At 36.1% G+C, this 72,089-nt stretch overlaps 1 protein-coding gene and 1 long non-coding RNA gene across 3 annotated transcripts; both read right to left on the reverse strand.

The window, feature by feature from the left end:
• Positions 1-37,930: 37,930 nt before the first annotated feature.
• On the reverse strand, positions 37,931-40,420 carry LOC114289597 (uncharacterized). Its single transcript, XM_082912053.1, has 5 exons — positions 40,199-40,420; positions 39,251-39,343; positions 39,071-39,175; positions 38,591-38,967; positions 37,931-38,130 (listed from the first exon to the last, which is right to left on the reverse strand). Coding segments are annotated over exons 1-5 (753 nt in total). The 5' UTR covers positions 40,376-40,420; the 3' UTR covers positions 37,931-38,129.
• A 130-nt stretch (positions 40,421-40,550) lies between these two features.
• Positions 40,551-45,375, reverse strand: LOC114276501 (uncharacterized). 2 transcript variants are annotated; one of them, XR_014358373.1, is made up of 3 exons: positions 45,258-45,375; positions 40,869-41,031; positions 40,551-40,780 (listed from the first exon to the last, which is right to left on the reverse strand). It is a non-coding gene; the product is annotated as an uncharacterized LOC114276501 (long non-coding RNA). The 2 variants fall into 2 exon arrangements; XR_014358372.1 differs by lacking the exon at positions 45,258-45,375 and adding an exon at positions 41,144-41,301.
• Positions 45,376-72,089: the final 26,714 nt, after the last annotated feature.

Here is a 72,089-nt window from a genome sequence, read left to right on the forward strand (position 1 = left end):
GTATCGCCTTTGGGTGGTGAGTTGATCCTGAAACAGGGTGTTAGAGGATGTGATATAGAGGTCGCCGACTATAGGCTTCCTTTTCCGTTTGTTGTCATGCCCATGAAGGGTTTTGATGTTATTTTGGGTATGGACTGGCTATCGTCATACCGGGCTGTTATTGATTGCTACCGCCAGAGGGTTACATTATGTACCTTGAGCGGGGAGTGGTTCCATTTCTTGGGAGACCGGGTTGGTAGTGTTTTGCCACCGGGGTATGATTCGCGAGGGCGAAGTGAGCTTAGTGGTCTACTTGCTAGCTTTGAGAGTAGTAAGTGTGATGAGACACTGATTGTGTTGCCGAGGGTGGTTTGTGAGTATTCGGATGTTTTTTCCGAAGATCTTGTTAGTTTGCCACCTCACCGAGAGATAGAGTTCTCTATTGATTTAGTGCCTGGTACGGCGCCGATTTCTATGGCACCTTACCGTTTTGCTCCAGCAGAATTGGTTGAGTTGAAAGTTCAGCTCCAGGAATTGCTAGATAAGGGCTTTGTTCGCCCTAGTGTTTCACCGTGGGGAGCACCGGCACTCTTTGTTAAAAAGAAAGATGGTGCCTTGAGATTGTGTATAGACTACCGGAAGTTGAATCGGGCTACGGTTAAGAATAAGTATCCTATGCCCCGTATAGATGATTTGTTTGACCAGTTGAAGGGTTCCCGTTGTTTCTCTAAGATAGACTTGAGATCGGGTTACCATCAGTTGAGGGTCAGGGAGGAAGATATTCCGAAGACGGCATTCCGTACGCGGTATGGCCATTATGAGTTTCTGGTGATGCCATTTGGGCTTACCAATGCACCGGCAGTCTTTATGGACTTGATGAACCGGATTTTCCGGGAGTTCTTAGACCGCTTTGTGGTTGTTTTTGTGGACGATATCCTTATCTATTCGTCATCTAAGGAGGAGCACGAGGAACACTTGAGAGTGGTGCTTGAGTTACTTAGAGCCCATAGGCTGTATGCCAAGTTTGGGAAGTGTGAGTTCTGGCTGAGGGAAGTCAAATTCTTAGGCCACGTGGTATCCGGGGAAGGGGTGTCTGTTGATACATCCAAGGTTGAGGCAGTGCAAGATTGGGCACAGCCTAAGAGTGTGTTTGAGATCCGCAGTTTTCTGGGATTAGCTGGGTATTACCGTCGGTTTGTGAAAGATTTCTCCAGGTTAGCGTCACCGTTGACTAGGCTGACTCGGAAGGGAGTCAAGTTTGTGTGGAGTGAGACTTGTGAAAAGTCGTTCCAAGAGTTGAAAGTTAGATTGACCACCGCTCCGGTATTGATTATTCCGGAGAGAGGGTTGGGTTATGCGGCTTATTGTGATGCCTCACGAGAGGGTTTAGGTTGTGTGTTGATGCAAGAGGGGAAAGTGGTAGCTTATGGCTCACGTCAGTTGAAAATACACGAGAAGAATTACCCCACACACGACCTAGAGTTAGCAGCTGTGATCTTTGCCTTGAAAATCTGGAGGCACTACCTTTATGGTGAGAGGTTCGAGGTATTCTCGGATCACAAGAGTTTGAAATATCTGTTTACACAGAGAGACTTGAATCTGAGGCAGAGGAGGTGGATGGAGTTCATCGAGGATTATGATTTTGAGTTGCATTATCATCCGGGAAAGGCCAATGTTGTGGCCGATGCCCTTAGTAGGAAAACCATTAGTGATGTAGCTTGTATAGCCATCCGGGAATGGGAGATGTTGGGGGCACTTGGCGAGTTTGATTTGCTACTGGGCGAATCTGTTGAGGCTGCGGCCTTGTTTTCTGTTGTTGCGCAGCCTACACTTATGATTAGAGTGTTAGAGGCACAGAGAGGTGACCTTGAGGTAGAATCCCTCCGAGAGAAGATCTCCAGTGGGAAAGTTGAGAAGGGTTTGACGGTGTATCCCGACCTGAGTGTGAGATACCGAGACCGTTTGTTTGTACCGGAGTCTTGCCGAGAGGAAGTACTCCGAGAGTTTCACCATTCGCGCCTTGCGGTGCATCCGGGAGGTACTAAGATGTATCAGGATTTAGGTCGCCAGTTTTGGTGGCGGGGTATGAAGAGAGATGTGGCTGTTTTCGTATCGAAGTGCCTTACTTGCCAGCAAGTGAAGGCCGAGCATCAGAGGCCAGCGGGTTTGTTGCAACCCTTGCCTATTGCCGAGTGGAAGTGGGAGCATGTCACTATGGACTTCGTTGTGGGTCTTCCGAGGACTCAGCGGGGTAGTGATGCTATTTGGGTGGTTGTAGACCGGTTGACTAAGTCGGCGCACTTTATTCCTATGCGCGTGAGAGATTCGGTAGATCATCTTGCCGACTTGTATATTCGGGACGTAGTGAGATTGCACGGGGTCCCAGTGACGATCGTCTCAGATAGAGATCCTCGTTTTACTGCTAGGTTGTGGCAGAGTTTGCAGAGTGCCTTGGGCACTAAGTTGACCTTTAGTACGGCTTATCATCCTCAGACTGACGGGCAGTCCGAGCGTACTATTCAGATCCTCGAGGATATGCTTCGGGGTTGTGTCCTGGACTTCAGTGGGACGTGGGAGAGGCACTTGCCATTGGTAGAGTTTGCCTACAACAACAGTTTTCAGTCTAGCATCGGTATGGCACCATTTGAGGCCTTGTATGGCCGACCGTGTAGGTCTCCAGTTTGTTGGGCCGAGGTGGGTGATGCACCTTTGTTGGGTCCGGAGTTGGTTAGGGAGACGACGGAGAAAGTTGAGCTTATCCGTAAGAGGCTTGTTACAGCCCAGAGTCGACAAAAGAGTTATGCCGACCGTAGGAGGAGGCCTTTGGCGTTTGAGGTAGGTGATCATGTCTTTCTGAAGATATCACCTAGGCGAGGTCTGATGAGGTTTGGGAAGAGTGGGAAGTTGTCCCCTCGGTTTATTGGTCCTTTTGAGATCCTTGAGAAGATAGGTGAGGTTGCTTATCGGTTAGCCTTACCGCCGCAGTTGTCCGGAGTGCATGATGTGTTTCATGTGAGTATGCTTCGGAAGTATGAACCAGATCCATCACATGTGTTGGATTGGACTAATTTAGAGGTAGATGAGGATGCCTCGTATGAGGAGAGACCGGTTCGGGTCTTGGATAGGCGGGATCAGGTCCTGCGTGGCAAGACCATTCCTTTGGTGAAAGTCTTGTGGAAACATCACGGAGTGGAGGAAGCCACTTGGGAACGTGAGTTGGAAGTCCGTGAGAAATATCCGAACTTGTTTGTTGATATGTAATCTTGTATTTAAATTTTACATTTTGTTGAACTTAAGAGCTTTTATATATGTCTTAAGTTGTGAAACATTGAAAATGTTTTGGTTATTGGAAGTATGTTTTGGAACTTGCCTCATATGGAAGTTGAATGTGATACTATATGTGTTGAATATATTGTTGAAATTGGAAAGATAGTGCATAATGTTGATGCATGTTGATAATACATATGTGGTTTACATATTGTGATATGTCTCTTGTTAAAGGGATGGGATGACCGGTAATGGGTCGAATTGTTGAATGTTCAAGTGTAACATTGATTAAAAGGGAGAAAAACTTGTTGTTGAAAACTTGTGCTTAATTTCGGGGGCGAAATTCTTTAAGGGGGGGAGGTTATAGCGATCCCGGGTTTACCCTTGTTGTACAGTGATCCGGACATGTGTCCGTGGATGTTGGTAGTTGTTTATTATCTTGTTTACATCCTTTCTTACTTTGTATTTGAGTTATAGGATGTGTTGGGCGGGTTGGTTACAGGTTGGTTGAGTTTAGAAACCAAAACTAGTTGCCCAGATTTTTGGCCTGTCCGCTCGAGCGGAGGTGTTGGCGCTCGAGCGGGGAATACATCCATCCAGTATCTTGTTGTGCAGTGTTGGGAGCTCGAGCGGAGGCCTGGTTCTGCTAAAGTGCTGGGCGAGTGCATTCTGCGCTCGAGCGGGAGGTTGGCCGCTCGAGCGGAAGTCTGTGAGTGGCCGCTCGAGCGGGGTGTTTTACGCTCGAGCGGAAGACTGGGTTTAAGTCCCGAAATTGTGACTTTTCAAATCACTTTTTGCTTTCTCTTCTCTCTCTTACTTTTCCAAAAACACCATTGTTGAGTCTTTCTCTCTAGATACTACCTTCTCTCTAGGTTTTGATCTAGTAGGAGTGATTTACTCACCTTTGGCCTTTACAAAAAAGTTGTTGATCGTCGAGGGCATCATTTTAATCTGAAAATCACGGGTTTTGGAGCACGTTGGGTTTTGTCGTCTTCTCCTTTGGGACTCCGAATTTGAGGTAGGGATAACCTACTCCTCTCTATGGGTTTTGTCTTTAAATTTTGGTATTTTGAGATGTTGGGCTTGGTTTGGTAATTTGTGAAAGTTTGGGGCTTTTGTGCAATTATACAAAAGTTGGGGTTTTATTTATAATAAACCTAGATGCATGTTTAGCATGAAAAAAATAGAATGATTGCTGAATCATTGAAGAAAATGGGACCTAAGGGTTGAAATGGTAATTATGGAAAATGGCCTAATTACATTGTTTAATTAATTGGGATAATTAATTGGTGAGAAATGAGGAAATGAAATGTTGATTGAATATCCATTTGCGCATTTATTTTCTGTTTTAGAAATAACTGCTTGGGGCTATCGGTGGAGGATAGTCGTGATTGTTGTAGACAATGTATGTTGATTAGGCAAACTGAAACTAATCAATGGAATGTGTTATGGAACTTGACAATTGCTAGAATACATTAATTGTTTGTATTGTGTGATTGTATATAGAACCAATGTGTTTATATACGTTATGTGTAGAGGAGGAGATAGGGGATGTACTCCGCGGTTTAGGGGAAGATAGGGGATGGACCTCTAAACCGGATAGGTATTTGGAGGAGATAGGGGATGTACTCCGTAGACAGAGCTCATATGCTTGTCTAGAGAAGTGAAGATAGAGCTCATATGCTTATCTTTGTGAAGTGAAGTGTGGATACAGCTTGTATGCTTATCTGTGGATATTGTTGATATACATATCTGTTGTAGAGTGTGGATACAGCTTGTATGCTTATCTGTGGATATTGTTGATATACATATCTGTTGAGAATGTGGATATAGCTTTTATGCTTATCTGAATGTGAGATATAGTTTTTATACATATCTGTGGAAATGATGATAGAGCTAGCATGCTTATCTGTTGAAAAAGGGAAAATGAAAAGTAATTGGGACTTGTAAGTCGTCGACATAAATATGTAATTTATGTGATTGAATCAGTGTTGACCAACTATCAATTGCTAATGTTTTAGTCATTGTTCATGGTTGGTTTAGTGTATTTCTACTGGGCTGTGGCTCACCCTATATGGGAATATCATTTTCAGGTACAGGAAGCATGCCACCTCCAAGGACGTAGCTGGGAGGCTAGTGGCGGGCATAGTTTTGTCGTTTTACTTTTGATGTATTACATGTAATTTCAAGCCAAGGGCTTAATGTGTAAACGAGTTAGAACTCTTTGTTGTAACCAAGTGTTAACTTGGAAAGCTGTAAGCCCGTAGGGCATTTTGTTATGAGGTTAACATGTAATACTTATGTCTTATCTGATGGGTTTATTGTTATTATTTTGAGGGCGTTACAACTTGGTATCAGAGCGTACCGGGTTTGAATACTTTGGGTACGTGGGAAGTGATTAGTATCACAATGGGTTTGTCTCGCTTGATAGAGACTTAGATGTAGTACCATATGCTATGTGCTTATTTGATGACATGCTTATGTGACTATGTGGGTATGGGATTTAATTTCTAGGATGTTGATTGGATCCTTGAGTTTCTGGGAGTCTTGTTGGAAAGGCACTTGATCAATGCTGTTTCTAACCGGAACTCTAGTAACGTCTCGGGACTATCATTATCCGGAAATGAAGTTCGTAAGTGCTTATGTGTTTATGTGCTTATGTGGAGTGAATTACAGTTGTCCATGCACTAGGACGTGAGTGTTTAGTTTCGGCACATTTATGAATGTGCTAACGTTCTGTGTTGCCTTTATTAGGATGTCAGGACGAGGAAGAGGTGCTAGGCGTGGTAGACCTGCGAGGCAGGAAGTACCGTTACAGGGTGAGATTCCGGCAGTGCAGGAGGGAGTTGGGCAGGCCAATGTGGCCGAGCCAGTAGGTCAGCAGGCTATGGGTGCCTTGGCCAGAGAGATAGCAGGAGCTTTGGGTATTCTTAGAGCTGGGAATCAGGCAGCTGAGGCAGGGCCTTCTTTCTTGAAGAGGGAGTTCTTCCGGTGTAATCCGGATGAGTTTATCGGGGATCCTAAAGAGCCGCTTAAGGCAGATGAATGGCTCGAACAGACAACGAAGACGTTTGAGATGCTTGGCATCGAGGACGGAGCACTGAAAGTGACCTTGGCATCCTTCCAATTGAAGGGAGATGCGGGTCAATGGTGGAAGTACGAGAAAGTTCGTGTTGGTGGTACTTGGGAGGCGTTTGTGAATGCTTTTCAGGAGAGGTTTTTGTCTGCAGTAGCAAGGGAGAAGCTGAGGGATCAGTTTAGCCGGCTTAATCAGCAGGGCTTGTCAGTGGCCGAGTTTGAGGCTACTTTTACCAGTCTGTCTAGGTTTGCACCTGAACTGGTGGCGTCTGAGGAACGCCGTTGCTATGAGTTTGAGCGGAAGTTGAGGCGGGGCCTCAAGTTGAGAGTTGGTGGGTCTTATATTCGAGAGTATAGACACCTAGTGGATGCTGCAGCTCATATGGAGCTTATGATGCAGGAGGAGGATGAGGGTCAGAGAGGCTCCAAGAGGAGCCAGGATAGTCAGAGTGATGGCAGGAGGCAGAGGGGTTCTAACCCTCAGCAGTCTCAGGGTGCAGTCTCTAGATCGACCTTTCCAGTGCCTAGTGTAGGCTCGGGGAGAGGCAGTCAGGGAGAATTCATTTGTTACAAGTGTGGCCAGCTGGGTCACAAGGTTTCTGTTTGCCCGCAGAAGGGTGGGGGTCAGAAAGCTGCTTCTTCTTCAGCTAGACCGCCGAGTCAGAGTTTGGGCAGGGGGCAGCTCTTGATTTGTTATCAGTGTGGACAACCTGGGCACATGAAGAGGTTTTGCCCACAGTTGAGTGCCACTTCGGGAGCGTCTGGTTCTAGGCAGACGCAGGGTTTTCAGCCAGCTCAGTCTGTGCAGGCCTCGAGGGCCAATCCGGGAGCTTCGTCATCCCAGTCTGTGCAGCAGTCTTTTGCTCCGAGAGGTGAGCAGGTAGACCAGGGGCCTACGGGGCGCGTGTATGCTGTTACCGCGCAGGATTTAGTACCGGCTCCATCAGTAGTGAGAGGTACTTTTCTGTTTTGCAACTCAGTTGCTAATGTGTTGATAGACACGGGTGCATCTCATTCTTTTGTATCTGTTGAGAATGAGATGGATACAGCTTGTATGCTTATCTGTGGATATTGTTGATATACATATCTGTTGAGAATGTGGATATAGCTTTTATGCTTATCTGAATGTGAGATATAGTTTTTATACATATCTGTGGAAATGATGATAGAGCTAGCATGCTTATCTGTTGAAAAAGGGAAAATGAAAAGTAATTGGGACTTGTAAGTCGTCGACATAAATATGTAATTTATGTGATTGAATCAGTGTTGACCAACTATCAATTGCTAATGTTTTAGTCATTGTTCATGGTTGGTTTAGTGTATTTCTACTGGGCTGTGGCTCACCCTATATGGGAATATCATTTTCAGGTACAGGAAGCATGCCACCTCCAAGGACGTAGCTGGGAGGCTAGTGGCGGGCATAGTTTTGTCGTTTTACTTTTGATGTATTACATGTAATTTCAAGCCAAGGGCTTAATGTGTAAACGAGTTAGAACTCTTTGTTGTAACCAAGTGTTAACTTGGAAAGCTGTAAGCCCGTAGGGCATTTTGTTATGAGGTTAACATGTAATACTTATGTCTTATCTGATGGGTTTATTGTTATTATTTTGAGGGCGTTACATAAATAAAAAAGGAAGGGAAATAGAAAAGGAAATTGAATAAAAATGGAAGATGAATAAAAATAAAACTTGAAGATGAATAAATTAAAAATGACAGTTCATTCAAGTAACCACTATTTATTAACGATCTATTTGAAAATTAAATAAAAAATGAAGTTGAATAGAAAAGGAAATTGAAAAAAAAAAATGGAAGATGAATAAAAATAAAAATGAAAGTTGCATAAAATTAACAATGGAAGTTCATTCAGGAAACCACTATACCTTAACGATCTACTTGGAAATTAAATAAAAAAGGAAGTTGAATAGAAAAGGAAATTGAATAACAATGGAAGTTGAATAAAAATAAAAGTGGGAGTTGCATTAAATTAAAAATGGAAGTTCATTCAAAAAACCACTATTCGTTAATGATTTATTTGGAAATTAAATAAAAAAGGAAGTTGCATAGAAAAGGAAATTGAATAAAAATGAAAGTTGAATAAAAATAAAAAGAGAAGTTGCTTAAAATTAAAAATGGAAGTCCATTCCAGAAATCGCTATACCTTAACGATCTATTTGAAAATTAAATAAAAAAGGAAGTTGAATCGAAAAGGAAATTGAATAAAAAAGGAAGTTGAACAAAAATAAAAATGGAAGTTGCATAAAACTAACAATGGAAGTTCATTCAAGAAACCACTATACCATAACAATCTGTTTAGAAATAAAATAAAAAAAGGATGTTGAATATAAAAGGAAATTGAACAAAAATGGAAGTTGCATAAAATTAAAAATGTGAGTTCATTCAAAAAACCATTATATCTTAACGATTTATTTGGAGGTTAAATAAAAAAGGAAGGGAAATAGAAAAGGAAATTGAATAAAAATGGAAGATGAACAAAAATAAAAATTGAAGACGCATAAATTAAAAATGGCAGTTCATTCAACTAACGACTATTTATTAACAATCTATTTGAAAATTAACTAAAAAATGAAGTTGAATAGAAAAGAAAATTGAAAAAAAATGGAAGATGAATAAAAATAAAAATAGAAGTTGCATAAAATTAACAATGGAAGTTCATTCAAGAAACCACTATACCTTAACGATCTATTTGGAAAGTAAATAAAAAAGGAAGTTGAATAGAAAAGGAAATTGAATAACAATGGAAGTGGAATAAAAAAAAAAGTGGGAGTTGCATAAAATTAAAAATGGAAATTCATTCAAAAAACCACTATTCCTTAACGATTTATTTGGAAATGAAATAAAAAAGGAAGTTGCATAGAAAAGGAAATTGAATAAAAATGATGGTTGAATAAAAATAAAAAGAGAAGTTGCTTAAAATTTAAAATGGAAGTTCATTCCAGAAATCGCTATACCTTAACGATCTATTTGAAAATTAAAAAAAAAAGGAAGTTGAATCGGAAAGGGAATTGAATAAAAATGGAAGTTGAACAAAAATAAAAATGGAAGTTGCATAACATTAACAATGGAAGTTCATGCAAAAAACCGCTATACCTTAACGATTTATTTGCAAATTAAATGAAAAATGAATTAGTATAGATAAGTAAATTGAAAAAAAAAAATGGAAGTTGCATAAAAAAAAAAAAAAGTGGAAGTTGCATAAAATTAAAAATGGAAGTTAATTCAAAAAACCACTATACCTTAACGATTTATTTGCAAATTAAATAAAAAAGGAAGTTGAATTGAAAAGGGAATTGAATAAAATTAGAAGTTGAACAAAAATAAAAACGGAAGTTGCATAAAACTAAAAATGGAAGTTCATTCAAGAAACCACTATACCTTAACGATTTATTTGGAAATTAAATAAAAAAGGAAGTTCTATAGAAAAGGAAATTGAAAAAAAAAATGGAAGATGAATAAAAATAAAAATGGAAATTGCAGAAAATGAACAATGGAAGTTCATTCAAGAAATCACTATACCTTAACGACCTATTTCTAAATTAAATGAAAAAAGAAAGTTGAATAGAGAAGGAAATTGAATAATAATGGAAGTTGAATAAAAATAAAAGTGGAAGTTGCATAAAATTAAAAATGGAAGTTCATTCAAAAAACCACTATTTCTTAACGATTTATTTGGATATTAAATAAAAAAGGAAGTTGCATAAAAAAGGAAATTGAATAAAAATGAAAGTTGAATAAAAATAAAAATAGAAGTTGCTTAAAATTAAAAATGGAAGTTCAATCAAGAAATCGCAATACCTTAACGATCTATTTGAAAATTAAATAAAAAAGGAAGTTGAATCGAAAAGTAAATTGAATAAAAAAGGAGGTTGAACAAAAATAAAAATGAAAGTTGCATAAAATTAACAATGGATGTGCATGTAAAAAACCACTATACCTGAACGATTTATTTGCAAATTAAATAAAAAAGGAAGTTGCATAGAAAAGGATATTGATTAAAAATGAAAGTTGAATAAAAATAAAAAGAGAAGTTGCTTAAAATTAAAAGTGGAAGTTCATTCAAGAAATCGTTATACCTTAACGACCTATTTGAAAATTAAATAAAAAAGGAAGTTGAATCGAAAAGTAAATTGAATAAAAAAGGAAGTTGAACAAAAATAAAAATGGAAGTTCCATAAAATTAACAATGGAAGTTCATGCAAAAAACCACTATACCTTAACGATTTATTTGCAAATTAAATAAAAAAGGAAGTTGCATCAAAAAGGAAATTGAATAAAAAAGGAAGTTGAACAAAAATAAAAATGGAAGTTGCATAAAACTAACAATGGAAGTTCATTCAAAAAACCACTATACCATAACAATCTGTTTAGAAATTAAATAAAAAAAGGATGTTGAATAGAAAAGAAAATTGAACAAAAATGGAAGTTGCATAAAATTAAAAATGTGAGTTCATTCAAAAAACTACTATATCTTAACGATTTATTTGGAGGTTAAATAAAAAAGGAAGGGAAATACAAAAGGAAATTAAATAAAAATGGAAGATGAACAAAAATAAAAATTGAAGACGCATAAATTAAAAATGACAGTTCATTCAACTAACGACTATTTATTAACGATCTATTTGAAAATTAACTAAAAAATGAAGTTGAATAGAAAAGAAAATTAAAAAAAAATGGATGAATAAAAATAAAAATGGAAGTTGCATAAAATTAACAATGGAAGTTCGTTCAAGAAGCCACTATACCTTAACGATCTATTTGGAAATTAAATAAAAAAAGAAGTTGAATAGAAATGAAAATTGAATAACAATGGAAGTGGAATAAAAAAAAAAAAAAAGTGGGAGTTGCATAAAATTAAAAATGGAAATTCATTCAAAAAACCACTATTCCTTAACGATTTATTTGGAAATTAAATAAAAAAGGAAGTTGCATAGAAAAGGAAATTGAATAAAAATGAAAGTTGAATAAAAATAAAAAAAGAAGTTGCTTAAAATTTAAAATGGAAGTTCATTCCAGAAATCGCTATACCTTAACGATCTATTTGAAAATTAAAAAAAAAAGGAAGTTGAATCGGAAAGGAAATTGAATAAAAATGGAAGTTGAACAAAAATAAAAATGGAAGTTGCATAACATTAACAATGCAAGTTCATGCAAAAAACCACTCTACCTTAATGATTTATTTGCAAATTAAATGAAAAAGGAAGTAGTATAGATAAGTAAATTGAAAAAAAAAAAAAGGAAGTTGCATAAAAAAAAAAAAAAGTAGAAGTTGCATAAAATTAAAAATGGAAGTTAATTCAAAAAACCACTATACCTTAACGATTTATTTGCAAATTAAATAAAAAAGCAAGTTGAATTGAAAAGGAAATTGAATAAAATTGGAAGTTGAACAAAAATAAAAACGGAAGTTGCATAAAATTAAAAATGGAAGTTCATTCAAGAAACCACTATACCTTAACGATTTATTTGGAAATTAAATAAAAAAGGAAGTTGTATAGAAAAGGAAATTGAAAAAAAAATGGAAGATGAATAAAAATAAAAAAGGAAGTTGCATAAAATGAACAATGGAAGTTCATTCAAGAAACCACTATACCATAACAATCTGTTTAGAAATTAAATAAAAAAAGGATGTTGAATAGAAAAGGAAATTGAATAAAAATGAAAGTTGAATAAAAATAAAAAGAGAAGTTGCTTAAAATTAAAAATGGAAGTTCATTCAAAAAATCGCTATACCTTAACGATCTATTTGAAAATTAAATAAAAAAGGAAGTTGAATCGAAAAGTAAATTCAATTAAAAAGGAAGTTGAACAAAAATAAAAATGGAAGTTGCATAAAATTAACAATGGAAGTTCATGCAAAAAACCACTATACCTTAACGATTTATTTGCAAATTAAATAAAAAAGGAAGTTGCATAGAAAAGGAAATTGAATAAAAATGAAAGTCGAATAAAAATAAAAAGACAAGTTGCTTAAAATTAAAAATGGAAGTTCATTCAAGAAATCGCTATGCCTTAACGATCTATTTGAAAATTAAATAAAAAAAAGAAGTTGAATAGAAAAGTAAATTGATTAAAAAAGGAAGTTGAACAAAAATAAAAATGGAAGTTGCATAAAATTAACAATGGAAGTTCATGCAAAAAAACTACTATACCTTAACGATTTATTGGCAAATTAAATAAAAAAAGGAAGTTGCATAGAAAAGGAAATTGAATAAAAATGAAAGTTGAATAAAAATAAAAAGAGAAGTTACTTAAAATTAAAAATAGAAGTTCATTCAAGAAATCGCTATACCTTAGCGATCTATTTGAAAATTAAATAAAAAAGGAAGTTGAATCGAAAAGTAAATTGAATAAAAGAGGAAGTTGAACAAAAATAAAAATGGAAGTTGCATAAAATTAACAATGGAAGTTCATTCAAAAAACCACTATACCTGAACGATTTATTTGCAAATTAAATAAAAAAGGAAGTAGCATAGAAAAGGAAATTGAATAAAAATGAAAGTTGAATAAAAATAAAAAGAGAAGTTGCTTAAAATTAAAAATGGAAGTTCATTCAAGAAATCGCTATACCTTAATGATCTATTTGAAAATTAAATAAAAAAGGAAGTTGAATCGAAAAGTAAATTGAATAAAAAAGGAAGTTAAACAAAAATAAAAATGGATGCTGCATAAAGTTAACAATGGAAGTTCATGCAAGAAACCACTATACTTTAACGACCTATTTGGAAATTAAATAAAAAAGGAAGTTGAATAGAAAAGGAAATTGAATAATAATGGAAGTTGAATAAAAGTAAAAGTGGAAGTTGCATAAAATTAAAAATGGAAGTTCGTTCAAAAAACCACTATTTCTTAACGATTTATTTGGATATTAAATAAAAAAAGAAGTTGCATAGAAAAGGAAATTGAACAAAAATGAAAGTTGAATAAAAATAAAAAGAGAAGTTGCTTAAAATTAAAAATGGAAGTTCATTCAATAAATCGCTATACCTTAACGATCTATTTGAAAATTAAATAAAAAAGGAAGTTGAATCGAAAAGTAAATTGAATAAAAAGGAAGTTGAACAAAAATAAGAATGGAAGTTGCATAAAATTAACAATGGAAGTTCATGCAAAAAACCACTATACCTGGACGATTTATTTGCAAATTAAATAAAAAAAGAAGTTGCATAGAAAAAGAAATTGAATAAAAATGAAAGTTGAATAAAAATAAACAGAGAAGTTGCTTAAAATTAAAAATGGAAGTTCATTCAAGAAATCGCTATACCTTAATGATCTATTTGAAAATTAAATAAAAAAGGAAGTTGAATCGGAAAGTAAATTGAATAAAAAAGGAAGTTGAACAAAAATAAAAATGGAAGTTGCATAAAATTAACAATGGAAGTTCATGCAAGAAACCAATATACCCTAACGACCTATTTGGAAATTAAATAAAAAATGGAAGTTGAATAGAAAAGGAAATTGAATAACAATGGAAGTTGAATAAAAATAAAAGTGGAAGTTGCATAAAATTAAAAATGGAAGTTTATTCAAAAAATCACTATTCCTTAACGATTTATTTGGATATTAAATAAAAAAGTAAGTTGCATAGAAAAGGAAATTGAATAAAAATGAAAGTTGAATAAAAGTAAAAAGAGAAGTTGCTTAAAATTAAAAATGGAAGTTCATTCAAGAAATCGCTATACTTTAACGATATATTTGAAAATTAAATAAAAAAGGGAGTTGAATCGAAAAGTAAATTGAATAAAAAGGGAAGTTGAACAAAAATAAAAATGGAAGTTGCATAAAATTAACAATGGACGTTCATGCAAAAAACCACTATACCTTAACGATTTATTTCGATATTAAAGAAAAAAGGAAGTTGCATAGAAAAGGAAATTGAATAAAAATGAAAGTTGAATAAAAATAAAAAGAGAAGTTGAGAAAACAAAGCTCATAAGATGGAGTAGGTTATCCCTACCTCGAATGATGGGGCTCAACGAAGGAGATGAAGAAACGGAAATGCTCCAAATCCCAAAATTTTCAGATTAAAAGATAGCCCTCGATGATCAACACAACTTTTGTAAAGGCCCAAGGTGAGAAAACAACTCATACTAGATCAATCCTAATAGAGAAGTTAGGGTTTTAGTGAGAGGAAGTCTCAAAATAGCTTTTTGGAAAAGTAAGAGAGAGAAAGGATGTTGAAAAGTGAACAAAAATGTCGGATCTCGGCTTTATATAAAAGTCTCCCCGCTTGAGCGGCAAAATCCCCGCTCGAGCGTCACTCACATATCCCCGCTCGAGCGTCCAATCCCCCGCTCGAGCGGCGGATGCACGCTCCCAGAACCTTTACAGACATGGTGCCCGCTCGAGCGTCAAACTCCCCGCTCGAGCGTTAGACACAAACTCCCGCTCGAGCGGCCAATCCCCCCCGCTCGAGCGTCTACCGCTGCAGACGAAATACTGGATGGGTGATTTCCCCGCTCGAGCGCCAACACCCCCGCTCGAGCGGGCAAGCAACAATAGAGTCCCGCTCGAGCATCAAAAGTGCCGCTCGAGCGGAAAGACCCAAAAAAACTGGGCAAAGATTTTACGTTTTAAAACACAACCAACTTATTCCCAACTTGCCCAACACAACCCAAAGCTCGAACACAAAGAGAAGGGATAGAAAGAGGATACGACAACAGCACCCTTACGAAACCGAATCTGGATTACAGTTAAGCAGAAAAGGGAAAGCCGGGATCGCTATAGTTCATCACTAGAACATTTTTGAAATTCAAGGTGGATACACATTTTGGTGTTGTATCAATAACACATAAACTACTTCCATACTTCACAAACGATGATGACATACATTTTAGTGCTATATCAAATCAAACAAACTTTTCAATAGATAAGCATATGAGCTATATTACTACTACAACAGATAAGCATATGAGCTATATCAATACTTCAACAGATAAGCATATGAGCTATATTCAATACTACAACAGATAAGCCTATGAGCTGTATCAACATTCCAATAGATAAGCATATGAGCTGTATCAACACTTCAACAGATAAGCATATGAGCTGTATCATCACTATAATGGGAGAGCATATGAGCTGCATCCCTGGGTCCATCCCCCATCTTCCGTTAACCATTAAACCGGTTTAGAGGTACATCCCCTATCTTCCCCTAAACCGTGGAGTACATCCCCCATCTCCTCCCATACACAAGTAATGCATATAAACACAGAATCACATACGCAATCAATCAATACATAAAGTTAATGTATTCTATCAACTGTCTACACATAATGCATATAAACACATTGGCCATATGCACAATCAACCAACACATAAAGTTAATGTATTCTATCAACCGTCATACTCTATGACACATCCAATTGATTAGTTTTAGTTTGCCTAATCATCATGCATTGTCTACAACAATCAACACTACCCTCCACCGGTAGCCCAAAGCAATTATTTCTAAGCAGGAAATAAATGCACAAATGGATAATATATCAACATTTCAACTAGATGAGCAATAAAAGATTCGACTACACTCTTTAGTCCCATACATTCCCAATTTCAACATTCTCAATTCAATTCCTCGTTTTCTTCAATTAATTATATGCGTTAATTAATTAAACCAATTAGGGCAAATTACCATAATTCACAAAACAACCCTAAGGTTCCATTTCCATCAATGTCCCAACATTAATCTCATTTCTCTATGCCTAACATGCATATAGGTTTATATATTTAAAACCCCAACTTTTGTAAAATTATACAAAGGCCCAAACTTTCTCAAAATTACCTAACAACCCCCGACATATCAAAATGCTAAAATTCAAAGACAAAGCTCATAAGATGGAGTAGGTTATCCCTAACTCGAATGATGGGGCTCAACGAATGAGATGAAGAAACGAAAATGCTCCAAATCCCGAAATTTTCAGATTAAAAGATAGCCCTCGGCGATCAATACAACTTTTGTAAAGACCCAAGGTGAGAAAACAACTCCTACTAGATCAATCCTAAGAGAGAAGTTAGGGTTTTAGTGAGAGGAACTCTCAAAATAGCTTTTTGGAAAAGTAAGAGAGAGAAAGGATGTTGAAAAATGAACAAAAAGGTCGGATCTTGGCTTTATATAAAAGTCGCCCCGCTCGAGCGGCAAAATCCCCGCTCGAGCGTCACTCATATATTCCCGCTCGAGCGTCCAATCCCCCGCTCGAGCGGCGGATGCACGCTCCCAGAACCTTTACAGACATGGTGCCCGCTCGAGCGTCAAACTCCCAGCTCGAGCGTCAGACACAAACTCCCGCTCGAGCGGCCAATCCCCCCCGCTCGAGCGTCTACCGCTGCAGACGAAATACTGGATGGGTGATTTCCCCGCTCGAGCGGGCAAGCAACAACAGAGTCCCACTCGAGCGTCAAAAGTGCCGCTCGAGCAGAGAGACCAAAAAACTGGGCAAAGATTTTACGTTTTAAAACACAACCAACTTATTCCCAACTTGCCCAACACAACCCAAAGCTCGAACACAAAGAGAAAGGGATAGAAAGAGGATAAGACAACAGCACCCTTACGAAACCGAATCCGGATTACAGTCAAGTAGAAAAGGGAAAACCGGGATCGCTATAACCTCCCCCCCTTAAAGAATTTCGTCTTTGAAATTAAGGGTACGCCAAAACACAAGGCCAATTGATCACAGAGAATTCAACAACCGAGCCCAAGGAAAGAAATTACTTTCAAAACAAACCTCCGACTCACTCTTACCAAGGAAGAGACTAACCAAGGGAACACATTCTAAACGACAACACTTAGGTACGCAAGCCTCAACAAACCAAACCTCCCCCGAAACAATTCACCAATAATCGACTAGTGCTTCAAGCTAAGTCACTACTCAACAACACGACCAAAGCAAATCTTTAGAGTAGATAATAAGAAAACATTTTCTTGTTCAAGAGGCATTTCTCAAAGATGTTTAAATTTTCAACGATAACGTTCCGGAATAAATCTTGCATTTTCCATACAAAAACCGAAAAGCTTTGTAAACATTTTTCACAAATACGGTGTTACCCAAAACGCAGAGTCACCCACAGTTTATTTGCCAAAAAGATTAATCTAGAATTCTTTAAAATCCTTGAATTAAATCAACTTTTCAACAACGCCCTCAGATGGCCCAAACACTGGGAAAATTTTGTTTTCCATTTCTTTCCAAAACAGCACTATCCACAACCATCACTCACATAGTGATGCCACAACCGACACAGAATATAACATTTCTATAATGATGGTTAATAGAAATAACAACAGTACTAACAACACATAAGGCATAAGAAAATCATGGTTTTGCAATTTTCATCCCGCCTCCCTTTAATACACAAATGATACACATTTTAGTGTTGTACCAATATCAAACCAAACATCATACATACATAATGTATAAAAGCCAATCCTTCACAATGATCAATCAATACACATATAAGATGTATTATTCCAACCGCAAGATTCAATGACGAAACATGTTCGATTAGTTTCAGTTTTCCCTAACCAACATACAAAGTCTACAATAAACGAGACTAAACTCAAGGTGACTAATGCCAACCCAAAGCCCGATATCGGCAAGTCGCCTAATCAACTCAATAAACTCTACACCCAGTAATCCACACACTGATGTGCCACTCAAACCACTAACCCCAAGCATGGAGTTCCCTACACAAACCACAAATTTTGGAATCTCACCAGATCTCCTAAAATTGAACCGCATCAACACTGCGTCTAAGGAAATCACCGTCCCCCACCATGACTATCTAGCAAGCCTGCTCACTTCCTTGACTGAAGACCGACATGGTCAACCTCAATCACAACAACCCCAAACACGAAGGACCACTTTAACCAACGCTATACTCATTACTCTAGAACATGAACTATTCTTCCTTCAAAGAATGCTACCGGCATCCACTCACAACCTCACACCCAACAATTGATAACCAATCACAATACGAACACTACCCTTATACAACCAATGGGGTCACCACGGACTCACTAACTAGCAAGGCCCAAAACACGAACCAACATACAGGTACCATTCCCACTAACTTGAGATACAAATCTCACATTCCCTCGAACATTCTCACATAGTCTTGCCAACACCGCGCAACTCTCGAAACCATCACATCTAACACATTCAACCGTACTAGGCAAAACCTCCTTATTTTGCAAGCCCTCTTACTCCCACACCGAATTCCCCAATAACTCATAGGGTCCACTCGTTACTCTACATCTTACTTGTCTCTCATCTCGAGAGTACCATCAAGAGGCCCGGCCTCCGTGCTAAACCACTAGTCAAAACTACCACTAGGTAACTATCATGAACCAAACCCCGATACCGTTACAAGTCGCCGACAAGGCTTTCAAAGATTGACTCTTCTAACTTTCCAGAGGAGTAAAAGTCCTCGCCTCCCTCGTCATTAACCCACATCTTCATCCGCAAACACCATACCACTGTGACTCCATCCACGGGTCACACTCTAACCACGGGCTATATACCCAATTAACCCTCCTGATAACATCCTCTGACCTGACCAGTGCTAAGGTACGAACCTATCACATTCGATCCAAATAAAGGAATTTGAAAACTTAGGGAAACACCCATTATACTACTGCCCGAGATATAGTACCAGCTACCCACAACACATCGCTCCCGATACAACAATCACAACCTTATATAGGGACTAACATCCCCTCACTTAAAACGGCCAATCAGTACACCTGCAATCTCGGCAACGTTACTTACCACGAAGGAACAAGTCCAACCTTAACAAAATTATGCGCTATGCCCCCGTAGGACACCATATTAAATACGTGTTACATCTAGTATTAATCGCACACTTCACATCCTCTCGAGTTCACCCGACAGTAGACCAAAATCTATACACAAAATTATGCGCTATGCCCCCGTAGGACACCATATTAAATACGTGTTACATCTAGTATTAATCGCACACTTCACATCCTCTCGAGTTCACCCGACAGTAGACCAAAATCTATACCACGCACAAAATTTTAAATGGGTAATACCCATGAAATTTCACACACTCGGCAAGTAAAACAGTTCTCGCTCCAATATTGCCTTGGCTAGGACACGCACCCCTCGGTGGTTCTTCCAAATTTTGAAAACATGGCTCCTCAGCCCTCATCTTTCCCAAATCAGGTCATACGCATAATAATAATAAAAATGCATTAATACCAAAAATTTTATGGTTTTACAGCAACTTTATACATTAATAAAACTTTAGAGCTGCAACATGCTCCAATTCACCCACTCCAGGGAAATTAACAAACAAAGCATATATGTATATATATATAGATAAACCAACAGTTTAGATGTTTCAACATTCCCAAAACACATTGGTTACACAACGGAACCCAATGATCACAAAACAATAATCCACTGATTACAAAACGAATTAGTCAAAACAAAACCATCCCATCGGTATTACCACCACTACCGTCCCTTGCTGGACCGCCGAAGTTGGTCATCCCCGAACATAAGATAACCTACGAGCTTACAAGCCACGGACAAGAACTACTGACGTGCCCCCTCTGTCCACACCTGGAACAACTACAAACTTTCCCAACTGGGGCTTGGAAACTCGACTCTACTGAGGCCCTCGCAATCTGGCCGGCTAGTCCCCCAAAACGATATTGTTCCTACCCAGTCGAATGAAACTGAGCCTGGCTAGGTTGCAAAACCCCTAAAGAAGCAACTGGCTGAGTACAGAAACGTCGAATATGACCCGGCTGATTACACATCCAACAAGTAAGCGGTGCCTGAGCACGAGACTGGTTCAGAATTTGGGCTGATGAAGACCCCAACAACTGCCTCCCCACTGAGCATTTGATCGGCCCAAAACCCGGCTGGTTAGATGATCCTGGTGGTACAACTACTGGTTGAACTGCTAACCCTGCCCCCTTCCTCTGTGGGCAACTCGAAACCTTGTGGCCCAGTAGACCACATTTGAAACAAAAGACACCCCTCTGTTTACGTTCTCCCGAACCCAAATCCAACATTGGAAGGGTAGTTCTAGCCCGACCTCCCTGTTGCGGGTTTATACCCCTCTGCCTCTTAAAAGGCCTACCAACACCCTGAGTCATGGGAGTTGCCAAGATGGCTCCTTCCCCATTCTGCCCCATTGCTAGCACCACAACCTCTACATGGGCAGCTGCCTCAACAAGCACACTATATCTTTTATGCCAAGACCCCGCTATCCTTACACGGATGTCGTCACGCAGCTTACTCTCAAACTCGAAACAACACAAGTCCTCCGTTTCCACCAATTCTGGAGCAAACCTCGACAGGTTAGCAAACCATCTTTCGAACCGCACCAAAGGTGTAGTACCTTGGCGTAACTCCACAAACTGTTTCCGCAACTCTTCCTGAGCGGAAGGAGGGAAATCGCAACTTCCTCGCCTAGGTATCCTAGTAAAAGTAACAGAGACACGTTAGCACACTCATACATGTGCCAAAGCTAAACACTCACGTCCTAATACATGGACAACTGTAATTCACTCCACGTAAGCACATAAACACATAGGCACTTACGAATTTCATTTCCGGATAATGATAGTCCCGAGGCGTTATGAGTTCCGGTCAGAAACAACATTGATCAAGTGCCTTTCCAACAGGACTCCCAGAAACCCAAGGATCCAATCAACATCCAAGAAACTACATTCCATACCCAAATAATCACATAAACATGTTGTCACATAAGTACGTAACATTACGTCTAAGTTTCTAACAAGCGAGACAAACCCATTGTGATACTAATCACTTCCCACGTACCCAAAGTATTCGAACCCGGTACGCTCTGATACCAAGTTGTAACACCCTCAAAATAATAACATTAAACCCATCCATATAGGGACATGCATTGATACATAAAGGTCCACATTCATCTATTCATCAGGGTATTTCATTACAATAGTATTACATGTTTACAACACAAAAGCAAATGCCCTACGGGCTTACAGCTTTCCAAGTTAACACCTGGTTACAAAAGAGAGTGCTAACTCAATTACACCTTAAGCCCTTGGCTTGAAACTATATGTAATACAATCAAGGAAAATAAGACAGCCAAAGTATGTCCGCCTCTAGCCTCCCAAGCTATGTCCTTGGAGGTGGCATGCTACCTATACCTAAAAATGATGTCCCCATATAGGGTGAGCCACAACCCAGTAGAAATATACTAAACCAACTATGAACAATTACTAAGAGATTAGCAACTGGTAGATGGTCAACACTTACACTTCTATTTACATCTTATTACAATTCCATGACGGTCAAGTCTAGGTTACAATTCACCTTCCATTTCTTATTCAACTTTGAGCTTGAAAACAAGGTTCAGTACTCTGGCCAAAACATTTGATGAGGTTATAGTTCATCACTGGAACATTTTTGAAATTCAAGGTGGATACACATTTTGGTGCTGTATTAATAACACATAAACTACTTCCATACTTCACAAACGATGATGACATATATTTTAGTGCTATATCAAATCAAACAAACTTTTCAATAGATAAGCATATGAGCTATATCACTACTACAACAGGTAAGCATATGAGCTATATCAATACTTCAACAGATAAGCATATGAGCTATATTCAATACTACAACAGATAAGCATATGAGCTATATCAATACTTTAACAGATAAGCCTATGAGCTGTATCAACATTCCAATAGATAAGCATATGAGCTGTATCAACACTTCAACAGATAAGCATATGAGCTGTATCATCACTACAATGGGAGAGCATATGAGCTGCATCCCTGGGTCCATTCCCCATCTTCCCTTAACCATTAATCGGTTTAGAGGTACATCCCCCATCTTTCCCTAAATCGTGGAGTACATCCCCCATCTCCTCCCATACACAAGTAATGCATATAAACACAGAATCACATACGCAATCAATCAATACATAAAGTTAATGTATTCTATCAACTGTCTACACATAATGCATATAAACACATTGGCCATATGCACAATCAACAACCACATAAAGTTAATGTATTCTATCAATCGTCATACTCTATGACACATCAAATTGATTAGTTTTAGTTTGCCTAATCATCATGCATTGTCTACAACAATCAACACTACCCTCCACGGGTAGCCCAAAGCAATTATTTCTAAGCAGGAAATAAATGCACAAATGGATAATATATCAACATTTCAACTAGATGAGCAATAAAAGATTCGACTACACTCTTTAGTCCCATACATTCCCAATTTCAACATTCTCAATTCAATTCCTCGTTTTCTTCAATTAATTATATGCGTTAATTAATTAAACCAATTAGGGCAAATTACCATAATTCACAAAACAACCCTAAAGTTCCATTTCCATCAATGTCCCAACATTAATCTCATTTCTCTATGCCTAACATGCATATAGGTTTATATATTTAAAACCCTAACTTTTGTAAAATTATACAAAGGCCCAAACTTTCTCAAAATTACCTAACAACCCCGACATATCAAAATGCTAAAATTCAAAGACAAAGCTCATAAGATGGAGTAGGTTATCCCTACCTCGAATGATGGGGCTCAACGAAGGAGATGAAGAAACGAAAATGCTCCAAATCCCGAAATTTTCAGATTAAAAGATAGCCCTCGATAATCAACACAACTTTTGTAAAGGCCCAAGGTGAGAAAACAACTCCTACTAGATCAATCCTAAGAGAGAAGTTAGGGTTTTAGTAAGAGGAACTCTCAAAATAGCTTTTTGGAAAAGTAAGAGAGAGAAAGGATGTTGAAAAGTGAACAAAAAGGTCAGATCTCGGCTTTATATAAAAGTCGCCCCGCTCGAGCGGCAAAATCACCGCTCGAGCGTCACTCACATATCCCTGCTCGAGCGTCCAATTCCCCGCTCGAGCGGCGGATGCACGCTCCCCGAACCTTTACAGACATGGTGCCCGCTCAAGCGTCAAACTCCCCGCTCGAGCGTTAGACACAAACTCCTGCTCGAGTGGCCAATCCCCCCCGCTCGAGCGTCTACCGCTGCAGACGAAATACTGGATGGGTGATTTCCCGCTCGAGCGCCAACACCCCCGCTCGAGCGGGGAAGCAACAATAGAGTCCCGCTCGAGCGTCAAAAGCGCTGCTCGAGCGGAGAGACCAAAAAATTGGGCAAAGATTTTACGTTTTAAAACACAACCAACTTATTCCCAACTTGCCCAACACAATCCAAGGCTCGAACACAAAGAGAAAGGGATAGAAAGAGGATAAGACAACAGCACCCTTACGAAACCGAATCCGGATTACAGTTAAGCAGAAAAGGGAAAACCGGGATCGCTATAGAAGTTGAATCGAAAAGTAAATTCAATAAAAAAGGAAGTTGAACAAAAATAAAAATGGAAATTGCATAAAATTAACAATGGAAGTTCATGCCAAAAACCACTATACCTGAGCGATTTATTTGCAAATTAAATAAAAAAGGAAGTTGCATAGAAAAGGAAATTGAATAAATATGAAAGTTGAATAAAAATAAAAAGAGAAGTTCCAGAAAATTAAAAATGGAAGTTCATTCAAGAAATCGCTATACCTTAACGATCTATTTGAAAATTAAATAAAAAAGGAAGTTGAATCGAAAAGTAAATTGAATAAAAAAGGAAGTTGAACAAAAATAAAAATGAAAGTTGCATAAAATTAACAATGGAAGTTCATGCAAAAAACCACTATACTTTAATGACCTATTTGGAAATTAAATAAAAAAAGGAAGTTGAATAGAAAAGGAAATTGAATAACAATGGAAGTTGAATAAAAATAAAAGTGGAAGTTGCATAAAATTAAAAATGGAAGTTCATTCAAGAATACACAATTTCTTAACAATTTATTTGGATATTAAATAAAAAGGAAGTTGCATAGAAAAGGAAATTGAATAAAAATGAAAGTTGAATAAAAATAAAAAGAGAAGTTGATTAAAATTAAAAATGGAAGTTCATTCAAGAAATCGCTATACCTTAACGATCTATTTGAAAATTAAATAAAAAAGGAAGTTGAATCGAAAAGTAAATTGAACAAAAAAGGAAGTTGAAAAAAAAAATGGAAGTTGCATAAAATTAACAATGGAAGTTCATGCAAGAAACCACTATACCTTAACGACCTATTTGGAAATTAAATAAAAAAAGGAAGTTGAATAGAACAGGAAATTGAATAACAATGGAAGTTGAATAAAAATAAAAGTGGAAGTTGCATAAAATTAAAAATGGAAGTTCATTCAAAAAACCACTATTTCTTAACGATTTATTTGGATATTAAATAAAAAAGGAAGTTGCATAGAAAAGGAAATTGAATGAAAATGAAAGTTGAATAAAAATAAAAAGAGAAGTTGCTTAAAATTAAAAATGGAAGTTCATTCAAGAAATCGCTATACCTTAACGATCTATTTGAAAATTAAATAAAAAAGGAAGTTGAATCGAAAAGTAAATTGAACAAAAAAGGAAGTTGAATAAATATAAAAATGGAAGTTGCATAAAATTAACAATGGAAGTTCATGCAAAAAACCACTATGCCTGAACGATTTATTTGCCAATTAAATAAAAAAAGAAGTTGCATAGCAAAGGAAATTGAATAAAAATGAAAGTTGAATAAAAATAAAAAGAGAAGTTGCTTAAAATTAAAAATGAAAGTTCATTCAAGAAATCGCTATACCTTAACGATCTATTTGAAAATTAAATAAAAAAGAAAGTTGAATCGAAAAGTAAATTGAACAAAAAAGGAAGTTGAATAAAAATAAAAATGGAAGTTGCATAAAATTAACATTGGAGGTTCATGCAAAAAACCACTATACCTGAACGATTTATTTGCAAATTAAATAAAAAAAGAAGTTGCATAGAAAAGGAAATTGAATAAAAATGAAAGTTGAATAAAAATTAAAAGTGGAAGTTCATTCAAGAAGTCGATATACCTTAACGATTTATTTGAAAATTAAATAAAAAAGGAAGTTGAATCGAAAAGTAAATTGATTAAAAAAGGAATTTGAACAAAAATAAAATTGGAAGGTGCATAAAATTAACAATGGAAGTTCATGCAAAAAAACCACTATACCTTAATGATTTATTGGCAAATTAAATAAAAAAAAGGAAGTTGCATAGAAAAGGAAATTGAATAAAAATAAAAAGAGAAGTTGCTTGAAATTAAAAATGGAAGTTTATTCAAGAAATCGCTATACCTTAACGATGTATTTGAAAATTAAATAAAAAAGGAAGTTAAATCGAAAAGTAAATTGAATAAAAAAGGAAGTTGAACAAAAATAAAAATGGAAGTTGCCTAAAATTAACAATGGAAGTTCATGCCAAAAACCACTATACCTGAACGATTTATTTGCAAATTAAATAAAAAAGGAAGTTGCATAGAAAAGGAAATTGAATAAAAATGAAAGTTGAATAAAAATAAAAAGAGAAGTTGCTTAAAATTAAAAATGGAAGTTCATTCAAGAAATCGCTATACCTTAACGATGTATTTGAAAATTAAATAAAAAAGGAAGTTGAATCGAAAAGTAAATTGAATAAAAAAGGAAGTTGAACAAAAATAAAAATGGAAGTTGCCTAAAATTAACAATGGAAGTTCATGCCAAAAACCACTATACCTGAACGATTTATTTGCAAATTAAATAAAAAAGGAAGTTGCATAGAAATGGAAATTGAATAAAAATGAAAGTTGAATAAAAATAAAAAGAGAAGTTGCTTAAAATTAAAAATGCAAGTTCATTGAAGGAATCGCTATACCTTAACGATCTATTTGAAAATTAAACAAAAAAAGGAAGTTGAATCGAAAAGTAAATTGAATAAAAAAGGAAGTTGAAGAAAAATAAAAATGGAAGTTGCATAAAATTAACAATGGAAGTTCATGAAAGAAACCACTATACCTTAACGACCTATTTGAAATTTAAATAAAAAAATGAAGTTGAATAGAAAACGAAATTGAATAACTATGGAAGTTGAATAAAAATAAAAGTGGAAGTTGCATAAAATTAAAAATGGAAGTTCATTCAAAAAACCACTATTTCTTAACGATTAATTCGGATATTAAATAAAAAAGGAAGTTGCATAGAAAAAGAAATTGAATAAAAATAAAAAGAGAAGCTGCTTTAAATTAAAAATAGAAGTTCATTCAAGAAATCGCTATACCTTAACAATCTATTTGAAAATTAAATAAAAAAGGAAGTTGAATCGAAAAGTAAATTGAATAAAAAAAGAAGTTGAACAAAAATAAAAATGGAAGTTGCATAAAACTAACAATGGAAGTTCATGCAAGAAACCGATATACCTTAACGACCTATTGGAAATTAAATAAAAAAAGGAAGTTGAATAGAAAAAGAAATTGAATAACAATGGAAGTTGAATAAAAATAAAAATGGAAGTTGAATAAAATTAACAATGGAGGTTCATGCAAAAAACCACTATACCTGAACGATTTATTTGCAAATTAAATAAAAAAGGAAGTTGCATAGAAAAGGAAATTGAATAAAAATGAAAGTTGATTAAAAATAAAAAGAGAAGTTGCTTAAAATTAAAAGTGGAAGTTCATTCAAGAAATCGATATACGTTAACGATTTATTTGAAAATTAAATAAAAAAGGAAGTTGAATAGAAAAGTAAATTGATTAAAAAAGGAATTTGAACAAAAATAAAATTGGAAGGTGCATAAAATTAACAATGGAGGTTCATGCAAAAAACCACTATACCTTAATGATTTATTGGCAAATTAAATTAAAAAAAAGGAAGTTGCATAGAAAATGAAATTGAATAAAAATAAAAGTTGAATAAAAATAAAAAAGAGAAGTTGCTTGAAATTAAAAATGGAAGTTTATTCAAGAAATCGCTATACCTTAACGATGTATTTGAAAATTAAATAAAAAAGGAAGTTGAATCGAAAAGTAAATTGAATAAAAAAGGAAGTTGAACAAAAATAAAAATGGAAGTTGCCTAAAATTAACAATGGAAGTTCATGCCAAAAACCACTATACCTGAACGATTTATTTGCAAATTAAATAAAAAAGGAAGTTGCATAGAAATGGAAATTGAATAAAAATGAAAGTTGAATAAAAATAAAAAGAGAAGTTGCTTAAAATTAAAAATGCAAGTTCATTGAAGGAATCGCTATACCTTAACGATCTATTTGAAAATTAAACAAAAAAAGGAAGTTGAATCGAAAAGTAAATTGAATAAAAAAGGAAGTTGAAGAAAAATAAAAATGGAAGTTGCATAAAATTAACAATGGAAGTTCATGAAAGAAACCACTATACCTTAACGACCTATTTGAAATTTAAATAAAAAAATGAAGTTGAATAGAAAACGAAATTGAATAACAATGGAAGTTGAATAAAAATAAAAGTGGAAGTTGCATAAAATTAAAAATGGAAGTTCATTCAAAAAACCACTATTTCTTAACGATTAATTTGGATATTAAATAAAAAAGGAAGTTGCATAGAAAAAGAAATTGAATAAAAATAAAAGGAGAAGCTGCTTTAAATTAAAAATAGAAGTTCATTCAAGAAATCGCTATACCTTAACAATCTATTTGAAAATTAAATAAAAAAGGAAGTTGAATCGAAAAGTAAATTGAATAAAAAAAGAAGTTGAACAAAAATAAAAATGGAAGTTGCATAAAACTAACAATGGAAGTTCATGCAAGAAACCGATATACCTTAACGACCTATTGGAAATTAAATAAAAAAAAGGAAGTTGAATAGAAAAAGAAATTGAATAACAATGGAAGTTGAATAAAAATAAAAATGGAAGTTGAATAAAATTAACAATGGAGGTTCATGCAAAAAACCACTATACCTGAACGATTTATTTGCAAATTAAATAAAAAAGGAAGTTGCATAGAAAAGGAAATTGAATAAAAATGAAAGTTGATTAAAAATAAAAAGAGAAGTTGCTTAAAATTAAAAGTGGAAGTTCATTCAAGAAATCGATATACGTTAACGATTTATTTGAAAATTAAATAAAAAAGGAAGTTGAATAGAAAAGTAAATTGATTAAAAAAGGAATTTGAACAAAAATAAAATTGGAAGGTGCATAAAATTAACAATGGAGGTTCATGCAAAAAACCACTATACCTTAATGATTTATTGGCAAATTAAATAAAATAAAAGGAAGTTGCATAGAAAATGAAATTGAATAAAAATAAAAGTTGAATAAAAATAAAAAAGAGAAGTTGCTTAAAATTAAAAATGGAAGTTCATTCCAGAAATCGCTATACCTTAACGATCTATTTGCAATTAAATAAAAAAGGAAGTTGAATTGAAAAGTAAATTGAACAAAAAAGGAAGTTGAACAAAAATAAAAATGGAAGTTGCATAAAATTAACAATGGAAGTTCATGCAAAAAACCACTATACCTGAACGATTTATTTCCAAATTAAATAAAAAACGAAGTTGCATAGAAATGGAAATTCAATAAAAATGAAAGTTGAATAAAAATAAATAGAGAAGTTGCTCAAAATTAAAAATGGAAGTTCATTCAAGAAATAGCTATACCTTAACGATCTATTTGAAAATTAAATAAAAAAGAAAGTTGAATCGAAAAGTGAATTGAATAATAACGGAAGTTGAACAAAAAATAAAAAAGGAAGTTGCATAAAATTAACAATGGAAGTTCATGCAAGAAACCAACATACCTTAACGACCTATTTGGAAATTAAATAAAAAAAAGAAATTGAATGGAAAATGAAATTGAATAACAATGGAAGTTGAATAAAAATAAAAGTGGAAGTTGCATAAAATTAAAAATGGAAGTTCAATAAAAAAATCACTATTCCTTAACGATTTATTTGGATATTATATAAAAAAGGAAGTTGCATAGAAAAGGAAATTGAATAAAAATGAAAGTTGAATAAAAATAAAAAGATAAGTTGCTTAAAATTAAAAATGGAAGTTCATTGAAGAAATAGCTATACCTTAACGATCTATTTGAAAATTAAATAAAAAAGAAAGTTGAATCGAAAACTAAATTCAATAAAAAAGGAAGTTGAAAAAAAATAAAAATGGAAGTTGCATAAAATTAACAATGGAAGTTCCTGCAAAAAACCACTATACCTTAACGATTTATTTGCAAATTAAATAAAAAAAAAGAAGTCGCATAGAAGAGGAAATTGAATAAAAATGAAAGTTGAATAAAAATAAAAAAAGAAGTTGCTTAAAATTAAAAATGGAAGTTCATTCAAGAAATCGCAATACCTTAAAGATATATTTGATAATTAAATAAAAAAAGAAGTTGAATCGAAAAGTAAATTGAATAAAAAAGTAAGTTGAACAAAAATAAAAATGGAAGTTGCATAAAATTAACAATGGAAGTTCATGCAAAAAACCACTACACCTTAACGATTTATTTGCAAATTAAATAAAAAAAGGAAGTTGCATAGAAAAGGAAATTGAATAAAAATGAAAGTTGATTAAAAATAAAAAGAGAAGTTGCTTAAAATTAAAAATGGATGTTTATTGAAGAAATCTCTATACCTTAACGATCTATTTCAAAATTAAATAAAAAAGAAGTTGAATCGAAAAGTAAATTTAATAAAACAGGAAGTTGAACAAAAATAAAAATGGAAGTTGCATAAAATTAACAATGGAAGTTCATGCAAAAAACTACTATACCTGAACGATTTATTTGCAAATTAAATAAAAAAGGAGTTGCATAGAAATGGAAATTGAATAAAAATGAAAGTTGAATATAAATAAAAAGAGAAGTTGCTTAAAATTAAAAATGGAAGTTCATTCAAGAAATCGCTATACCTTAACGATCTATTTGAAAATTAAATAAAAAAGGAAGTTTAATCGAAAAGTAAATTGATTAAAAAAGGAAGTTGAACAAAAACAAAAATGGAAGTTGCATAAAATTAACAATGGAAGTTCATGCAACAAACCACTATACCTTAACGATTTATTGGCAAATTAAATAAAAAAAGAAAGTTGCATAGAAAAGGAAATTGAATAAAAATGAAAGTTGAATAAAAATAAAAAGAGTAGTTGCTTAAAATTAAAAATGGAAGTTTAGTCAAGAAATCGCTATACCTTAACGATCTATTTGAAAATTAAATAAAAAAGGAAGTTGAATCGAAAAGTAAATTGAATAAAAAAGGAAGTTGAACAAAAATAAAAATGGAAGTTGCATAAAATTAACAACGGAAGTTCATGCCAAAAACACTATACCTGAACAATTTATTTGCAAATTAAACAAAAAAGGAAGTTGCATAGAAAAGGAAATTGAATAAAAATGATAGTTGAATTAAAATAAAAAGAGAAGTAGCTTAAAATTAAAAATGGAAGTTCATTCAAGAAATCGCTATACCTTAATGTCCTATTTGAAAATTAAATAAAAAAGGAAGTTGAATCGAAAAGTAAATTGAATAAAAAAGGAAGTTGAAAAAAAACAAAAATGGAAATTGCATAAAATTAACAATGGAAGTTCATGCAAAAGTCCACTATACCTTAACGATTTATTGGCAAATTAAATAAAAAAAGAAAGTTGCATAGAGAAGGAAATTGAATAAAAATGAAAGTTGAATAAAAATAAAAAGAGAAGTTTCCTAAAATTAAAAATGGAAGTTTATTCAAGAAATCGCTATACCGTAACGATCTATTTGAAAATTAAATAAAAAAGGAAGTTGAATCGAAAAGTAAATTGAATAAAAAAGGAAGTTCAACAAAAATAAAAATGGAAGTTGCATAAAATTAACAATGGAAGTTCGTGCAAAAACCGCTATACCTTAACGATTTATTTGCAAATTAAATAAAAAAGGAAGTTGCATAGAAAACGAAATTGATTAAAAATGAAAGTGGAATAAAAATAAAAAGAGAAGTTGCCAAAAATTAAAAATGGAAGTTCATTCACGAAATTGCTATACCTTAACGATATATTTGAAAATGAAATAAAAAAGGAAGTTGAATCGAAAAGTGAATTGACTAAAAAAGGAAGTTGAACAAAAATAAAAATGGAAGTTGCATAAAATTAACAATGGAAATTCATTCAAAAAACCACTATACCTTAACGATTTATTTGCAAATTAAATAAAAAAGGAAGTTGCATAGAAAAGGAAATTGAATAAAAATGAAAGTTGAATAAAAATAAAAAGAGAAGTTGCTTAAAATTAAAAATGGAAGTTCATTCAAGAAATCGCTATACCTTAACGATCTATTTGAAAATTAAATAAAAAGGAAGTTGAATCGAAAAGTAAATTGAATAAAAAAGGAAGTTGAACAAAAATAAAAATGGAAGTTGCATAAAATCAACAATGGAAGTTCATGCAAGAAACCACTATACCTTAACGACCTATTTGGAAATTAAATAAAAAATGGAAGTTGAATAGAAAAGGAAATTGAATAATAATGGAAGTTGAATAAAAATAAAAGTGGAAGTTGCGTAAAATTAAAAATGAAATTTCATTCAAAAACCACTATTTCTTAACGATTTATTTAGATATTAAATAAAATGGAAGTTGCATAGAAAAGGAAATTGAATAAAAATGAAAGTTGAATAAAAATAAAAAGAGAAGTTGCTTAAAATTAAAAATGGAAGTTCATTCAAGAAATCGCTATACCTTAACGATCTATTTGAAAATTAAATAAAAAAGGAAGTTGAATCGAAAAGTAAATTGAACAAAAAAGGAAGTTGAACAAAAATAAAAATGGAAGTTGCATAAAATTAACAATGGAAGTTCATGCAAAAAACCACTATACCTGAATGATTTATTTGCAAATTAAATAAAAAAAGAAGTTGCATAGAAAAGGAAATTGAATAAAAATGAAAGTTGAATAAAAATAAAAAGAGAAGTTGCTTAAAATTAAAAATGGAAGTTCATTCAAGAAATAGCTATACCTTAACAATCTATTTGAAAATTAAATAAAAAAAGGAAGTTGAATAGAAAAGTAAATTGAATAAAAAAGGAAGTTGAAGAAAAATAAAAATGGAAGTTGCATAAAATTAACAATGGAAGTTCATGCAAGAAACCAATATACCTTAACGACCTATTTGGAAATTAAATAAAAAAAGGAAATTGAATAGAAAATGAAATTGAATAACAATGGAAGTTGAATAAAAATAAAAGTGGAAGTTGCCTAAAATTAAAAATGGAAGTTCATTAAAAAAATCACTATTCCTTAACGATTTATTTGGATATTAAATAAAAAAGGAATTTGCATAGAAAAAGAAATTGAATAAAAATGAAAGTTGAATAAAAATAAAAAGAGAAGTTGCTTAAAATTAAAAATGGAAGTTCATTTGTAACGCCCTAAAAAAAACAACATTAAACCCGTCAATAAAGACATGCATTGATATGTAAAAGTTCCACATTCTTCCATTTATCAGAGTTTCATTACAAAAAGTATTAAATGTTAATGACAAAAGCAAATGCCCTAAAGGCTTACAGCTTTTCAAGTTAACACTTGGTTACAACAAAAGAGTACTAACTCATTTACACATTAAGCCCTTGGCTTGAATTTACATGTAATACATCAAAAATAAGACAACAAAAGTGTGTCCGCCTCTAGCCTCCCAAGCTACGTCCTTGGAGGTGGCATGCTACCTGTACCTGAAAATGATATTCCCATATAGGGTGAGCCACAGCCCAGTAGAAACATACTAAACCAAATATGAATAATGACTAAAAGATTAGCAGTTGATAGATGGTCAACACTGATACTTTCCCTTATCACACTTTATATTTTCATGACATACGAGTCCATATTACAATTCATTTTTCCAATTCCTTTCAATTCTCAAATTACAACCATGGCTCAGAACCTGGCCAAACAACTCATATGAGACAGTAACTCATATCACACATTTCCCATTTCATATTAGATAAGCATACTAGCTATATCACACAACAACAGATAAGCATACAAGCTATATCATCACTTCCACAGATATGCATATGAGCACTATCACACTTCCAATGACAAGCATATGAGCTCTGTCAATACATCACTAGATAAGCATATGAGCTCTATCTACGGAGTCCATCCCCTATCTCCTCCCAACAACATCCGGTTTAGAGGTCCATCCCCTATCTTCCCCTAAACCGTGGAGTACATCCCCTATCTCCTCCAACACAACACAATGCATATAAACAACAATTATACACATCATCACACAATACATAAATTTAATGTATTCTTTCAATCGTCAATCTCAATGACACATTCCAGTGATTAGTTACAGTTTGCCCAATCATCATGCATTGTCTACAACAATCACGACTATCATCCACTGATAGCCCAAAGCAGTTATTTCTATACTGAAAATAAATGCAACAATGGATATATAATCAACATTTCAACTAGGTGAGTGATAAATAATCCAACTACACCCTTTAACCCCTTTCCTTTTCAATTTCCACATTCTCAATTCAATTCCTCATTCTCAACAATTTGTTATACAAATTAATCAATCAATGTAATTAGGTCATTTTCCATAATTAACATTCCAACCCTTAGGTCCTATTTTCTTCAATGATTCAACATTTGTTCCATTTCTCTATACTAAACGTGCATTTAGGTTTATTATAGATAAAACCCCAGCTTTTGTAAAATAACACAAAAGCCCCAAACTTTCACAAAATTACCAAACCAACCCCAACATCTCAAAATACTAAAATTTAAAGACAAAATCTATAGAGAGGAGTAGGATATCCCTACCTCAAATCCGGAGCCCCAAGGGAGAAGATGACAAAACCCAACGTGCTCCAAATCCCGAAATTTTCAGATTAAAAGGTAGCCCTCGACGATCAACAACTTTTTTGTAAAGGCCAAAGATGAGCAAATCACTCCTACTAGATCAAAACCTAGAGAGAAGGTAGAGTTCTAGAGTGAGAGGCTCAACAATGGTGCTTTTGGGAAAGTAGGAGAGAGAAGAGAAAGTGAAAAAGTGATTTGAAAAGTCAAAACTCGAAACTTAAACCCAATCGCCCCGCTCGAGCGTCAAACGCCCCGCTCGAGCGTCACTCACAGACTCCCGCTCGAGCGTCAACAATCCCGCTCGAGCGGCGGATACACACTCCCAGAACTTTTACAGAACCAGGTCGCCGCTCGAGCTTCCAACTCCCCGCTCGAGCGGCACTCACACAATCCCGCCCGAGTGGCCAATCCCACGCTCGAGCGTCCAACACTGCACAGGAAATACTGGATGGGTGAAACTCCCGCTCGAGCGCCAAAACCCCCGCTCGAGCGGACAGGTCAAAATCTGGGCAACTAGTTTTGGTTTCTAAACTCAACCAACCTGTAACAAACCTGCCCAACACATCATATAACCCAAATACAAAGTAAGAAAGTATGTACACCAGGTAATAACCAACTACTATCATCCACGGACACATGTCCGGATCACTGTACAACAAGGGTAAACCCGGGATCGCTATATCATTCAAGAAATCGCTATACCTTAACGATCTATTTGAAAATTAAATAAAAAAGGAAGTTGAATCGAAAAGTAAATTCAATAAAAAAGGAAGTTGAACAAAAATAAAACTAGAAGTTGCATAAAATTAACAATGGAAGTTCATGCAAAAAACCACTATACCTTAACGATTTATTTGTGTAACGCCCTCAAAATAATAACATAAAACCCATCAATATAGACATGCATTAATTTACAAAAGTTCCACATTCTTCCATTCATCAGAGTTTCATTACAAAAGTATTACATGTTAACAATAAAAGAAAATGCCCTAGAGGCTTACAGCTTTCTAAGTTAACACTTGGTTACAACAAAAGAGTGCTAACTCATTTACACATTGAACCCTTGGCTTGAATATACATGTAATACATCAAAAATAAGACAACATAAGTGTGTCCGCCTCTAGCCTCCCAAGCTATGACCTTGGAGGTGGCATGCTACCTGTACCTGAAAATGATATTCCCATATAGGGTGAGCCACAACCCAGTAGAAATACACTAAACCAAATATGACCAATGACTAAAAGATTAGCAGTTGATAGATGGCCAACACAGATACTTTCCCTTATCACATTTTACGGTTTCATGACATACAAGTCCATATTACAGTCCATTTTCCATTTCTTTCAATTCTCAATTTACAACCATGGCTCAGAACCTGGCCAAACAACTCATATGAGATAGTAACTCATATCAAACACTTCCCATTTCATAACAGATAAGCATACTAGCTATATCACACACCAACAGATAAGCATACAAGCTATATCATCACTTCCACAGATATGCATATGAGCACTATCACACTTCCAATGACAAGCATATGAGCTCTGTCAATACATCACTAGATAAGCATATGAGCTCTATCTACGGAGTCCATCCCCTATCTCCTCCCAACAACATCCGATTTAGAGGTCCATCCCCTATCTTCCCCTAAACCGTGGAGTACATCCCCTATCTCCTCCAACACAACACAATGCATATAAACAATAATTATACACATCATCACACAACACATAAATTCAATGTATTCTTTCAATCGTCAATCTCAATGACACATTCCAGTGATTAGTTTCAGTTTGCCTAATCATCATGCATTGTCTACAACAATCACGACTATCCTCCACCGATAGCCCAAAGCAGTTATTTCTATACTGAAAATAAATGCAACAATGGATATATAATCAACATTTCAACTAGGTGAGCGATAAATAATCCAACTACACCCTTTAACCCCTTCCCTTTCCAATTTCCACATTCTCAATTCAATTCCTCATTTCCAACAATTAATTATACAAATTAATTAATCAATGTAATTAGGGCATTTTCCATAATTAACATTACAATCCTTAGGTTCCATTCTCATTAATGTTTTAACATTAATTTTACTTTTTCCAAGCCAAACATGCATCTAGGCTTTATTTAGCTAAAACCCCAACCTTTGTAAATTTACACAAAAGCCCCAAATTTTCACCAAATTACCAAACCAACCCCAACATCTCAAAATACTAAAATTTAAAGACAAAGCTCATAGAAAGGAGTAGGATATCCCTACCTCAAAGTTTGAGCTCCAATGGAGATGAAGACCAAAACCAAAATGCTTCAAATTCTGAAATTTTCAGATTAAAATGTAGCCCTCGATGATCAACACAACTTTCGTAAAGACCAAAAGCGAGCAAACAACTCCTACTAGATCAAATCTAAGAGAGAAGGGCCGGTTTTAGAGTGAGAAGCTCTGAAAATGGCTTTTTGGAAAAGTAAGAGAGAGAAAATATCTTGAAAAAGTGATCCAAAAGTCGGATCTCGGATTTATATAAAAGTCGCCCCGCTCGAGCGTCAAACTCCCCGCTCGAGCGTCACTCACAGACTTCCACTCGAGCGGCCAATCCCCCGCTCGAGCTCCGGATACACACTCCCAGAACTTTTGCAGCACTACAACAAATTTGGGATTTAAAGACGAAACAAATTTGTCCCAAAATGTATATATTTCGTCACCCAAACTAATTACGACGAACATTTTTCGTCACCCGTTTTGTCTCCAAAGGGTCGTCGCTAAAGGGTCTTAGAGACGAAAAAAAAAATTCGTCATTGAAAATGATAAATTTGTGACGAATTTTTTTGTCTCCAATACACTTTGTTGGGAACATACTTGTAAGTAATTAGCGACAAAATATTTTGTCATTAAAGAAGAAATTAGAGACAAAAGTATTTCGTCATAAATATAAGAAATAGAGACGAAATAATCTTGTCACGTTTAATATAAACGAAGACGAAAATTTTTTGTCAAAGAAGCTACCAATAGAGACAAAAACAAATTCATCATTAAAAATGATAAATTTGAGACGAATTTTTTTGTCTCCAATACACTTTGTTGGGAACATACTTGCAAGTAATTAGCGACAAAATATTTTGTCATTAAAGAAGAAATTAGAGACAAAAGTATTTTGTCATAAATATAAGAAATAGAGACGAAATAATTTTGTCACGTTTAATATAAACGAAGACAAAAAAAATTTGTCAAAGAAGCTACCAAGAGAGACAAAAACAAATTCATCATTAAAAATGATAAATTTGTGACGAATTTTTTTTGTCTCCAATACACTCTGTTGGGAACATACTTATAAGTAATTAGCGACAAAATATTTTGTCATTAAAGGAGAAATTAGAGACAAAAGTATTTTGTCATAAATATAAGAAATGGAGACAAAATAATTTTTTCACGTTTAATATAAACGAAGACGAAAATTTTTTGTCAAAGAAGCTACCAATAGAGATAAAAATAAATTCATCATTAAAAATGATGAAATAATGTCAAAAAAAATTCGTCACACATTGAGGGTAATAGTGACAAAATGTGACAATATTTTTTGTCATGACAAATTCATTTAGCGACGAAATAAAGAATTTATGACAAAATTAATCATCCACCTATGCCAAATAAGAGACAAAAAAACCTTCTTTAGGGATGGAAAATTTTGCAAATAATTTCATAATATTTTTTTCCACATTATATACCTATTTTATCAAAATCTAAATTTTAGTTCAACAAATATGACCCTGTTCATGTTGAAACCTGTTGAATATAACAATTCCATCACAACTTAACTTAACCTGTTATCAACACATTTACGAATTAACAAAATGAAAATATCCATTCATCATTACAAATAATTTCATCATGATATAATAAAATAGTGAAATATCCACAAAATATCCAAAAGTTATAACTTGTTCAATTCCACCAAAAATCCAACAATAACTAGTGTAACTCCAAAAAGTATGTGTATCCTTATCAAACAAAAATGAACATTCAAACAAATTACATCATTGTTGCACGTCAAAAATGCCACCCCAATCCAATCTACAAAAAAATAAATTAAAAGTTTTAGTAATTAATCAATTATACAAAAGATTAAAAACATTAGTAACTCATCAATTTACAATTAGATCAATTATATAATTTATCCCTGTAACAGACTTTTTTTTAGATTATGAGAACAAAAAATTAATTTTAAGGCTAATTCACAAATGGTGCATCCCATTAATGTGTCGTAAGTTCATACAACTTATATTGGTCCCTCCTAAGGTGTTTCTATTGGTTCTTGTATAAATCTATAATTGTGTGATAATTTAGCATTTCGGCAGCCTTTTTTCAAGATTTAAGTATAGAGAAAAAAATATATTTTTTAGACTAATTCACAATTTATACATCATGTGCACCTGTACAAATTGGATGTCATATGCATGTTTCCATTACTTCCTAATTCTTCAAACATGTATTCTTTTATAAAATTTGTTATATTAAAGTTAATATACTTTACCAAGAAGTATGTCCACTTGTGGATGAGTCCCCTCCACTTCCAAAGTGTCCAGTGAATCCTTTGGTCCTCAAAAAGTTGACAACATCAGCCATTATCTCCCATTGCTTCTTCTTACCCTCTTCAAGATCTTCTATTTTATTGTTCTGCATTTGTATTTGTTCCTTTTGTGTCTCTATTTGCATCTCAAGGCGCTTCACATAATCATTTGTTTCAGCATATATGGTAGTGGCTCTCCTAATAGAGGATGAAGGTCTCATGCCAAGTCCCTTCACATAGCCAGACCTTGGCTTTAGGACTTTGATTGATAGCTCTTCTGCAGTCAAAGGGGTTGATCCTAGCTGTGAGAGGTGATCAGCCTGTGTCTGTATCATATTTTCCTATCAAATATAAAAAAAATTAAAAAATTATTAGAAAATTAAATAAGATTATAACAAATAGTATTCTAAAATTTTGTTAATAAAAATTGCAATATATACTCACATAATTACACTGAGCTTGAGATGAGATCCACTCATGTGTTTTCTCATTATAGTGAGTTTCCTTGTACAACTCTGCTAGATCAGGTAGCATCTTCTTTTCTCGTGCCTAATTCGATAGACCAAATATTCAATAAATAAAGCTAAGAATCTAATATAATTCTGAAAGTGCAAGGATACGTACCAGTTTTTCTACTCTAACAGGGATTGACCTAGAACCACACCTATGTTTTGTATACATCCTTTCTCTGTTCGCGATGTTGGCCTTTGATTGTTCCTATAAGGAAGAATGACCAATATAACAATGAAATGTATCATTAGTAAGACAAATATGTTGGCTTTTGATTGTTCCTATAAGGAATAATGAACCAATATAACAATGAAATGTATCACTAGTAAAACAAATTTAATGGTTGATAATAAAGAAATTGCATTGTTCCTCTCTATCATTTTCCTATATATCATTTCAACTTAAAAGATATTTCAAATTATTCACTAGTTTCATTCAATTTTGTGAAAAATAGATTAGAGGACTTGTTGAGATTTCATCATAAGATGGTTTTTCTTGGTGAAAAAAGAAAAACGAGTAATTTACACCGTTCACAAATAGGGGGCATATAAGCATGGGCAAGATAGATTGTGAAAAAATCCATTTACATTTCACAAGATATGGAACAATTACTGATACCAAACTCATAACCCTTTCTTTCTTCCGCAACTCTATCAAATCTAAAGTTCTGTCTCAATACCCTATATTAGTTACTTAGCTAGTTGCTTACCATTATCATGAAACTTCAGACCAAACCCAAGAACAAACAGAAAATTAATACAATCATAGAAACTGAAATCTTAGTTCTTTAGTCTATGATGTGAAAGATGCACTTTAAAGAACCATAAATTAATCTCCTATTATGCGAGCCTTCCAATCCATGTTTAATAGTTTCCCTTTCTCATTTTTCCACTTATTTGGTTTTTATTATGTTCCACTTACATGCCTAGAAGATAAAGGGAAAAGAATACATATGGAATTTCACAGCAAATTGATTGTGTTCTTTCTAGTTGTTTTAGAATCTCTCCCTATTCTAATCAAATTCTTTCTTCGCTAATATAATAAAAAAGATGAAAATGTTACCATAAGTTCTTTAGTGTTCCACTTTTTATCAATAAGATCTATCCACTTGGTAGGATCGACATTCTTTGGTGGGTGGTTTCTTGCATACTCCTCCCCTTTAGCCTCCTTCAGCTCCATGAATTGTTTGTGCAGCCTATAGGTATGGTTACTCAATCTCCGACCAAATTTTGTGTTCATTGCCTTCTCTATATCAACAGGGTCTCCTTGTAAATCAAATTGATCCTACAAAAAATAGATAAGTCATAGATAATTCTTATAAAAAATAAAATAATTACAATAAATAATTAAGATTTCTAACCTATTATAAAAATGAGTAAAATCTCCTATAAGTAGACAACGAACTTAAATTCAAGCGTTGAAACATCGCCTCCTTAACGGAGGCATCAACATACTTCCACCTACGAACACTTGGATTTGGTAAACGAGTTCGCACTTCTACACCAATCTTTGAGGCTAGTTTTGAGGCATAGTCCCCTACCGGTGCACGAAATTCTGGAGGGATAGGCACGCTAAGCTTTCCATCTTTATCAACAAGGCCTTGAACCTCTTTGCCTCGAGTCGGGCCACGAGCACGCTTAGCAGCTGATATTGTGAAGCCATAATATTGAAATAGTATGTGAACAAATTTAATTAAGATCTCAAATTAATGTAAATAAAGAGTGTGTCTTACCAATAGTATTACCAGCAGTCACCTCAAGTTGAGGCTCCACATTGAGAGGTGGTGGCGGATTGCTAGTCACCTCAAGACGTGAAGAGGTATCCCCCTCTTCTAATGCGTGGGTCAATGCCTCATGATGAGATTGTGAACGGGCTCTCGATGGTATCTCTAACAGCTGAATAACATAATAAAATATGAATATATGTACAAAGATATACATGTCTATGTGTGTATGAATTGAAAGTAACAAGAAAGAATATATTTCACAATGCATAAATGTATAGTACCTCATGCTCAAACGAATCATAGGTTTCAGTGTCACTGCCATCTTCAGCCTCTGATGGTCGATAATCATCATCATTTTCCTCAATTGGTATTTGTTTTTCCTTCCTCAATTTCTTATGTTGAACCGTAGCCTTCAAACAAGTTGTTATATTCTTCACTCCTAGAGTCTTCATTCTCTCACGGTTTTTATTAATATTCTTCATTCTTTGTTTCTTATAGTTCGTTACCTTCTTAGTTGCGGTACTTGGTTTGGTCAATTGCTTTTTTGTAGCGTCCATTTTGCCCAACTATAAAACATAATTGAACATTTTTTTGGTGGATACGCATAATTGAACATTAGATGTAAAGAAAAGATAATTATATATTTCTATACATAAAGCATAAAGCAACAACAATCTCAACAAGTGGATATGTCATATAGGCTCTAAATCATTGAAATATGGCTAGAGTGATATGGATGATTTTTGTTTTTACCATTTACTTACCATAGAACAAATTAATTACAAAGCCATCAGACACACAATATGACCAATCAATGATAAACCTACATAACAGTGGATGAACCCCACAACTGAAATTCAACTACATTAATTAAGAACAATGTTCATATAGAAAGTGCAAAATAACTACAAATCCTAGTCTACATCAAGATCCATATCGTAATCCACATCAGGTTCGTCACACTCTTCATTTTGTTTGTCAGCTCTTTTCTGTATCATTGTTTCATCAGATGACCTAACCCTTTTAACAACTTCTGCTTCAACACCATCTCTATAACATTGAACATTAGGGCCGATGTCAATTGGAACAACATCGGTAATATTTTCTTGTTGGAACACATCGTTTTCTTCTGGTTCATGTAATGATTCTCCATCACCTACCTCTGGTACATCAAAGACATCCCTATGTTGCACTCGTTGAACGACTTGCCAAGGTTGTCCCCATTTGGTATCATTTAGGTAAAAGACTTGCTTAGCCTGGCTAGGCAAGATGAAATGGTCGTGTTGATACCACCGACTTGTGACATCAATACTTGTGCAATAATCATCGGTTCGCAATGTTCTACTTCGACCTGTATTTCTTGTGTTGTACGATTCACACTGGAACAATACAACTTTGTTATGACACATGTACTCCAATTCCCAAACATTGCACAAGTGACCATTAAATTCATGTGTCACTCCCTCATGATCCCCTTCCGCAAGCACACCACTATTCTGACTGTTACGGCGATTGTCTACTTCTCTTGTACGAAACCGTACACCATTGATTATGCAACCTGAGTACTCTTTTACTAGTAAATTTGGGCCATTTGCTAACGACCATAAATCATTGGTTGCTTCTGGTGACTTTTCTTCTCTCAATATATTTATCTACATTCACATATAACGTAGATTAAGATAGTGAAAATAAATTAATAAATGATCAAATCTTATACAAATTTTTAATCATGTCTTAAAATTGAAAATGCCTTACCCGCTCTTTGAACCACTTGGGAAACTCTTGTTGTTGTATACGGGTTATGCCTTGGTCAGATGGAGTCCGTAATAGATTTTTGTGTATCCTACTCAAAAGAATGTGATTATTATGCACTGCTAACTACATTAACAAAGCTAAGAATACACATATTTAAATGAAAAACATACTCTAGATACTTCTCTATCTCGGGGCTATTGTTCAACAAGAACCAATGAGCCATATCACGATATTCTTGTGACATATCAGCATCCCTTGTGATTAGGCCAATAGGACGGGCAATTTCTGTGAATACAGTTAACCCTTTGTGACGTTCGCCACGATCTTGATTTCGTTCGGGTCGATTATGCACTGTTTCAATCCCATCAACATACATTGAACAAAAAGTAACGCACTCTTTGACAATGTAAGCCTCTGCGATTGAACCTTCTGATCGAGCTCGGTTTGTAACAAACTTTTTTAAAGCTCCGAGAAACCTTGAAAAGAGAATTAGTTAAGAGCAAGGTTACACATGAAACATATAATTACGAACCTTTCAATTTAACAATTACCTTTCAATCTGGTACATCCATCGATATTGCACCGGTCCTCCAAGAATAGCCTCACGCGGCAAGCGAACGGCCAAGTGAACCATCACATCAAAGAAGGCTGGAGGAAAGATCTTTTCAAGCTTGCATAATATGTGTACTATACGTTCCTCTAATTTCTCAAGTTCATTACGGCGCAGTGTCTTTGAGCGAAAATCCTGGAAAAAGCTACCTAACTCAAATAGTGTTTTACTAATCTCTTTGTCTACGTAACCACGCATCCCAATTGGAAGAATCCGTTGTATGAGTACATGGCAGTCATGACTTTTCAAGCCTGTTAATTTACCATTTCTCGCATTCACTGATCTTGATATGTTTGCAGCATAGCCATCCGGATACTTCACTGATTTCAAGAATTCAAAGAAACCCTCCCTCTCTTCAGGGGTCAATGAAAAGATTGCCCTAGGTTTGACATAAGTTCCATCAGGACGACTTGTTAACCACAACTCTTTCCTTATACCCATATCTTCCAAGTCCATCCGTGCTTTGTCGGTGTCTTTGTTCTTTCCATCAATGCCTAACATAGTTCCAAAGGTATTTTCACTAAAATTCTTCTCGACGTGCAAAACATCAATGTTGTGTCGAAGCTTCCGTTTCTTCCAGTATGGTAACTCATACAAGATGCTTACCTTTGTCCAATTTGGTGCCTAACGGAGTCTTTTCTTATTTCTTGGATGCTTCCCATATGTGACACCTGTCACTCTATCCAATTACTCTAATATCTTTTCCACTGGTAACTTTAAAGATCTCTTTCGTTTCTCATGCTTACCATTGTAAGCCTTACTCTTTCGCCTTTCGGGGTGGTTTTGAGGCAAGTAGCATCGATGGTTAGTGTATGCAGTCTTACCTTTCAAGGATTGAAAATATGGTTCATCATTGCAAGTGTAGCAAGAATAATGACCCTTTGTTCTCCACCCAGATATGTCACCAAATGCGGGCCAATCGTGTATAGTCCACATCAAAGCTGCACGCATCTGGAAAGACTCACCAGTTACGGCATCGTAAGATAATGCACCATTTTCCCACAACTCATTCAACTCATCCACCAGAGGTCTCATGTAGACATCAATATCGATCCCTGGTTGTGATTCTCTAGGAATAAGTAGTGACATCATAAGAAAGGGATCTTTCATAACCAACCAAGGTGGCAAGTTATAAGGAATGAGTACTACAGGCCATAAACTATACGAGTTGCTCATGTTCCCGAAAGGATTGAACCCATCAACAGCCAACCCTAGCCTCACATTTCGAGGCTCCAGGGCAAACTGAGGATGTTGCACATCAAATTCCTTCCATTCATCACTATCGGCGGGATGTCTCAATACTCCGTCATCTATACGTTTCTCCTTGTGCCATCTCATGTCCTCAGCAGTCTTTCTTGACATGTACAATCTTTTCAATCTTGGTGTTAATGGGAAGTACCGCAACACCTTATGGGGAATCTTATTACCCCTGCCACGATTGATCTTGTATCTGGATGCCTTACATTTTGGACATTTATCTAACCTTGCATTTTCCTTCCAAAAGAGTACACAATCATTTATACAAGCATCAATTAACTCATATGACAAGCCCAAATCTCGAAGTATTTTCTTAGCTTCATAAAATGACTTTGGAACCAAATTATCTTTTGGTAAAAGTTTTGTTAAAAACTCCAATAGTGTGTTAACCGACTTATTGCTCTAGTGGTTTGTTACCTTTATATTAAGCAGCTCGATGACAAACTTCAACAGAGTGTAGTATGTGCAACCTAAGTACACCTCACGTTTGGCATCATTCAATAGTTTATCAAACGTTTGTACTTCCTCATTCTGGGGTGCATCGTTGGGTTCTCCTCTTATTCGATCTTCCACTAAGGCATCAATACCACCTAAAACCTCATCTTCATCAATTGCCATTTCATGATGAGCCTCATTTGATACACGTGGTTCCCCGTGCTCATGCCAAATAGTGTACGTTTGCATAATCCCATATTGAAGCAAATGAATTTGCACATTTCGAAGATTTTGGGAATAATAGTTCACACTGTTCAAACATGGGCACGGAATTTTACCTTCCTGGTCAACAACTGCCATTGCAAATTTGATAAATGATGTCACCCCATCAATAAATGGCTGACTCATCCTTCCATCAGGTGTCTTACCCAATGCAATCCAACTCTTGTCCATGTCTGATCACAAATGAAAGATCAAGTTTTTTTTTTTAATTTGTTTATGTCATAAAACGCATCATGTGTACTATTAACCTATTCCATTTAGGAATGCACAATGTGTATAATACAAAGAAAATCATATGACGTTGTCTATCTCTAATCTTTCCTTAGTTCTCCAAGTATATAACATAGATTAAGATGGAAGTATTATGGGAAAGGATAGAGTAGAAAAAAAAAATGGTTCCTAACAAGTTTACAACATTAGTACATTAAAAGGAATAAAAGAAAATTTGCTCATTTAGGAAACTAGTTTTTTTTGAAGAAATAAAAAGAATCTTAGTTGATTGGACTGTTTATAGAGGCAATATTGATTATGGTGTGTAATTGTGGCTTCAGATTTCTCTAATAACGATATAATTGGAAAAGAAGATAATCAGGCACAATATTATTTGTTCTTCCTTTCATTTCTTCTATTTTCTTATTTTTATTGCCTTCATTTTAAAGAGAAGGTGAACTTAGAGTTACTAATTCTTTCCTCTATCCATCCATTAAGTTTTTAGGAGAGATCTTTGTACACAGTACTTAACTTATCATGTAACAGCATCACACTTGATATGTTCTTTAGTAACTCTAAGTTCAAACCAAGCCATGGAATTATTTATCTTCACTTTGACTTGTACACTAACAACCACATGTTCTCTACCTTTTGTCGTCTTCCATGGTAATTTTCTAATTTTTCTCTATATTTTTTCATCATTTTTTATTTTGTAGTCATTAGCCAACCACTTTGTCCATTGTTAGTGCTCTACTCTCATGATGCTCAATTTGGTTCAATTAATTTACTGTTTGATGTTTAAGTGCTTTTACCAAGTTGGTTTGTGGAATGTAACAGTTTGGTTGTTTTGGATTGTGGCTTTATGAAATTTTCTATACCCTTATTTGCTGTGCTAAAAGCTTAAATTTTTAGGACTATTAGCATTAATACGAACACATAAATTGCTTTCAAGTCACTACTTAATTCATGACCTGTTTGGTAATGTTGTGTGTTTAAGGTTGGTCAGTTGTTGTCAAATTTTGTCTTCCATAAGTTGAGAAAGATGATAAGCTGAGAAAGAATGGATTGAGATGGTTTGGTCATATACAATGAAGACCAGTGGAGGCAGTAGTGAAGAGATGCAATAAAGTGACGGTAGATAAAAGTGTTAGGGGAAGGGGCAGACTTAGATTGATGTGGGCTAGTGTAGTAAATAGAAATATGAATCTCTTTCTTTTTACTAATCAAATGGCCTTTGATAGAATTGAGTGGAGAAGGGGATTCATGTAGCTGACCCATTTGATGGGACCTAAGGTTTGGCTTGGTTTGGTTTGGTTTGGAGAGAGAAGAAAATAACAGAGTCACTGCAAGCTCTTCTTCTATTTACTCTTGAATGATTTGTTTACATCAATAACGCCCATATATATAGGGTGAATCGCTATCATTTTCTACAATTTTTATAATTCTAGACTAGCGGTTGGAGATAAAATCAAGCCAAAAATTATGCAACCATAAATCATGAGATTCTATCTTCAATGTGTTTTTATCTTCGACACTCACACACACAAACCCCCCACCCCCCACCCCAAGTTGGATCATGAAATTGTTGAAGTGTCAAACTTGAACTTGGATATTAAATTATTGCCGGAAAATGGTTGTTTAAGTTTGCACAAAATGACACATTATGCAAATTCACCAAGTATGCAGCCATACTAAATTATTGGTAGTGCGACTTTGCTGAAAAATGCACGAAATGACACATCATGTAAAAATGGATCATGATAATGACACTCTCTCAATGAAATTTTGGGAGAAGACGAATCAAACATCTTGCAAACATGTAAGTGTGCAGAGAATGAGCAATATGCAAACACATCAGGCACGAAATGAACATTGTGCAAATGGTGGTAAGTCAACTGTTAACATCAAGCCACGAAAGAACAGGTAATGGAAACTAGTTGCAAATTAATCGAAATTATAATCTGGGTAATAACATGAATGACAATAGCTAACAAAAGCCAACTGTTAACATCAAGCCACGAAAGAACAGGTAATGGACAAAGGCATAAATTCCATACCTTGAAAGCTACACGAGACTTGCTTGTGTTTTTTATCAAAATTGCGCTCTTGACCTGTTTACCGGGTTCATCTTGCAAAAGAAAAAAAAATGTCCAAAAAATAATTAGTCATGTACATAACAATTTGCAAAGAAATCAGATATCTTTACAGGCTTTTTTGAAAACTACTCTTCCTAATGAAAAACATAAATCCCAGACAAAAATAATAGAAAAAAGAACAAACACATTTCCAATTAATTTTCAAGAGTAAAACTAAAAAAAAAAAAAAAAAACCCAGTGATCCACATTGATCAAAGCAACTAAAATTAATAAACAGATTAAAGAAAAACTAATCCAGTGGCATAAGAATTTAGTTATATAGTGTTTTGGAAATTAGGAATAAACCCGCTTATTGGCTTCTTCTTCTTTTTTTTTTTATTATTATTATTTAAAAAAAGGTGCAAAAAAATAGAGAACTGATGTGATCCAAATAAGCCAATAAATCGGCTTTTTCCTAGTTATCAAAATAGGCCTTAACCCAATTAGAAACTCTCAATTCTACCAAATGTCAACAACAATTTATCAAAAATAAATAAATAAATAAATAAAATTCATACAATAGAAAAGAAAGCTCACATTCAAAATAACTAAATAAGTATATGTATATATATCAAGATACATACATACATGTGCAAATGTAGCCAAAATTGGTTTGATCACCCAAATTCTGAAACTGAAAACTCCAGGATAAAAAAATAAAATGTATACATAACAAAGCTCATGCATATATAGATATAGATATAGACTGTGAGTGAAGAAGGAAGTGTAGAACGTACATGGAACGTACATGGAAGCTCTGAGGCGTGTTGGTTTTCGTTTCGACTCTGCATTCTCTCTGTGGGGATTGGGAAGTGGAAGTGGCTTGTGCGCTCTGCTCTACATTTGAAGAAGTTATTTGGTGGTCTTCGGGCCCAGTTACGTGGTGTTTAGAATTGTTGTGATTGATTATAAAATGAAAATTTATAATTTTATATTGAATAATTAAAAAATAACAAAAAAACATGATGTATAAGTGATTGGTGAGAAGAAACATGAGTATGTTGCACCCAGTAACACCGAATAATTTTTGCGTTGAAGTGTAATGTGGGAGTTTTTCCGGATGGGTCGGGTCTCAAAACGTGGGAATTGGCTGTATGTTTTGATTGGTGCATTGCATGTTGCTCTGATTGGCCACTTCGGCGGTTATGATTCTCCCTTTTGCGTCTCACTTTAGCATCTACATCAACTTCTCAGCTTTCAATTTTATTTGATTTCATTTTTTGAAAACGGTTTGGAGTTATTTGTTTTTTTTAGATACACTTAATTTAACTATACTTAAAATGTAAAAAATTTATGAAAAATAAAAATCAATAAAAAAATGACAATGTATTAAATTTTTATATTTTTTTGTATGTAGTGAATTTTTTATAGTGTTTTCATAAATTTTGTACTTTTTAAATTTATCTAAAGGGCAAATTACACAGGTGGTCCCTATACTTTGTTTTTTTGTGTCATTGTGGTCCCTACACTTTCAATTGGCACAATTTTGATCCTTAATTTTAAATTTTGTGTCAATTTGATCCATTAATAATGCCATTAGTGTTTTTAAATGAAAATAATCACTGAATATTGATTGAAATTAACTCACTAAAGTTATTAAATTTATAATTTTCTATAAAAAAAAATTAGTGGTAACCCGTACTACGCACGGCATGTAAAAAAGTTAATAATATATTTTTATACAAAATAATATAAATAGTTAAATTTTTGTATGCAAATTATGAACACAAAGAAGATTGAAATTTTACAATTTAAATCTCACAATTTATTTATTATTTTTTTAATTTGTCACAAATTTAATCATGTAACTTTCAACCTCACTTTCTAAAATTGTAAACTTAGGTGGGCTCAACCCAAGCAACTTGAGTCAAGCTTAAATTTTTTTTAACGATTGAACTATATAGTTTTTAATTAAGTGAATACTTATGGAGAAATTCAAAAATTCAAACTAAATTTGAGTGGACTTGGGCAGAAACACCAATTAATAACTTGAGCAACCAAAACAAAATTATATATATAAATATATATATTATTTTCTAATTTATTTTTTAAAATAATGATTAAAATTAATTAAAAATTTAATATTAATGAACAAAAGAAAAAACAATATACTTAAGATTTTCAATAGAATTTTTCTTGAAAATATTCAAAAAATATACCTTTTAGAAAGGGATCATTAAATAAAGGGTTGTTTGGGAAGTGCCATATTAGCTCTTTTATATATATATATATATATATATATTTATCTTTTTTGGGTCACATCACATCTCTATTTTTCTGCACATTTTTTTATAAAAAATAAAAAAATATACTTAATCATCTTTTTTTGGGTCACATCAGATCTCTATTTTTCTATACATATTTTTGTAAAAAAATAAAAAAATATACTTATTTAGCACTTCCCAAACTACCACTAAGTTGATATTAAAAAAATTTACTTTTTATAATGGCAAAAATAATTTATATATGATTTTTTTGAAATTATTTTTAATTTAATAAAATATTAAATAGAATAAAAACAAATTGCTTAATTAATAGCGATTAAATTTAAAATTTTATTTTATAATTTAATAAAGGATGCAAAATTTTATCACAGTTAAATTTTTTCTGTAAATTATGAAAACAAAAAAAGATTGAAATTTAAAATTTAAGTCTCACAATTTTATCACAATTTATTTATTATTTTTTAATTTATCACAAATTTATTCATGTAACTTTAAACCCCCTTGCTAGAATTGCAAACTTAGGTGGGGTCAACCCAAGCAACTTGAGTCGAGCTTAAAATTTTTTAAAGATTGAACAACATAGTTTTTAATTAAGTGAGAACCTATGCAAAAATTCAAAAATTCAAATTAAATTTGAGTGGATTTGGGCAGAACCACCAAATAACTTGAGCAACCAAAACAAAATTATATATATATATATATATATGAATTATTTGCTAATTTATTTTTTAAAATAATAAATAAGATTAATTAAAAATTTAATATTAATGAATAAAAGAAAAAGCAATATACATAAGACTTCCAATAGAATTTTTATTGAAAATATTTAAAAAATATATCTTTTAGAAAGAGATCATCGAATAAAGAAGTTTGGGAAGTGCCATATTAGTTCACTTTTTTTTTAATCTTTTTTTTTTTTGGGCACATCACATCTCTATTTTTCTACACAACATTTCGTAAAAAGTTAAAAAAAATATACTTAATTATCTTTTTGGGTCACATTACATCTATTCTTTTCTATACATATTTTCATAAAAAGTAAAAAAGTATGTTTATTTGGCACTTCCAAAACTACCACTAAGTTGATGTTAAAAAAATTTACTTTTTATAATGGCATACATAATTTAAATATGATTTTTTAGAAATTCTTTTTAATTTAAAATTACAATAAAATATTATATAGAATAAAAACAAATTTCTTACAAAATAAAAGTATTTGAATAAAAAAAAAGGTAACAAGGAAATTTAATATGGTATTTTTATTTAATCTGAAAATAATTTTAGATGAATAATAAATTATCACCCATAACCCTTTTCTTTTTTTAAAAAATAAAAAAGTTTAACGAACTATCACTTTTAATAAAAAAAAAAATTAAGGTTTCTTTCTAATTTATTTTAGCAAAAGTAACTTTTTAACAATTTGAGCCAAATATTTCTTTATTCTTTATTTTAATTTCTTTAATTGATAATTGAGATAAATAAAAAAAATCTAATAAAATTCACCATGTTTAGTAAATACTAAAAAATTTATGTTTTGTTCTTTTTTTAAAAAAAAAAATTATATTAAAAAATATTATTGTTCAAGTCCTTATAATTTAGAAGGATATAATTTTTTTTATAAAATTTAAAACAAAAAAAAATTAATAGCGATTAATAATTTGAACACATGTATTTAACACAAATTATATTTAGACCAATAATATTATGACACATGTAAATATTGAACTAATTCTAATCGTAGTAATATAATTTGAAGAAGAATTCACATTTGAAATTTTATTTTATAATTTAATAAAGGATTCAAAATTTAAGGAATGAATATTGATCTCATTCCAATTATAGTAACACAATTTAAGTAAGAATCTAAATTTGAAATTTTGTTTTTAGAATATAAAATTAATTTATAAACCAATCATATTGTAACACGTATTAACAAAAAATTAAACAAAATAAAAAAAAATGAAAAAAAGGAATTGCAACTTTCAACCTTAATGAAAGGACAATATTTTGAAATTATAATAGTATATAGATAAATCATGGAATATATCATTATTTAAAACTTATGTATTATGGGATAAAAAATAAAAAATTTAGAAAATTTAGATTGGAATATTGAAGCTCCCACAGACCTTGGGGGTTAAAAACCCCCTTTTGCTTAACACGGAATAATTATAAATATTTATATTTGTATTAGATTTTTTTAATATATAAATTATGTTTTTTAAGATTTTTTATAAAAATAATTTAACAATCTTATCACTAAGCATAGTGTATGAGAGAAGTTAAAAATGGTACTGTAGTAACTATACACGAATTGTATCTATAATTATTTGTATGAGGGGATTTCAAATGCTGATCAGGGGATTGTATCAATAAATGCAGGCATGTGGAAAAACATGTGGATTGAAAAAAGTTAATAAATGTTGATCAGGGGATTTTGACCAAATCAATAAATGTTGAGTTTTTCTTTTTTTAATAAAAAATATAAAAAATTTAGATTCGGATATTGAAACTCCCACCGGCCTTGGGGCTTAAAAATCCCTTTTTGCTTAATATATAGTATAGATATAGATAGATAGATAGATAGATAGATAGATAGATAGATATAGATATAGATAATATAATATAGATAGATAGATGTGTTGAAATTTTCAAAGAATTTTGTTTATGCTAGTTTTTAATGCATTAAAGTTTAATTATGAGGGGGTTTTGACCAAATCTCCCAAAAGGTATGGGGATTGGGAGAAATTAATAAATGCTGAGGTTTTTTTTTTTTTAAATCAAAAAATTAGAAAATTAGGATTGAGATATTGGAGCTCCCATAAGCCTTGGGGGTTAAAACCCCCTTTTACTTAATATATAGTATAGATTAGCATATCACCCGTGCTATGCACAGATTGTGTTTACAATTATCTATATATGTGAATTGCGATTTTTAAATGTCTTCTTTTTTTCCTTTTTTATATTATATTAAAGTTTAATATTTTGATAATAATCATATGTGTTAAGACTTTTCAAGGAATTAAATGTCTTTTTTTTATTATTATATTATATTAAAGTTTAATATTTTGATAATAATCATATGTGTTGGACTTTTCAAGAAATTTTTTTTATGCTTGTTCTTAATGCATTAAAGTGCTATTATGAGAGATAATAATCATATGTGTTGAGACTTTTCAAGGAATTCATGTGTTAGATTTCAAAGAATTTTTTATGTTTGTTCTTAATGCATTAAAGAGTTATTATGAGGGTAAGACTTGGGGGTTGAGAGAAGTTAATAAATGCTAAGGTTTTTTTTTTAAATAAAAAAAATCAGGAAATTTAGATTGGGAGATTGGAGCTCCCACATGGCTTGGGGTTAAAAACCTCATTTTGCTTAATATATAGGATGGATGGATAGATAGATAGATAGATAGATAGATAGATAGATAGATAGATAGCTATAGACATATAGATAGATAGATAGATAGATATATAGATATAGATATGGCACATACCATTTATATGACACAAGGACCAAAGTACCGGGACAATTGCTGCAATTTGCCCTCATCTAAATTGTAACGCCCTCAAAATAATAACAATAAACCCACCAGATAAGACATGCATTTACATTTAAACTAACCACATTCCTTTCATTCATTAGAATTCCGTTACATAAGTATTACATGTTAACCTCATAACAAAATGCCCTACGGGCTTACAGCTTTCCAAGTTAACACTTGGTTACAACAAAGAGTTCTAACTCGTTTACACATTAAGCCCTTGGCTTGAAATTACATGTAATAAATCAAAGTAAAACGACAAAACTATGCCCGCCACAAGCCTCCCAGCTATGTCCTTGGAGGTGGCATGCTTCCTGCACCTGAAAATGATATTCCCATATAGGGTGAGCCACAGCCCAGTAGAAATACACTAAACCAACCATGGACAATGACTAAAACATTAGCAATTGATAGTTGGTCAACACTGATACAGTCACATAAATAACATATTTATGTCAACGACTTACAAGTCCCAATTACTTTTCATTTTCCTTTTAACAACAGATAAGCATACTAGCTCTATCATCATTTCCACAGATATGTATAAAAACTATATCTCACATTCAGATAAGCGTAAAAGCTATATCCACATTCTCAACAGATATGTATATCAACAATATCCACAGATAAGCATACAAGCTGTATCCACACTCTACAACAGATATGTATATCAACAATATCCACAGATAAGCATACAAGCTGTATCCACACTTCACTTCACAAAGATAAGCATATGAGCTCTATCTTCACTTCTCTAGACAAGCATATGAGCTCTGTCTACGGAGTACATCCCCTATCTCCTCCAAATACCTATCCGGTTTAGAGGTCCATCCCCTATCTTCCCCTAAACCGCGGAGTACATCCCCTATCTCCTCCTCTACACATAACGTATATAAACACATTGGTTCTATATACAATCACACAATACAAACAATTAATGTATTCTAGCAACTGTCAAGTTCCATAACACATTCCATTGATTAGTTTCAGTTTGCCTAATCAACATACATTGTCTACAACAATCACGACTATCCTCCACCGATAGCCCCAAGCAGTTATTTCTAAAACAGAAAATAAATGCGCAAATGGATATTCAATCAACATTTCATTTCCTCATTTCTCACCAATTAATTATCCCAATTAATTAAACAATGTAATTAGGCCATTTTCCATAATTACCATTTCAACCCTTAGGTCCCATTTTCTTCAATGATTCAGCAATCATTCCATTTTTTTCATGCTAAACATGCATCTAGGTTTATTATGAATAAAACCCCAACTTTTGTATAATTGCACAAAAGCCCCCATTTTCACAAAATTACCAAACCAAGCCCAACATCTCAAAATACCAAAATTTACAGACAAAACCCATAGAGAGGAGTAGGTTATCCCTACCTCAAATTCGGAGTCCCAAAGGAGAAGACGACAAAACCCAACGTGCTCCAAAACCCGTGATTTTCAGATTAAAATGAAGCCCTCGACGATCAACAACTTTTTTGTAAAGGCCAAAGGTGAGTAAATCACTCCTACTAGATCAAAACCTAGAGAGAAGGTAGTATCTAGAGAGAAAGACTCAACAATGGTGTTTTTGGAAAAGTAAGAGAGAGAAGAGAAAGTGAAAAAGTGATTTGAAAAGTCACAAATTTCGGGACTTAAACCCAATCTTCCGCTCGAGCGTAAAACACCCCGCTCGAGCGGCCACTCACAGACTTCCGCTCGAGCGGCCAACCTCCCGCTCGAGCGCAGAATGCACTCGCCCAGCACTTTTGCAGAACCAGGCCTCCGCTCGAGCTCCCAATCCCTACGCTCGAGCTCACAACACTGCACAACAAGATACTGGATGGATGTAATCTACGCTCGAGCGCCAACACCTCCGCTCGAGCGTACAGGCCAAAAAATCTGGGCAACTAGTTTTGGTTTCTAAACTCAACCAACCTGTAACAAACCCGCTCAACACATCCTATAACTCAAATACAAAGTAAGAAAGGATGTAAACAAGATAATAAACAACTACCAACATCCACGGACACATGTCCGGATCACTATACAACAAGGGTAAACCCGGGATCGCTATAACCTCCCCCCCCTTAAAGAATTTCGTCCCCGAAATTAAGCACAAGTTTTCAAAACAAGTTTTTCTCCCTTTTAATCAATGTTACACTTGAACATTCAACAATTCGACCCATTACCGGTCATCCCATCCCTTTAACAAGAGACATATCACAATATGTAAACCACATATGTATTATCAACATGCATCAACATTATGCACTATCTTTCCAATTTCAACAATATATTCAACACATATAGTATCACATTCAACTTCCGTATGAGGCAAGTTCCAAAACATACTTCCAATAACCAAAACATTTTCAATGTTTCACAACTTAAGACATATATAAAAGCTCTTAAGTTCAACAAAATGTAAAATTTAAATACAAGATTACATATCAACAAACAAGTCCGGATATTTCTCACGGACTTCCAACTCACGTTCCCAAGTGGCTTCCTCCACTCTGTGATGTTTCCACAAGACTTTCACCAAAGGAATGGTCTTGCCACGCAGGACCTGATCCCGCCTATCCAAGACCCGAACCGGTCTCTCCTCATACGAGGCATCCTCATCTACCTCTAAATTAGTCCAATCCAACACATGTGATGGATCTGGTTCATACTTCCGAAGCATACTCACATGAAACACATCATGCACTCCGGACAACTGCGGCGGTAAGGCTAACCGATAAGCAACCTCACCTATCCTCTCAAGGATCTCAAAAGGACCAATAAACCGAGGGGACAACTTCCCACTCTTCCCAAACCTCATCAGACCTCGCCTAGGTGATATCTTCAGAAAGACATGATCACCTACCTCAAACGCCAAAGGCCTCCTCATACGATCGGCATAACTCTTTTGTCGACTCTGGGCTGTAACAAGCCTCTTACGGATAAGCTCAACTTTCTCCGTCGTCTCCCTAACCAACTCCGGACCCAACAAAGGTGCATCACCCACCTCGGCCCAACACACTGGAGACCTACACGGTCGGCCATACAAGGCCTCAAATGGTGCCATACCGATGCTAGACTGGAAACTGTTGTTGTAGGCAAACTCTACCAATGGCAAGTGCCTCTCCCACGTCCCACTGAAGTCCAGGACACAACCCCGAAGCATATCCTCGAGGATCTGAATAGTACGCTCGGACTGCCCGTCAGTCTGAGGATGATAAGCCGTACTAAAGGTCAACTTAGTGCCCAAGGCACTCTGCAAACTCTGCCACAACCTAGCAGTAAAACGAGGATCTCTATCTGAGACGATCGTCACTGGGACCCCGTGCAATCTCACTACGTCCCGAATATACAAGTCGGCAAGATGATCTACCGAATCTCTCACGCGCATAGGAATAAAGTGCGCCGACTTAGTCAACCGGTCTACAACCACCCAAATAGCATCACTACCCCGCTGAGTCCTCGGAAGACCCACAACGAAGTCCATAGTGACATGCTCCCACTTCCACTCGGCAATAGGCAAGGGTTGCAACAAACCCGCTGGCCTCTGATGTTCGGCCTTCACTTGCTGGCAAGTAAGGCACTTCGATACGAAGACAGCCACATCTCTCTTCATACCTCGCCACCAAAACTGGCGACCTAAATCCTGATACATCTTAGTACCTCCCGGATGCACCGCAAGGTGCGAATGATGAAACTCTCGGAGTACTTCCTCTCGGCAAGACTCCGGTACAAACAAACGGTTTCGGTATCTCACACTCAGGTCGGGATACACCGTCAAACCCTTCTCAACTTTCCCACTGGAGATCTTTTCTCGGAGGGATTCTACCTCAAGGTCACTTCTCTGTGCCTCTAACACTCTAGTCACCAGTGTAGGCTGCGCAACAACAGAAAACAAGGCCGCAGCCTCAACAGATTCGCCCAGTAGCAAATCAAACTCGCCAAGTGCTCCCAACATCTCCCATTCCCGGATGGCTATACAAGCTACATCACTAATGGTTTTCCTACTAAGGGCATCGGCCACAACATTGGCCTTTCCCGGATGATAATGCAACTCAAAATCATAATCCTCGATGAACTCCATCCATCTCCTCTGCCTCAGATTCAAGTCTCTCTGTGTAAACAGATACTTCAAACTCTTATGATCCGAGAATACCTCGAACCTCTCACCATAAAGGTAGTGCCTCCAGATTTTCAAGGCAAAGATCACAGCTGCTAACTCTAGGTCATGTGTGGGGTAATTCTTCTCGTGTATTTTCAACTGACGTGAGCCATAAGCTACCACTTTCCCCTCCTGCATCAACACACAACCCAAACCCTCTCGTGAGGCATCACAATAAACCGCATAACCCAACCCTCTCTCCGGAATAATCAACACCGGAGCGGTGGTCAATCTAATTTTCAACTCTTGGAACGACTTTTCACAAGTCTCACTCCACACAAACTTGACTCCCTTCCGAGTCAGCCTAGTCAACGGTGATGCTAACCTGGAGAAATCTTTCACAAACCGACGGTAATACCCAGCTAATCCCAGAAAACTGCGGATCTCAAACACACTCTTAGGCTGTGCCCAATCTTGCACTGCCTCAACCTTGGATGTATCAACAGACACCCCTTCCCCGGATACCACGTGGCCTAAGAATTTGACTTCCCTCAGCCAGAACTCACACTTCCCAAACTTGGCATACAGCCTATGGGCTCTAAGTAACTCAAGCACCACTCTCAAGTGTTCCTCGTGCTCCTCCTTAGATGACGAATAGATAAGGATATCGTCCACAAAAACAACCACAAAGCGGTCTAAGAACTCCCGGAAAATCCGGTTCATCAAGTCCATAAAGACTGCCGGTGCATTGGTAAGCCCAAATGGCATCACCAGAAACTCATAATGGCCATACCGCGTACGGAATGCCGTCTTCGGAATATCTTCCTCCCTGACCCTCAACTGATGGTAACCCGATCTCAAGTCTATCTTAGAGAAACAACGGGAACCCTTCAACTGGTCAAACAAATCATCTATACGGGGCATAGGATACTTATTCTTAACCGTAGCCCGATTCAACTTCCGGTAGTCTATACACAATCTCAAGGCACCATCTTTCTTTTTAACAAAGAGTGCCGGTGCTCCCCACGGTGAAACACTAGGACGAACAAAGCCCTTATCGAGCAATTCCTGGAGCTGAACTTTCAACTCAACCAACTCTGCTGGAGCAAAACGGTAAGGTGCCATAGAAATCGGCGCCGTACCAGGCACTAAATCAATAGAGAACTCTATCTCTCGGTGAGGTGGCAAACTAACAAGATCTTCGGGAAAGACATCCGAATACTCACAAACCACCCTCGGTAACACAACCTGGGTCTCAACACACTCGCTACTCTCAAAGCTAGCAAGTAAACCACTAAGCTCACTTCGCCCTCGCGAATCAAACCCCGGTGGCAAAACACTACCAACCCGGTCTCCCAAGAAATGGAACCACTCCCCGCTCAAGGTACATAACGTGACCCTCTGGCGGTAGCAATCAATAACAGCCCGGTATGACGATAGCCAGTCCATACCCAAAATAACATCAAAACCCTTCATGGGCATGACAACAAACGGAAAAGGAAGCCTATAATCGGCGACCTCTATATCACATCCTCTAACACCCTGTTTCAGAATCAACTCACCACCCAAAGGCGATACCACACAAATAGGAGATGCTAACTGTGCTAACTCCAATTCCAAAACAGATGCAAATGCAGCAGATACAAAAGAATGAGATGCACCCGTGTCTATCAACACATTAGCAACTGAGTTGCAAAACAGAAAAGTACCTCTCACTACTGATGGAGCCGGTACTAAATCCTGCGCGGTAACAGCATACACGCGCCCCGTAGGCCCCTGGTCTACCTGCTCACCTCTCGGAGCAAAAGACTGCTGCATAGACTGGGATGACGAAGCTCCCGGATTGGCCCTCGAGGCCTGCACAGACTGAGCTGGCTGAAAACCCTGCGTCTGCCTAGAACCAGACGCTCCCGATGTGGCACTCAACTGTGGGCAAAACCTCTTCATGTGCCCAGGTTGTCCACACTGATAACAAATCAAGAGCTGCCCCCTGCCCAAACTCTGACTCGGCGGTCTAGCTGAAGAAGAAGCAGCTTTCTGACCCCCACCCTTCTGCGGGCAAACAGAAACCTTGTGACCCAGCTGGCCACACTTGTAACAAGTGAATTCTCCCTGACTGCCTCTCCCCGAGCCTACACTAGGCACTGGAAAGGTCGATCTAGAGACTGCACCCTGAGACTGCTGAGGGTTATAACCCCTCTGCCTCCTACCATCACTCTGACTATCCTGGCTCCTCTTGGAGCCTCTCTGACCCTCATCCTCCTCCTGCATCATAAGCTCCATATGAGCTGCAGCGTCCACTAGGTGTCTATATTCTCGAATATAAGACCCACCAATTCTCAACTTAAGGCCCCGCCTCAATTTCCGCTCAAACTCATAGCAACGGCGGTCCTCAGACGCCACCAGTTCAGGTGCAAACCTAGACAGACTGGTAAAAGTAGCCTCAAACTCGGCCACTGACAAGCCCTGCTGATTAAGCCGGCTAAACTGATCCCTCAGCTTCTCCCTTGCTACTGCAGACAAAAACCTCTCCTGAAAAGCATTCACAAACGCCTCCCAAGTACCACCAACACGAGCTTTCTCGTACTTCCACCATTGACCCGCATCTCCCTTCAGTTGAAAGGATGCCAAGGTCACTTTCAGTGCTCCGTCCTCGATGCCAAGCATCTCAAACGTCTTCGTTGTCTGTTCGAGCCATTCATCTGCCTTAAGCGGCTCTTTAGGATCCCCGATAAACTCATCCGGATTACACCGGAAGAACTCCCTCTTCAAGAAGGAAGGCCCTGTCTCAGCTGCCTGATTCCCAGCTCTAAGAATACCCAAAGCTCCTGCTATCTCTCTGGCCAAGGCACCCATAGCCTGCTGACCTACTGGCTCGGCCACATTGGCCTGCCCAACTCCCTCCTGCACTGCCGGAATCTCACCCTGTAACGGTACTTCCTGCCTCGCAGGTCTACCACGCCTAGCACCTCTTCCTCGTCCTGACATCCTAATAAAGGCAACACAGAACGTTAGCACATTCATAGGTGTGCCGAAACTAATCACTCACGTCCTAATGCATGGACAACTATAATTCACTCCACATAAGCACATAAACACATAAGCACTTACGAACTTCATTTCCGGATAATGATAGTCCCGAGACGTTACTAGAGTTCCGGTTAGAAACAGCATTGATCAAGTGCTTTTCCAACAAGACTCCCAGAAACTCAAGGATCCAATCAACATCCTAGAAATTAAATCCCATACCCACATAGTCACATAAGCATGTTATCAATTGAGCACATAGCATATGATACTACATCTACGTCTCTATCAAGCGAGACAAACCCATTGTGATCCTAATCACTTCCCACGTACCCAAAGTATTCGAACCCGGTACGCTCTGATACCAAGTTGTAACGCCCTCAAAATAATAACAATAAACCCACCAGATAAGACATGCATTTACATTTAAACTAACCACATTCCTTTCATTCATTAGAATTCCGTTACATAAGTATTACATGTTAACCTCATAACAAAATGCCCTACGGGCTTACAGCTTTCCAAGTTAACACTTGGTTACAACAAAGAGTTCTAACTCGTTTACACATTAAGCCCTTGGCTTGAAATTACATGTAATAAATCAAAGTAAAACGACAAAACTATGCCCGCCACAAGCCTCCCAGCTATGTCCTTGGAGGTGGCATGCTTCCTGCACCTGAAAATGATATTCCCATATAGGGTGAGCCACAGCCCAGTAGAAATACACTAAACCAACCATGGACAATGACTAAAACATTAGCAATTGATAGTTGGTCAACACTGATACAGTCACATAAATAACATATTTATGTCAACGACTTACAAGTCCCAATTACTTTTCATTTTCCTTTTAACAACAGATAAGCATACTAGCTCTATCATCATTTCCACAGATATGTATAAAAACTATATCTCACATTCAGATAAGCGTAAAAGCTATATCCACATTCTCAACAGATATGTATATCAACAATATCCACAGATAAGCATACAAGCTGTATCCACACTCTACAACAGATATGTATATCAACAATATCCACAGATAAGCATACAAGCTGTATCCACACTTCACTTCACAAAGATAAGCATATGAGCTCTATCTTCACTTCTCTAGACAAGCATATGAGCTCTGTCTACGGAGTACATCCCCTATCTCCTCCAAATACCTATCCGGTTTAGAGGTCCATCCCCTATCTTCCCCTAAACCGCGGAGTACATCCCCTATCTCCTCCTCTACACATAACGTATATAAACACATTGGTTCTATATACAATCACACAATACAAACAATTAATGTATTCTAGCAACTGTCAAGTTCCATAACACATTCCATTGATTAGTTTCAGTTTGCCTAATCAACATACATTGTCTACAACAATCACGACTATCCTCCACCGATAGCCCCAAGCAGTTATTTCTAAAACAGAAAATAAATGCGCAAATGGATATTCAATCAACATTTCATTTCCTCATTTCTCACCAATTAATTATCCCAATTAATTAAACAATGTAATTAGGCCATTTTCCATAATTACCATTTCAACCCTTAGGTCCCATTTTCTTCAATGATTCAGCAATCATTCCATTTTTTTCATGCTAAACATGCATCTAGGTTTATTATGAATAAAACCCCAACTTTTGTATAATTGCACAAAAGCCCCCATTTTCACAAAATTACCAAACCAAGCCCAACATCTCAAAATACCAAAATTTACAGACAAAACCCATAGAGAGGAGTAGGTTATCCCTACCTCAAATTCGGAGTCCCAAAGGAGAAGACGACAAAACCCAACGTGCTCCAAAACCCGTGATTTTCAGATTAAAATGAAGCCCTCGACGATCAACAACTTTTTTGTAAAGGCCAAAGGTGAGTAAATCACTCCTACTAGATCAAAACCTAGAGAGAAGGTAGTATCTAGAGAGAAAGACTCAACAATGGTGTTTTTGGAAAAGTAAGAGAGAGAAGAGAAAGTGAAAAAGTGATTTGAAAAGTCACAAATTTCGGGACTTAAACCCAGTCTTCCGCTCGAGCGTAAAACACCCCGCTCGAGCGGCCACTCACAGACTTCCGCTCGAGCGGCCAACCTCCCGCTCGAGCGCAGAATGCACTCGCCCAGCACTTTTGCAGAACCAGGCCTCCGCTCGAGCTCCCAATCCCTACGCTCGAGCTCACAACACTGCACAACAAGATACTGGATGGATGTAATCTACGCTCGAGCGCCAACACCTCCGCTCGAGCGTACAGGCCAAAAAATCTGGGCAACTAGTTTTGGTTTCTAAACTCAACCAACCTGTAACAAACCCGCTCAACACATCCTATAACTCAAATACAAAGTAAGAAAGGATGTAAACAAGATAATAAACAACTACCAACATCCACGGACACATGTCCGGATCACTATACAACAAGGGTAAACCCGGGATCGCTATATAAATTAAAGGGATTTAAAAAGTAAAAAAAAAATTATAATATTAAAAAATGTTCACTAAAAAAATATAGATTAAAAATTAAAAATTAATTATTGAAAACTCAATACTAAACAAGGTAATGTTTTCTATTAATTTTGAAAATTAAAAAATTATTATTAATTTTTCCTCTGTTTTTTTTCTCACAAATTTATTTTTTATTATTATTTTTTTTATTTTTTATTTTTTTGTGGAGAGGGGTTTTGACCTGCGATTTTTCTAAAATGAGTCTTCTAGACGGAAAGGGTAGAATTGGTTCGGACAATGAGAAAAAGTGCTTATGCAAGGGGCGCCTTCACTATGAGAAAGAATAGTCGGTTTTGCATAGGGTGCCTTTTTGAATAATAGCTTCAATACTGGCATGCATGAAGGGCTTAAGTGTGAGACATATGAGAGGGGCTTTAGTGCGAAAATAAAAGAAATAGTTTACAGAGTGTCTTCTTACTTCACGACTTCAATACTTGTGAGAGAGGAGTAAGCTCAAGTGTGAGAGAGAAATGAGGGTTTCTAGGAAGTGTCTTCTTGGGTTGCGACTTGAGTGTCCGTGCACATGAAAATGAGTGATAAGGGTCAGAGTGTGTCTCTTGTGGTGACGGTTTCAGTGCTCTGAAACACAAAACCATAGCATTTTAATAAAGAGAAATAATTAGTGACAAAATATTTTTGTCTCCTTAAATACAAGAACAAAGAATTTATTATTTGTGACGAAATATTTTTGTCTTCCACAACATAACCTTATAAGACGAAAAATATATTCATCGCGCAATCAATCAGAATTTATTAGTGACGAAATATTTTCATCTCCCACAACTTATTCTTCCAAGACAAAAATATATTTGTCGCCCATTTAATAGAAAGATGAAACAGCATCGTTTGCATGATGGAGTGTTTATTGGTGATGAAATATTTTCGTCTTCCATAACTTCTCATTCCTAGACAAAAATATATTTGTCGCCTAATAAATGGAAATATGCAACGACATTGTTTAATAGGTAGGGAATTTATTGGTGACGAATTACGTTCGTCGCAAAAATATATATATTTTGTGACAAAAATGTTCGTCTCCAATGAGCTAAAATAATTTGCGCCAATGCAAATGAAATTGGCGCCTGAATTTTGTAGACGAAATTTTTTTTCGTCTCCTATACGTTTGAGAAAAATTAAAACAAACGACAAAATTAATATTTTGTCATCTTTGGGTTAAATTTTAAGTCACCAAATTTTGACACAATAGCCTAGATTTCTTGTATTTTGTTTCCTTGTTTAATTATTATTATTTTTTTTTTGTTTTTGTGAAGAGGGGTTTACTGTGAGAAACAATAGTAGCTTTGCACAAAATGTTTTCTTGGATAACAATGTTTGCATGCACAAACGGCTTAAATGTGAGAGAGAATAGAGAAACTTCAGTGCGAAATAGAAGAGATGGTTTATAGAGATTGTTTTCTCGAGTCACAACTTCAATACTTGTGAGAGAGGAGACTCAAGTGCGAGACAGAAATGAGGATTTGTAGAGGGTGTCTTTTCGGGTCACGACTTTAGTATTTGTCTGTGTGTGAAAGTAAGTGATTAAGGTAAGAGCGTCTCTTAGTTTCTGAGGACATTTTAATGAAGAGAAATAATTAGTGAGAAAATATTTTCATCTCAAACTCATATGTTCGTTGCCTAATCAACAAAAATACAAAAACAATGTTGTGGGGGGATGGAGAATTTATTGGTGATGAAATATTTTCGTTTCCTTTAACTTAACCTTATGAGACGAAAATATATTCGTCGCACAATCAATCAAAATGCAACACGACACATGGAGAATTTATTAGTAACGAAATATTTCCGTCTCCCAAAACATATCCTTCCGAGACAAAAATATATTTGTCGCCTAATTAACAGAAAGATAAAACGAGCATGAAGGGTTTATTGGTGATGAAATTTTTTCGTCTTCCATAACTTGTCCTTCCCAGACAAAAAATATATTTGTCACCAAATAAATAAAAAAATGAAACGACATCGTCTAATAAGTTTGGAATTTATTGGTGACGAATTCCTTTTGTCGCAAAAAACTTTAAATTTTGTGACAAAAATGTTCGTCTCCAATGAGCTAAAATAATTGGTGCCAACAAGAAAAAAAATTGGTACCTCTTTTTTTCCTGATAAATTTATTTTTTCGTCTCCTATAGTTTTGAAAACAATTAAAAGAAACAACAAAAGTAATATTTGGTCATGTTTGGGTTACATTCTAAAACGAAAATAAATTTTATCACCAAGTTTTAAAAATTAATTATTGAAAACTTCATACTAAACAAGGTAATGTTTTGTATTAATTTTGAAAATTACAAATTTTTTATTATTTGTTTCTCTGTATTTTTTCTCACAAAAAAAAAAATAGCTACATTAATTATCTTTTTTTTTTTTTTTTTTTTTGTTGGAGAGAGGTTTTGACCTTCGATTTTTTTGAAATGGGTGTTCTAGACGGAAAGGGTAGAGTTGGTTCAGACAATGAGAAAAAGTGCTTGCGTGCAGGAGGGGCCTTCACTGTGAGAAAGAATAGTGGGTTTGCATTGGTGCCTTCTTGGATAATAGCTTCAATGTTGGCATGCACGAAGGGCTTAAGTGTGAGACAGAAGAGATAGGCTTTAGCGCAAAATAGAAGAAATAATTTACAGAGTGTCTTCTTGAATCATGACTTCAATACTTGTGAGAGAGGAGTAGACTCAAGTGTGAGAGAGAAATGAGGGTTTGTAGAAAGTGTTTTCTTGGGTCACGACTTCAAGGTCCTTGTACATGAAAATGAGTGATAAGCATCAGAGTGTATCTCTTGGGGTCATAGTTCCAATGCTTTGAAACACAAAACCACGGCAAAGAAAAATGATTAGTGATAAAATATTTTTGTATCCTTCAATACCAGAACAAAGAATTTACTATTGGTGATGAAATATTTTTGTCTTCCACAACTTAACCTTATGAGACGAAAAATATATTCATCACGCAATCAATTAGAATTTATTAGTGACGAAAATATTTCATTTGCATTGGCGCGAATTATTTTAGCTCATTTTTGCACACGAAATTTTGTTTTCGTCTCCTATACTTTTGAAAAAAATTAAAACAAACGACAAAATTAATATTTCGTCATCTTTGGGTTAAATTTTAAGACAAAAAAAATTTCGTCACCAAATTTTGTCACAATAGCCTAGATTTCTTGTATTTTCTATTGATTTTAAGCATTTGGTGACGAAATTTGGTTTTCCTCTCTAAAAATAATACATTTGGAGACGAAATTATTTCCTCTCTAAAATTTTTTACAATGGTGACGACAAATTTCGTCTCCAAAATGGCGCCAAATTTTCCAAAGGCGGGAAATTGTTTTCTGACAAAAATAAAATTTAGAGACGAATAAAATTTTTGTCACCTATTGTTTTATTTGATTTTAAGCATTTGGTAATGAAATTTGGTTTTCGTCTCTGTAAATAATATAATTGGAGGCGAAATCTTATTTTCATCACTAAAACATGCATATTTGGAGACTAAATATTTTTTCGTCACGCGTTTTCGTCACCATAGACCTTTTTTGTTGTAGTGCAGACAGGTCTCCCGCTCGAGCGTCCAACTCCCCGCTCGAGCGGCGCTCACACAAACTCGCTCGAGCGGCCAATCCCACGCTCGAGCGTCCAACACTGCACAGGAAATACTGGATGGGTGAACTTCCTGCTTGAGCGCCAAAACCCCCGCTTGAGCGGACAGGTCAAAATCAGGGCAACTAGTTTTGGTTTCTAAACTCAACCAACCTGTAACAAACCTGCCCAACACATCCTATAAACCAAACACAAAGTAAGAAAGGATGTACACCAGGTAATAATCAACTACTATCATCCACGGACACATGTCCGGATCACTGTACAACAAGGGTAAACCCGGGATCGCTATAACCTCCCCCCCTTAAAGAATTTCGTCCCCGAAATTTGGCACAAGTTTTAAAAAGACAGGTTTTCCTCCATTTTAAACAGTGTTACACTTTTAACATTCAACAACTCGACCCATTACCGGTTATTCCATCTCTTATCAAGAGGCATTTCACGACATAATTTACAAGTGCATTATCAACATGCAATTCTCTTCCACTTTCAACCGTTTCCAACATACATGATTCACAGTTCATATCATAATCAATATACATGATACAACCCCAATTCTACAATATCGCCAACATATGCAATATCATAATCAACTCCCATATCAGGGTAAGTTCTACAACATACTTTCATTAAACCAAAACATTACCAATGTTTTACAACTTAAGACATATTTAAAGCTCTTAAGTCCAACAATATTATAGAATTTCATTACAAAATTACTCATCAATAAACAAGTCCGGATATTTCTCGCGGACCTCCAACTCACGTTCCCAAGTGGCCTCCTCCACTCCGTGATGTTTCCACAAAACCTTTACCAAAGGGATGGTCTTGCCACGCAGGACTTGATCCCGCCTATCCAAGACCCGTACCGGTCTCTCCTCATACGAGGCATCCTCATCTACCTCTAAGTCAGTCCAATCTAACACATGCGATGGATCCGGCTTATACTTCCGAAGCATACTCACATGAAACACGTCATGCACTCCGGACAATTGCAGCGGTAAGGCTAAACGATAAGCAACCTCGCCAATCCTCTCAAGGATCTCAAAAGGCCCAATAAACCGAGGGGATAACTTCCCACTCTTCCCAAACCTCATCAAACCTCGCCTAGGTGATATCTTCAAAAAGACATGATCACCTATCTCAAACGCCAAAGGCCTCCTCCTACGGTCGGCATAACTCTTTTGGCGACTCTGGGCTGTAACAAGCCTCCTACGGATAAGCTCAACTTTCTCTGTCGTCTCCCTAACCAACTCCGGACCCAACAAAGGTGCATCACCCACCTCGGCCCAACAAACTGGAGACCTACACGGTCGGCCATACAAGGCCTCAAACGGTGCCATACCGATGCTAGACTGGAAACTGTTATTGTAGGCAAACTCTACCAATGGCAAGTGCCTCTCCCACGTCCCACTAAAGTCAAGGACACAACCTCGAAGCATATCCTCAAGGATTTGAATAGTACGCTCGGACTGCCCGTCAGTCTACGGATGATAAGCCGTACTAAAGGTCAACTTAGTGCCCAAGGCACTCTGCAAACTCTGCCACAATCTAGTAGTAAAACGAGGATCTCTATCTGAGACGATCGTCACTGGGACCCCGTGCAATCTCACTATGTCCCGAATATACAAGTCGGCAAGATGATCTACCGAATCTCTCACGCACATAGGAATGAAGTGCGCCGACTTAGTCAACCGGTCTACAACCATCCAAATGGCATCACTACCCCGCTGAGTCCTCGGAAGACCTACAACGAAGTCCATAGTGATATGCTCCCACTTCCACTCGGCAATAGGCAAGGGTTGCAACAAACCCGCTGGCCTCTGATGCTCGGCCTTCACTTGCTGGCAAGTAAGGCACTTCGATACGAAAACAGCCACATCTCTCTTCATACCCCGCCACCAAAACTGGCGACCCAAATCCCGATACATCTTAGTACCTCCCGGATGCACCGCCAGACATGAATGATGGAACTCTCGGAGTACTTCCTCTCGGCAAGACTCCGGCACAAACAAACGGTCTCGGTATCTCACACTCAGGTCGGGATACACCGTCAAACCCTTCTCAACTTTTCCACTGGAGATCTTCTCTCGGAAGGACTCTACCTCAAGGTCACCTCTCTGTGCCTCTAACACTCTAGTCACAAGTGTGGGCTATGCAACAACAGAAAACAAGGCCGCAGCCTCAACAGATTCGCCCAGATGCAAATCAAACTCGCCAAGTACACCCAACATTCCCCATTCCCGGATGGCTATACAAGCTACATCACTAATGGATTTCCTACTAAGGGCATCGGCCACAACATTGGCCTTCCCCGGGTGATAATGCAACTCAAAATCATAGTCCTTAATGAACTCCATCCATCTCCTCTGCCTCAAATTCAAGTCTCTCTGTGTAAACAGATACTTCAAACTCTTGTGGTCCGAGAACACCTCGAACCTCTCACCATAAAGGTAGTGCCTCCAGATTTTCAAGGCAAAGATCACTGCTGCTAACTCTAGGTCGTGTGTAGGGTAATTCTTCTCGTGAATTTTCAGCTGACGTGAGCCATAAGCTACCACTTTCCCCTCTTGCATCAACACACCACCCAAACCCTCCCGTGAGGCATCACAATAAACCGCATAACCCAACCCTCTCTCTGGAATAATCAAAACCGGAGCGGTGGTTAGCCTAACCTTCAACTCTTGGAACGACTTTTCACAAGTCTCACTCCATGCAAACTTGACCCCTTTCCGCGTCAATCTAGTCAACGGCGAAGCTAGCCTGGAAAAATCCTTCACAAACTGACGGTAATACCCAGCTAATCCTGGAAAACTGCGGATCTCAAACACACTCTTAGGCTGTGCCCAATCTTGCACTGCCTCAACCTTGGATGTATCAACAGACACCCCTTCCCTGGATACCACATGGCCTAAGAATTTCACCTCTCCTAGCCAGAACTCACACTTCCCAAACTTGGCATACAGCCTATGGGCTCTAAGTAACTCAAGCACCACTCTCAAGTGTGCCTCGTGCTCCTCCTCTGAAGGCGAATAAACAAGAATGTCGTCCACGAAAACGACTACAAATTGATCCAAGAATTCCCGGAAGATCCGGTTCATCAAGTCCATAAAGACTGTCGGTGCATTGGTAAGCCCGAATGGCATCACCAGAAATTCATAATGGCCATACCGCGTACGGAATGCCGTCTTCGGAATATTCTCCTCCCTAACCCTCAACTGGTGGTAACCCGATCTCAAGTCTATCTTAGAGAAACAACGGGAACCCCTCAACTGGTCAAACAAATCATCTATACGGGGCATAGGGTACTTATTCTTGACCGTAGCCCGATTCAACTTCCGGTAGTCTATACACAATCTCAAGGCACCATCTTTCTTTTTAGCAAAGAGGGCCGGTGCTCCCCACGGCGAAAAACTAGGGCGAACAAAACCCTTATCTAACAACTCCTGAAGTTGAGTCTTTAACTCACTCAACTCGGCTGGGGCAAAACGATAAGGTGCCATAGAAATTTGCACCGTGCCGGGCACTAAATCAATAGAGAACTCTATCTCTCGGTGAGGTGGCAAACTAACAAGGTCTTCGGGAAATACATCCGAATACTCACAAACCACCCTCGGCAATACAATCTGGGTCTCATCACACTCACCACTCTCAAAGCTAGCAAGTAGACCACTAAGCTCACTTCACCCTCGTGAATCATACCCCGGTGGTAGAACACAACCAACCCGGTCTCCCAAGAAATGGAACCACTCCCCGCTCAAGGTACATAACGTGACCCTCTGGCGGTAGCAATCGATAGCAGCCCGGTATGACGATAGCCAGTCCATACCCAAAATAACATCAAAGCCCTTCATGGGCATGACAACAAACGGAAAAGGAAGCCTATGGTCGGCGACCTCTATATCACAACCTATAACACCCTGTTTCAAGATCCGTTCACCCCCAAGAGGTGACACTACACAAATAGGAGATGCTAACTGTGCTAGCTCCAACTCTAAAACAGATGCAAATGCAGCAGATACAAAAGAATGAGATGCACCCGTGTCAATCAACACACTAGCAACCGAGTTGCAAAATAGAAAAGTACCTTCACCACTGATGGAGCCGGTACTAAATCTTGCGCGGTAACAACATACACGCGCCCTGTAGGCCCCTGATCTACCTGCTCACCTCTAGGAGCAAAAGACTGTTGCACAGACTGGGATGATGAAGCTCCCGGATTGGCCCTCGAGGCCTGCACAGACTGAGCTGGCTGAAAACCCTACATCTGTCTAGAACCAGACGCTCCCGATGTGGCACTCAACTGAGGGCAATACCTCTTCAAGTGCCCAGGCTGACCACACTGATAACAAGACAAAGGCTGGCCCTTGCCCTGACTCTGGCCCTGAGGTCTAGCTGAAGAAGAAGCAGCTCGCTGACCCCCTCCCTTCTGCGGGCAAACCGAAGATTTATGACCCATCTGGCCACACGCAAAACAAGTCAGGCCTCCCTGACTACCTCTCCCCGAACCTGCACTCGGCACTGAAAAGGTCGATCTAGCAACTCCACCCTGAGACTGCTGAGGGTTATAACCCCTCTGTCTCCTGCCATCACCCTGACCCTCCTGGCCCCGCTTGGAGCCTCTATGTTTCTCCTCGTCTTCCTCCTGCATCATGAGCTCCATATGAGCTGCCACATCTACTAAATGTCTATACTCTCGGATGTAAGACCCACCAACTCTCAGCTTGAGGCCCCACCTCAACTTCCGCTCAAACTCATAGCAACGGCGTTCTTCGGACGCCACCAACTCAGGCGCAAACCTGGACAAACTAGTAAAAGTGGCCTCAAACTCTGCCACAGACATGCCCTACTGATTAAGCCGGCTAAACTGATCCCTTAACTTCTCCCTAGCCACTGCAGATAAAAACCTCTCCTGGAAAGCATTCACAAACGCCTCCCATGTACCACCAACACGAGTCTTCTCGTACTTCCACCATTGACCCGCATCTCCCTTCAGCTGGAAGGATGCCAAGGTCACTTTCAGTGCCCCGTCCTCGATGCCAAGCATCTCGAACGTCTTACTCATTTGTTCCAACCACTCGTCAGCCTTCAGTGGCTCCTTTGGATCCCCAACAAACTCATCCGGATTAGACCGGAAGAACTCCCTCTTCAAGAAAGAAGGCCCTGCCTCAGCTACCTGATTCCCAGCCCTGAGAATACCCAAAGCCCCTGCTATCTCTCGTGCCAAGGCACTCATAGCCTGCTGACCTGCTGGCTCGGCCACGTTGGCCTGACCAACTCCCTCCTGCACTGCCGGAATATCATCCGGTAAGGGTACTTCCTGCCTCGCAGGCCTACCACGCCTAGCACCTCTTCCTCGTCCTGACATCCTAATAAAGGTAATACAGAACGTTAGCACATTCACAAATGTGCCAAAACTAAACACTCACGTCCTAGTGCACGGACAACAGTAATTCACTCCACGTAAGCATATAAACACATAAGCACTTACGAATTTCATTTCTGGATAATGATAGTCCCGAGGCGTTACTAGAGTTCAGGTTAGA

The sequence above is a fragment of the Camellia sinensis genome, unplaced genomic scaffold, assembly GCF_055761805.1.
Source record: "Camellia sinensis isolate YWXY unplaced genomic scaffold, ASM5576180v1 Unanchor2, whole genome shotgun sequence".
Classification (NCBI taxonomy): domain Eukaryota; kingdom Viridiplantae; phylum Streptophyta; class Magnoliopsida; order Ericales; family Theaceae; genus Camellia; species Camellia sinensis.

Coding starts and splice junctions, on each gene's coding strand:
- LOC114289597 (XM_082912053.1), bottom strand. CDS start 40,375: ATGAACACAAAATTTGGTCGGAGATTGAGTAACCATACCTATAGGCTG. Junction 39,344..40,198: donor GGAACACTAAAGAACTTATG/GTAACATTTTCA, acceptor TCTTCCTTATAG/GAACAATCAAAGGCCAACAT. Junction 38,968..39,070: donor CTCAAGCTCAGTGTAATTAT/GTGAGTATATAT, acceptor TATATTTGATAG/GAAAATATGATACAGACACA.